Raw genomic sequence first — 72,089 nt, forward strand, 5'->3', positions numbered from 1 at the left:
GACATCTTCAAGGCAGCAGTGGCCACGAGACCAAGGAGCTCAAGGCATGGCCCGACATGGCAGCTTGCTGATGTCCCAAGTTCCCTAAAGAATAACAATGTAAATATATAAATCATTAGGATAGAGGAGCATAAGTCACTTGTTTTATAATAAATGTATTGCACCCTCTTTCACAATATTTGAGCTCTATTTGTGCCCCCTCCATCTACAACAATTTTCCATATAAACATCAAATTGACCTTAGTTGTGGCAAGGATATTCTAAAGTAAATGAAGATGTCACACTAGAAGTGCACATATATTTCATCTTGACATTTTACTATATGGTCCTAAAGAAACATAATCATGGTAAAAATATAAATCACACCCTCAATGTTTTAAAATAAATAAAAAGTCAAACTTGCCATCCCTCTTCCCATTACCTTGGTGGAGAAGAATATAAAATATATGTAGTCCTCATCCGAAGCAATGATCCCAATTACATTTGCCAGAAGTCCCATGGATTTAAATATACTTTTATTTTGAAACTCATAATGAATACCAAAATTTGGACGATCCAAAGGTGCACCACATTCCACCATATCTCAATTGTGTGCCTGCGCAAAAATTACCCAAATATATATCAAAATCCTACCGCAACTATCAAAAGGATAATGTAGATGTAAATGAGTATATGGAATTCTAAGTCCAAGTAGTGGACATGAGTTTCATTTATAGTTTTACAAAATGGTCCTAAACATACATAAATCGCCATAAAACATGAAACAGTAAAAAAATAACAAAACATAATCCCTTTGTATGTATTGTCACTCCTAGAGGATAAGGTTGTAAATATGTAAATCACTATCCTAGAGGAGCAAAAGAAGCATGCTTCCTAATAATTATTTAAAAAATGGGTCATCCTATATCTCAATTTTGTAACCCTCATGTAACAATAAAGATATTTTTTGTAACTATGAAAAAAATATTCTAAAAGTAAATGAACATTACCACTACAAGTCCAAATAGTTCACATATATACCATCATGATATTTTTTACTAAATGGTCCTTAATTCATAACTAATTCTCCAAATGATTAGAAGCATATACCTAATCACACTAAAAATTATTCACATCCTCGCAAAAAATTGATATCATTAGAAGAACAATCCTCCTATGTCTCATGTCCCTCCTGAAATGGGAAGAGTGTAAATATATAATCATTGGCATAGAACAACAAAAGTTGCATCTTTCATATTATTACATGCACATCCTCTTTCAAAATATCTAAATTGTGCACCCCATATGACAAAAATTGGCCATATAGAGATAATATTTACCTTGATTGTGGCAAGGATATTTTAAAAGCAAATGGACATGGAACGTTAGAAGTCCAAAACAATGCACATATATTTCATCATGAATTTTTTACTAAATGATCCTATATAAATAACTTGGTGTGTGTGTGAGTTGCCAACCCTTTGCTTGGAGCCCAAGACCCTAGTTGACCCCTAGTGGACCCCATAAGGGTGTGTACATGCTTGGTGACACATGTATACACACATAGAAGTCCAAGGTATAGCATAGAATGGGAAATAGAAATAGAAAAGGAATTAGAATTAAAGAAGAATTAGAAAAGGCCAAAGCAGCCGCTACCGGCCCAGCTAACGTGGCCCAACTCAGCCTCGCGCCCGCCTCACTGAGACTGGCCTAACTCCCTCCCACGCATGGCTGAGCTGGCCCAACTAGTGGCCCATGCCACACTCGTGTCGTGACGAGCCGCTGTCGTCGCCTCATGCTGTCTCTAACGGGCAGGTCCGCTTTGTCATCCCCTTCCTTGTGGCCCTCTGCTTTTGTGCCGGAACAGAGCAAAGGCGCTAAGGAAGAATCTTCCCTGTCGGCCACCCATAGCAAGGCCATTGGCCATGGACACATGGATGGGCACCACATCTGTGATCCATGGCTTTTGAGCCCACCCCCCAGTCCATGCCGCACCGTGCTGATGCACCCACCATGGCCCCAACCGGTGATGCCACCCCATCCTTCCCTTGACAGCCGACGTGTTCGAATTAGGAGCGCCAGCGGGCGTGCAACCACCTCACACCCCAAAAACCTTAGTCAGGTGCCTTGATCGTCCTCCACGTACCCCTTCGCCTCCATTTACCGTCTATCGCTTGCCATGGCCATGACCTCCCTATAAGAGGGCACCCCCAGTGCCCTAGCGCCTCACCCTTGCCCTGCCGCCACCTAGTGGCAACCCACAACCATCACAATGCCCTAGAGGGGGAGAAGGAGGAAGGGAAGGAGCCAAGCCCATTGGAGTTGTTTGAGCTCATCGAAGAATAAGATGGCGCCCAGATCGTCTTCCTCATTGTAGCAGTTTGACACTACACTGCTACCTCTCACCATGGCCTTGACTCGCCACCGCACCACCATCCTACCTACCCCCGCCACCATGGTGAGCCCCTGATGCTGCTTTCTCATGCTCACCGCCATGGACCAGCCCTAGCCATGCTGCCGTGTTCTCCCCCTTCAGAGCACCAAAGGCTGGCCTTTTACCATCGAGATGCACCGCACACGTGCACACATGCACATGAACTAAGGGCTGGCCCTACAGAGCCACTGGTTCTTAGGAACACTAGCGCCTACATGTCACACCCACCACGGTCACCATGGCCAGCGTTGAAAGGTTGAGATGGCGGACTAGAGGGGGTGAATAGTCCTTTTCTAAATTTAATCGCGCCGACTAACCGAAACAAATGCAGAATTAAAACAATCGGTCTAGCCAAGACTACACCCCTCTATCAAAGTTCACAAGCACCTTATAAAGATCCTAATTAGGCAACAAAGGTGCTGGGCTAGCTAGAGCTCACCTATCCAATTCTAGGAGCAAGGTCACACAAACCTATGCCACTAGTATTTTGCACACCATGGAGCTCCTACACAATTCTAGTAAGCAAAAGCACAAAGCTCCTAAGCTCATTAGCAATGCTCAATAACAAGGCAACCAATGCTAAATTAGAGAGAACAAATACTTAGCTACACAAACTAAGCAATGTGACTAACAAGGTTACACAAACCAAATTAGCCACGCAAGGGAGCTACTTCTATGCTACACAAGCAAGAAGGTAACTAGTGAGCTACACAAGCTAACTAATTATAAGAGCAACTACATAAGCACAATGTATATGAAAGTAATTACAAGCTTATGTAAGGGGATTGCAAACCAACGGGAAGAACAATGTTGATACATTGATTTTTCTCCCGAGGTTCACATGCTTGCCAACACGCTACATCCCCATTGAGACAAGCTCCAAGGTTGTCGCCGGTCCTCTTGCTAGTGGTGACCCATAAGTCACACTCTCCCACATGGAGTGCTTACCACAAGCTCTAGCACTTGACCTGGCCGGACCACTTATCGCCCTTCGCATCTCTCTCTACTAGAGTTGCTCTTCGTGGCTCCCATAGGGCAAGCACAATGCCCCTCACAAAGCTCTTCTCTAGAGCACCGTACAAGCTTCTTACAGGCTTCGATGGAGACCACCACCAAGCCATCTAGGAGGTGGCAACCTCCAAGAGTAACAAGCACCACCGACTTGCAAGATGACCACCTAGTGCCACTTGATGCAACCTCACGATGCAATCACACTAGAATCGCTCACTCACTCGATCGGATGAACACTATCAAGCTCAAGTGAGTTACAAGGCTCCCAAGCACTCTCAAGCATGGACACAAAGTCCCTCAAGGTGCTACTTCATAGCCATGGCTGAGACACCCTTCTATTTATAACCCCATGGGCTAAAATAGTCGTTACCCCTTCACTAGGCTTTCTGCACATTGACTGGACATGCTAGTCCACTTGACCGGACGCGCTAATTCCTACGTTTGGTTGCTGACGTGCTTCCACGTGTCACTAGTTGTTTTAAACTAACCATTGCCACCAACAGCTATCTAGCGTGTGTGCCTTCATCCACAGATCAGATGTGCTGCTTAGCTTGACTGGACTCACCACACCTCAGCGTCTGGTCAACAACAGAGAGCTCCTAGAGCCTTCAAAACATGACCAGACGTGTCCATTCACATATGACCGAATGAGCCACCGCTTGAGTTTGGTCATTTCTAGAGAGCTCCTCGAGCCTCTATTTTACAACTGGACGCGTCAGGTTAGTCATGATTGGACACAACACCTAAGTCCGATCCTTCATGGCCTGTCACGCGTCACTGCTGCTCCTAATGCCACCACATCAGCGTACATCAGCGCTGACCGGACATGGACACTATGTATTAGGTCACCTCTTCGCCCAGCATCTGGTCACTCGACCGAGACTACGTGCTCTCTACTATCACTAGACCGGACGCGCTGGTCCTCCCGAGGCCAGTGTCCGGTCACTCACAGTGACCTGTTTTGCCTCTATTTCTTTGTCGAGTTGATCCATTTCAACTACAACTTCTTTCTACTTTGCAAATGTGCCAACACCACCAAGTGTACACCAACATGTGTATGTGTGTTAGCTTTTCACAAACATTTTAAGGTGTTAGCCACTCAACTTGCCACGCCACTCGATCCTAGCAACGATATAAAGTTAGATCATTCGAGTGGCACTAGATGACTAATATACAAACAAGCTTGCTCCTCTTGATAGTATGACCATCTATCCTAAACCCAGTCATCAATTCCTCTACACTCCTATGACTAGTGAAATGAAATGCCCTAGGTTATACCTTTGCCTTGCGCATTCCATTCCATCTCCTCCAATGTTGATGCAACACATGCACCAATACGATCAACAATGATATGATCCACTTCATATCATTGCATGATCATATTGGTTCATCGATCTTGACTTCACTTGCTTTTCATCATTGCCTCGGTCCATCGGTGCCAAGTCATCACTCAACTTGCCCTTCGCACTTGTAATCGGTCCATCGAGCCAAGTCATGTCTTGATCTTCTCCACCTTGATCACATAACTCAATGTCATGTCTCATGTGCAATGAGCTCCTTCATTGTCACATGTGTGAGCTTTGCAACATCTCTAAGCCATTTTCACCCCCATGGCATATATTGCTCATACACATGTACCTATGGACTAATCACCTATGTATCTCACATAAACACAATTAGTCCACCTAGGGTTGTCACTCAATTACCAAAACCAAACAAGGACCTTATAGGCGTTCGCCATGTCGCCACCCTATTATGGCCACCTCTAGCCGGTAGAGATAAAATGACCACCCAGCGAGATTCGCCTCACCGAGGGACACGATGTGCGCTAGGTAGAAGGGGAAAGAGACCCCCGAGAGCTACTGGCCATGTTCCACCTCACTGGAACCACACACCTCCCATGCCACCACCATGTTCTCACCGATCCTAGTCGCCTCGTGATACAAGGAGGGGCCGATGATGTCCGCCGTCACTTTGTGAACATAGCCATGTAGGTGGATTAGCCTAGGGCCTACCCTACCCCTAGATTCCTTAGAGCTGAGAGCTTGCTAGAGCTACGCTGTGTCCGCCACCTCGCTGTAGACTCCATTGTGGACTCTGGTCGCTGGTGCCGCCTCCTACAGCACCTCGGTGACCCCAATTAGGTAAAAGGTTGCCCCTTTTTAACCCCCATTGGCCAATTTGGCCAGGCCTCACGTGTTGCCCCCACCACCATCGTGACCGATGTCGAGGAGACCGTAGCCATCGTTTGAGTCTTTGTTGACCCCATTGGAGATCCCATGGGGCCCACGGAAACCCCAACGGCTACATCGAGCATGTCTCACTTGCTCGTCATGGCGTTACCACACCACCAAGCCCGTGCCGCCACCATGCACCGCTACCAAACCTCATCGGTGGCTAAGGTGCCGCCTTTATTGCCCTACTGTGCCTGCACTAGCCCATAGAGGCCCTAGGAGGCTATAGTGACCCCATCGAGTCACCATCGAGCCTCGCTGGGCGACTTCGTCATTGGCAAGCATGAGCGGGAAGACGCCCCTTCCTGGTGACCTTCCCTGCACTCGATGCACTATGAACCGCAGAGAGGAGAGGGAGGCATGGACAAGGTCCACCATGGACCCTCTTTGTGGTCCATAGACCCATGCCGCTTGGACCACCATGATCCGCACATGTAGACCAAGCCCAATAGGAGCCTAGTTGCGCCACATGGCCGCCTACCTAGGTGACACATGTCCAGGCCTGGCCTGGCCTAGACCGGCCCAACTCGGCACATTATTTGGCCCACCAGGCCTAGCCCGATCCTGGTCAACCATTGACCGTTGACCTGGTCCCACGTGTCAGTGACCGTGTTTCTCGCACACAATCTCGTGCTGCCACATGTCAAGCCTTGGATTTTCCTATTCTTTTTCTTTTTTAGAAAATGATTTAAACATAGAAAATTCATACAACCTTAGAAAAATATGAAACCAGTGCCCAATTTTTTTGTAAAAATGAACTCTATGTCATAGGCTTGTGTTTGAGTGCATTTGGATCTTTTGAATTTCTGTTGCTTCTTTGATATCATCTATAGGAGTTGCTTATCATAGCTATATGTCTCATTTGACAGACCTAGAGGAGCCACAGACTGAGTATGACTCTGACTACATTGAGGAGCTTAGAGACAGCCTGCCAGGTGCCATGTCCCACCTAACCTTGTAGAATCCTATTAGACATGCTACAATATAGATGCTAGTGCTTTATTTTTATGCAAACGATTTGTGATAGGTTGTAGGGTAGAATTACTTGTGAGCCATTACCTTGTCGCAACCTATACCCCTACACACCCACTGTTAGGTTAGATGCTCACTTACTTGCTATTGCTTCTACTACACATTATATCTGTGATGTGATGCTTGGTGGAGGATTGTATGTGAGTGGTTAAGGCATTGGGTGCCGGTAATGTGGTAACAACTGGGGATATCTTGGTGTGTGTTTTGGATGTGTGGTGAGGGTTGAGTCGATCAGGTAGGATCTTATGACAAGTCATTGGACGAGTCTTGCCAGGGGGTGTGACCTAGGCATCCCCTATGAGTGGTACCTATGGCGAGTGCATGTGAGATGAGGAGATCCCATGGTGGAGTGTCTTTGTGGGATGAAGCCCCAGGATAGAGGTGTCATCGAGGTATAGGGTGTTGGTTATCCCCTATTGAGAAGATATCCTATCTGGTCCCCCTAAGGACTCATATGTCGAGAGAACCAGATCATAGGACCCTATGTACACACCACTCACCCCTGAATGGGTGGGGGATGGTTACCCAACCAACTAGGGTGGTGCCACTACTGTTAGGTTGAAAGTGGATAGTATAGGGAGGTACGGGCATATGACCCAACCCTCCTAAGATAGTGTAGTGGCCTTTGGGGGTCTGGTACTATGTCTCACAGTCTTAGCATGCCGGTGGACTCTGGGGTGGCCTAGGGCTGAGTGGTAGGGTGGCACCATACTAGTTGGGAGGTAGTCGGTATTAGCCTAGGCGGGGCACTGCCAATGATGGTGATCTTGTGGTTCTAGGTGTACACGCTCTGTAGAGTTGATCGATCTATACGTATAGCCGTGTCCTTGGATATGGACATTCCTATGACCCACGCTTCCCTTGATTAGTGAGTGGAGTCCTTTCTTCTCTCCCCCTAGGTTCTTGTGTTAGTTTCCGACTTTAGCCGATGAGGCAAGGTACAAGCAAGAGTCATCCTTGTTGCCTAGAGAGTGTAAGAGTGGTAAGATGTATGTGATGGGATGGAAGAACGTGTGGATGAGATGGATTAAAACTTGATGAATTATTATTAAAACTTGACATACTTGTATAGGAAAACTACAACCACAAATAGGTCTTTTGCTCTACCCTTGCATTCCAATACCACAAAGCAAACACAAAGCATAGGGTAGGAGCTAGTGTCCAGTACAAATCATACTGATAATTGTTTAACAGGTTCTAAGCCCGAGTACGACTACTAGAGAGACGGTTGGGAGGATTAGAGGTCTTGTTCCTACACTCAAGTTTGGTTGAGAAGATGGAGTCAACGTCCGCTGCCTTCCTACTTGATGTTGTTCTAGATGCTGTATTCTCTGAGTGATTCCACCAAGTCATGATGTAATAATGAGTAAATCTTGTTATTTGTACTCTCTTTAAGATAGGTATTCGATGTATGACTGTGGTATCGACTATTATTTGATAATGTGATGGGATGATCATATGGGACTATCACGTTATACATCGAATCTGTGTATTTTCCTTTGAGGAAATTGGGATCATTTCAATAACTCCAGTAGATTTAACTATATTTTCATCCTCTAGTTCATGGTGAGTATCAAACTCCAAAGGATCTAATGGTGCCCATATTACTATATATCAATTATGTGTTCCTCATGTAGCAAAAAAACTATCGAAATAGATATCAGAATAGCCTCAACTATCAAAAGGATATTGTGGAAGTGAAAATGATGTATTCTAAGTCCAAGTAGTGAATATGAATTATATTTCTAGTGTTACAAAATGGTCATGAACAAAAATAAGATCAAAATAAATTATAGGTTCACATGAAAAAAATCAAAATAGTGAAATAATAATCCCTTTGTATCTACAATCTCTCCCCAAGGGAGAAAATTGTAATGTGTAAACCATTGGCTTGGAGGAGCAAAAGTAACATGTGCTCATAGTAATTGTTTCAAAAATTGGGCATCCACTTTCATCGTATGTCATCTCTGCACTCCATGTAATAAGAGTTGTCCATATAAAGATCTACTTTTTTACTAAATGATCCTAAACAGACACATTCATCGCCAAAATTTTAAAATGGTCCTAAACTTATACATAATCATAATAAAAACATATTTTCATGCTCAAAAAAATTGAAAACCAATAGAAAAGCAGCCCTCTTGTATCTCATGTCCCTTCCTAAAGGAGAAGATTGTAAATATACAAATCTTTGACATAGAAGACCAAAATTCATGTGTTTCATAATTATATAAAAACATTGTTCATGCTCTCTCACAATCCCTAAGTTGTGCACCACCATATGAAAACAAATATCCTTACAAAGATTGAATTTTCATTAACTCTAGCAAGGATATTTTAAAAGCAAATTAACTTGGCACATTAGAAGTTTGAAACAATGCACATATATTTCATTGGGACATTTTAACTAATTGGTCCTATACAAACACAAAAGCATGATAAAAAATGTAATCACATCCTCATGTTTTTTTAAATCAATAAAAATAATCTTGTCATCTCTCCTTTGCGGTCCTCATTCTGAGCAATGATTTCGAATAAAAAGAATCCTTTGCAATAACTCCCATTGATTTAGATATGTTTCTATTTTTCCTATTCATCACGAGTAGCAAAAGTCAAGAGGATCAGATTGTGTACTATTTCACCATATCTTAATTGTCTACCCCCCTTTTGGCAAAAGAGATATATAAATAAATAACAAAATTGCGACAACCATCTAAAGGATATTGTAGATATAAATGAATATGTCGCATTCTAAGTATGAGAAGTGGAAATTGATTTCATTTCTAGCTTTACAAAATGGTCCTAATAATATATACAATCACAATAAAAAATATTCACATCATAAGCAATATCAAAACTAACAATAAAACAATCCCCTTGTATCTATCATCACTTCCCTAAAGGAGAAGATTGCAAATAGGTAAATCACTAGCCTAAAGAGCAAAAGTTGCCTGTTAAGTGCCATAGGTATACAAAAATGTACACCCTCTATTTTTATCATCCTTATCAACTTATATAACTGATTACGCTAAACAAGGAATGCATATATCAAAATATCATAGCATCTTTTAGTTGATTTACACACGAATAAATTTATTCTCCAAATGAATGGCGTAAATAATGTAACGGCTTATCCTCGTTGTGGTCATCATATAGCGCTAATTTATTTTGATGATTCAGCGTGGTTTGTAGTTTAGTATGTTATTATAACTTGCCTCACTAAAACACCAACTCTTTCATAGTCCTCGTCTTAATACAAGAATATATTAAAATGACTTATTTAAATATATTATTATTATGTATAATCTACAAAATTAAAATAAAATACATTATTCAAAATGCCTAAAAAATAGACCACTTAAAAACACGAAGCTCTAACTTTTCCCTCTAACATCAAAATAAAGGTTTCTAGGGAAAAAACACATAAAATAAATAGGAAAAAATCCAAATACCAAATACATATTACAAAGGGGGCCTAAAAGAAAAATCCATCCTCTCTTAACTAATCATGGTAAAAAATATAAATCACATCCTCAATGTTTTAAAATAAATAAAAAGTCAATCTTGCCATCTCTCCTCCCATTACCTTGGTGGAGAAGAATATAAAATATACGCAATCCTCGTCTGGAGCAATGATCCCAATTACAAGAATCATTTGCCAAAATTCCCATACATTTAAATGTATATTCATTTTAAAACTCACAATGAATACCAAAATTTGGAGGATCCAAAGGTGCACCACATTCCACCATATATCTCAATTGTGTGCCCCCGCAAACATTACCCGAGCAAATAGATATCAAAATCGTAGCAACTATCAAAAGAATATTGTAGAAGTAAATGAGTATATGGAATTCTATGTCCAAGTAGTGAACACGAGTTTCATTTATAGTTTTACAAAATGGTCCTAAACATACATCGATTGCCATAAAAATAATTCACTTGATCAAAAAGTAAAAAACAATAATCTAATCCCTTTGTATGTATTGTCACTCCTAGAGGACAAGGTTGTAAATATGTAAATCATTGTCCTAGAGGAGCAAAAGTAGCATGTTTCTTAATAATTATTTTAAAAAATGGTTCAACCTCTATATCAATTTTCCAACCCTCATGTAATAATAAAGATAATTTTTTTGCAACTATGGTAAAGTTATTCTAAAAGTAAATAATGAACACAACCCACTACAAGTCCAAATAGTTCACATATATACCATTGTGATATTTTTACTAAATGGTCCTAAACAAATGCATTCATAGCCAAATTTTCCAAATGATCATAAGCATATACCTAATCATAAAAAAAATTATTCACATCCTCACAAAAAATGATATCAATAGTAAAACAATCCTTCTATGTCTCCTATGTCTCATGTCCCTCCTGAAGAGGAAGAGTGTAAATATATAATCATTGGCATAGAACAACAATAGTTGCATGTTTCATAATACATGCACATCCTATTTCACAATATCTAAATTTTGCACCCCATATGACAAAAATTGACCATATAGAGATCAAATTTACCTTGATTGTGGCAAGGATATTTTAAAAGCAAATGAACTTGGCATGTCAAAAGTCCAAAACAATGCACATATATTTCATCGTGACACCTTTGCTAAATGATCCTATACAAGCACACAATCATGATAAAAAAATATAATCACATCCTCTTATTCTTTTAAAATAAATAACAAACCAATATTATCATGTCTCATACTCTTACCTTGTTGAAGAATATAAAATATATGAGTTCCTCATCCGGTGTAATGAATTAAAAAACAAAGAATCCATTGTAATAACTCCTATAGATTTAACTATATTTTAATTAATTCTCTAGTTCTTGGTGAGTATCAAACTACAAAGGATCTAATGGTGCCCATATTACCATATATCAATTATGTGTTCCTCATTTAGCAAAAAACTATCCAAATAGATATCAAAATCGCCCAACTATCAAAAGGATATTGTGGAAGTGGAAATGATGTATTCTAAGTCCAAGTACTCTCTCCGTCCTGTAATACAATGCGTTCTAGAATTCAAAATTTATTCTCAAATACAATGCATTCTAGAGGACAAAAACTAATTTTACATTAAATACTTTTCATTCATCAACCAATTATTATTAATCACATTCATAATAGCGTCTGATTAAGAAATAAAATGAGGGTGCATGCGTCTTTTATGTTCTCTCTTAATTTGTCTTAGAATTTCTAGAATGCACTATATTACGAGACAGAGGGAGTAGTGGATATGAATTACATTTCTAGTGTTACAAAATGGTCATGAACAAACATAAGATCAAAAGAAATTATAGGTTCACATGGTAAAAATATCAAAAAATTAAAATAATAATCCCTTTGTATCCACAATCTCTCCCGAAGGGAGAAAATTGTAATGTGTAAACCATTAGCTTGGAGGAGCAAAAGTAGCATGTTTCATAATAATTGTTTCAAAAATTAGGCACCCACTTTCACCGTGTCTCAGCTCTACACTCCATGTAATAAGAGTTGTCTATATAAAGATCAATTCTTTTACTAAATTGTCCAAAATAGACACATTCATTGCCAAATTTTCAAAATGGTCCTAAACTTATACATAATCACAATAAAAATCATATTCATGGTCACAAAAATTGAAAACCAAGCAGCCCTCTTGTATCCCATGTTCCTCCCCAAAGGAGAAGATTGTAATAAATATATAAATCATTGACATAGAAAAGAAAAAATCACATGTTTCATAAACGTATAAAAATTGTGCATGCTCTATCACAATATCTAAGTTGCGCACCACCATATGGAAACAATTGTCAATATAAAGACTGATTTTTTTCTTGATTGTGGCAAGGATATTTTAAAGGCAAATGAACTTAGCACGTTAGAAGTCCAAAACAATGCACATATATTTCATTGGGACATTTTTACTAAGTGGTCCTATACAAACACAAAATCATGGTAAAAATGTAATCACATCCCCATATTTTTTAAAACAATAAAAACAATCTTGTCATCTTTCCTTTGCTTACCTTGGTGAAGAATATAAAATATATGCAATCCTCATCCTGAGCAATGAATTCGAATATAAAGAATCCTTTGCAATAATCCCATCAATTTAAATATATTTATATTTTTCCTATTCACCATGAGTACCAAAAGTCAAGAGGATCTGATTGTGTACTATTTCACCATATCTCAATTACCCCCTTTTGGCAAAAGAGATATATAAATAAATATCAAAATCGCCACATCCATCGAAAGGATATTACAGAAATAAATGAACATGTCGCATTCTAAGATCGAGAAGTGGACAAGGATTTCATTTCTAGCTTTACAAAATGGTCCTAATAATAAATACAATCACAATAAAAAATATATTCACATGATAAAAAATATCAAAACTAATAAAAAAATAATCTCCTTGTATTTATCATCACTTCATTGAAGGAGAAGATTGCAAATAGGTAAATCTTATCCTAAAGAGCAAAAGTTGCCTGTTTAGCGTCAAAGGTATACAAAAATGTGCACCCTCTATTTTTGTCGTCCTTATCAACTTATATAGCTGTTTACCCTAAACATGGAATGCATATATCAAAATATCATAGCATCTTTTAGTTAATTTACATACGAATAGATTTAGTCTCTAATGAATGGCGTAAATAATGTAGTGGCTTATCCTCGATGTGGTCATCATATAGCACTAATTTATTATGATTATTCAGCATGGTTTGTAGTTTAGTACGTTCTTATAACTTGCCACAGTAAAACACATACTCTTTCATAGTCCTCGTCTTAATACAAGAATATATTAAAATGATGTTTAAATATAATCTCATTTTATGTATAATCTACAACATAAAAATTGAATACATTATTCAAAATGCCTCAAAAAATAGATCACTGAAAAATACAAAGCCCTAACTTCTCACCCAGAATCAAAATAAAGGCTCCTAAAAATGCAGGGGTTTTGTAGGAATCGTAGCGGAAATTTGTACAAATCAGTTATTTTCAGAAAAAAAAACACATAAAATAAATAGAAAAAAATTCAAATAGCAAATACATATTACGAAGAAGGGCCTAAAAGAAAAATCCGTCCTCTCTTACCTAAGCCTCCCTCTAAATAGCAACACCCACCCCTCCCTCTCCTTCTCATTATTCCCGGGCTTCCTCCTGTGTACACCGCTCCCGCCCCGCCTACCATTTAATCCCCGCCTCCCCTGGCCCCTGCCGCCCCGCCGCACAGAATCGCTTGGTGCACCCGGCGAGGGTGGGCCTCCTTGAAACCCTAGCTTACCCAGCCCCGCCGGACCATGGGCAAGTACATGCGCAAGGTCAAGGTTTCCGGCGAGGTAGCCATCATGGATGTGTCCTCCGCTCCGCTCGGAGTCCGCACCCGCGCGCGCGCCCTCGCGCTGCAGCGCCTGCAGAAGCAGCAGGCGCAGGGGGAGGAGGGAGCCGGCGGCCAGTACCTGGAGCTAAGGAGCCGGAGGCTCGAGAAGCTGCCGCCGCCGGCGGCGCCCATGAGGAGGAAGACGGCGGCCGCTGCTAAGGAGGAGGTGGAGGCGCCGTACGGGGAGAACATGCTCGAGTTGGAGCCCATGGAGAGGTGAGTTTTTTTCCCAATTTTCTGCCGCGTTCTTGGGTTGCTTGCTCGGGTTTTGGGGGGATTAGCGGATTGCTGCCAAGATATTTTTTTTTTGTGTGTAAGAAAGTTAAAAGTTAGCGCTATGCGTTTCTATTTGAATTTTTCGATGTTTTCCCCTTTTTCGCGCGGTGCGTTCGGCTTCAAATTGGGAGTCATGCAAATTTCCCCGACACGCTTGTAAAGCTCATATGCTTCCTTGCCAATTTTTGCTGCTCTAGGAACCCCTATATTCTTGCCGTGGTCTCCTTCCGCTTAAATTTTCGGCGGTGCCTCTTGCGTTGTCTTCTGAAAACAAAAGGTATCCCCAAATTCCTGCAATAATCGCTTGCCGCCGTCCAATTTCACTCCATAAAAGGCCCAAATTTTTTTCGTTCCTCGCGCTTGATTTGAATCTCTGAAGCACCAAGTTAGTTGTGCTCAATCTTGTACCAGAGCTGAATTAATCCACTAGCTTAGTGGTGTTTCTTGCAGTGGCCAGCCTTGGCGTCCTCCTTTTCCATAGTGGAAGGGAAAAGTGGCCTCCTTTCCCCTTGTTCTTTCCCCTTCCCCATGGACTCACACCACACGCCCTTGTTTCTTTTGCTTTGGGGAGACGAGTAGTCGGGGACCCCTCAAATCTTTTACCAATCAAAAGCCCTCGACACTTTTCGCAAGAAATTTCTCTGTTCCGCCCCCCGGAAAAGCGCCCTCTGCTCTCAGGCTCAGACTGTCTCTGCCAAAAAAAAAAAAAAAAAAAAAACATTCTATGTTTGGGTAATGATACGTGTAAATGGTTTAATATTTTTTTTTTGTCTTCTTCTATAATAAGACCTCGATAATAAGATGCAGAAGAGAAACTTTTTTTTAATAGGTTTTTAGAAGATAAAATACTTAAATTTAGATTATACCTATCCTAACGTTCAAAATGAGTCATCATGAAGCTCTGTTGGAGGCTATATTGGAGGCTATAGAACACTTAAAATAGGTTTTTTATATAGATATTCTGTTAGAGGTTATAGGTATTATGTTTTAAGGTTTAGATTTCACAATAAATCTAAAATGGTTTTCAATACAATATTTATAGCCTTATGTACCGAAAGATCTATTTTAGGTGTTAGACTATCTCCAACAACAATACTCAAAATACAAGACCTATTTAAAGTTTAGTTAGCGCTACATGTAAAGAGTTTAATACACATTCAACATCCTCTCCGGTAATAGGACCTTAAAGAAAGTTTAGTTAGCGCTACATGTAAAGGGTTTAATACACATTCGACATCTTCTTCGGCAATAGGACCTTAAAGAGAATTTTTTTGTAAATGAGTTTCTATGAGAAATGATACTCATATTTAGGTTGTGTCTGTCAAGCAAACTAAAATGGATAGAGACTAATTTTGGGTCTTCTGTTATTTATTTTGGGTTTGAATACCCATTTGGTTACCTATTGAAGACAGTGTTAAGAGAGACAACCCAAGTCTGAGCTCGTGGAGACCTATCTATAGAAAAGTACGTATAGAAAAGTACGTATAGAAAGGGTTGTCTTTAAGGGGGTGTTTGGTTTCCTGGACTAAATTTTAGTCTATGTCATATCGGATGTTTGGATGCTATTTAGGAGAACTAAATATAAGTTAATTATAAAACTAATTACACAGATGGAGACTAATTTACGAGACGAATTTATTAAGCCTAATTAATCCGCTATTAGCACATATTTACTGTAGCACAACATTGTCAAATCATGGGCTAATTAGGCTTAAAAAATTCGTCTCGCAAATTAGCCACAATCTATGCAATTAGTTATTTTTTTCGTCTATATTTAATACTTCATGCATGTGTCCAAACATCTGATAGGATAGGGACTAAAATTTTCCTGTAGGAACCAAACACCCCCTAAGTCTTTCTGTCGAAGAAGACAAAAAAAAAAAAAAAAAAAAGTATTGAAGCTGGGCTTGTAGCACTAATGGGACGACTGAATCTTGTATTTTAGGTCGGGTCGTTGAGGCTGGCTGGGTCTCTCTCACCACTGGCCTGTCACCTCTCTGGGTTCTGGAAGGTGAGGAAATGGCATGTCCTTGCAAGGTCTCTTCCTGGGCCATGGCCCCAAATTGGCACCGCCATTAAATGTTTGAGGTGATAGGGGGTGGGACTCCTCCCCTTCTAGTACTAGAGTTTTTTTTTATCCTTGCTGAAGCTAGGGGATGGAAGAACATTTCGAGATAAGGAAAGCTCGTTCGGCTGGTAGGTTCAACAGTAAATTTTGGATTATTTTGGATGATTCAATAGTATTATTTTGTGAGAGAGAATAAGCTGAAACAAGCGGGAAGTAGTACAGCCGAACGCCATGTGCGGGGGTGTTTGGTTCTTTAGTCGCTCCTAAAATTCATGTTACATCGAATGTTTAGATACTAAAAAGAAGTATTAAATATAGATTAATTATAAAACCAATTACATAGATGAAGGCTAATTTGTGAGATGATTTTTTAAGCCTAATTAATCTGTTATTAATACATGTTTATTGTAGCACTACTTTGTCAGATTATAGACTAATTAGGCTTAAAAGATTCGTCTCGCAAATTAGTCGTAAGTTGTGCAATTAGTTTCGTAATTAGTCTATATTTAATTCACTATACATGTGTCAAACATTCGATGTGACAGGAATTTTAGGAGGGACTGCAGGAACCAAACAGGGCCTACGTCATAGCTTTGCTCAGCTCTTGATATAAATGTTTGACAGTATCACGAGCTTGTTTGCAAATGTTTTTGGCCCTACTATTATCTTGCACAAGTGGTCCTCTTCCCTGCCTAAACAGGTCAGAATCCATGTTTAGCCCTGCTACGATTAGCCCCATCTATAGTTTGTAGACTGAACGCTGGCTACATGCACTGCACTATGAGCAGCCAAGTACCACCCCCATTGTGGGCGCACTTGCTCGCATGAGAGAGATGAACGGAAGCAGCTTATGCTGTGCCTTTTCTTTTGTCGTTCTTGGTTCACCATCCCGGGGCACTTGAGGTCTCGGTGTCATGGTGTGGGGGTTGCATGCTAGTACTATCCAAGAGCGTATCTATTGGCCAACTCGTGCCGTTTACAGCTCTAGCCATGGCCTGACGGTTACACCGCCTAAAGGAGGGACCATAGTACGGAATAGTAGTGAAGCTGAGCCTCTAATCCCTTTGGGCTCTCCATGTATGGCAGCCGAAACAGTAATTGGAGGGTGGAGATGTGCACTACTATGATCTGAACAGTGCGTGTGTTTGTGTAAATCATGCTGCATCAGTGGCCACCTCCAAGCATAGCCAGGTGCATGTTGCTGGGCCACTGTTTGGTGCTCGGCCTACCTCATGCAGTTTCGGTTCTGGGGTTCGCCTGCCTTCGGTGTCGTCTCGGACGAGAGTGAGCCTTACCTACACATGGGGCTGCGAGTTGGGGCTCTCTAGTCCTAACCATTTTGTTGTTTCCTCTGGCAGGATGCTTGGTTGTCGGCTAGCCTTTTTATGGTACCTGAGCTAGAAATCGAGAGGAATGGTAGATTTGCAGGACCACAAATGATGATGATGTGCATACTTACTAATGGTTTTGTATTACGTTTTTAGACATTTTTTTTTGTTTGCTTGTTTAGAATTTGTCCGGTAACATTGGAATTAGAGAATTGACCTCGCTTTGTATGGAATTGGCTCCAGATTTTTCATGTATGTATACTAACCTTGTTGCTTGCAGGAATACCAGGGAGATGACGCCCTGCAGCTTGATTAACTCTGAGATGATGGGCACTCCCATGACTCCCGGATCCACAACAAGATCCAGTCACTCTTCCCACCGCAGGGTGAAAGCTCCTCCAGTGCAGGCCGTCCCAAGTTCAAGGGAGATGAATGAGTACTTCGCTGCTGAACAGCGACGCCAACAACAGGCTTTCATTGACAAGTACGGGCCTCTTATGTATTCAGTTAACGAGTTGCATAATCTGTTTTGTCGATTCTTGATTCATTAGAAATTATTCTGATGATGCATTCTGCTTTTCTTGATGATGCCTTGCACTAACCACAAACATGTATGATGTATGGCTTAATCTTCAGGTACAACTTTGATCCTGTAAATGACTGCCCTCTCCCAGGCAGGTTCGAATGGGTGAAGCTAGACTGATTGATTCGGAGGACAAGAGAGCAGCAGCATGGAACTCACCTCCGCTCCCTCCACCACCGCAGTGTCGTGGCAGAGGCGCATACCGTTGTGTTAGCTTTGTTTCTTTTGTAAAAACTTAGTGTTAGCCTGTAGCCTTAATTGTCGTGTGTTACAGTACAGAACTGATGCTGAGTTACAACACTATGATCTGATCTGATCTGATCCCTCAACTCCAATGTAACCCTTAATAGCTCATTCTGTAAGGAACCTATCACCCTGAATTAATGGAGTAGAGCTAGATAATGATGTTTTATCATAGTTATTAATAACTTATCCTCTGTGATGTTGCACCTGAAGTTGATGTAATTTTTGTGTATGATCCTGCCCTTGGTATCTGAAAAGCTGGCTGCCATGGTTGAACTTTGGGGCCTTGTGCTGTGCCCTTCAATGATTGGCAGTGGCATCTTCTCTCTCAGGCCTCAGGATGCTGCTGCTTGTGTCATTATTGCTGGCCATGCTTTGCATTTGCTATGCTCAATTGCTCCTGCATTCTCTCGTTTGCTTGGGGCTTGTTTAGATGCCAAAATTTTTGGCAAAATGGCACTGTAGCAGTTTTCGTTGTTATTTGATAATTAGTGTCCAATCATAGTCTAATTAGGTTTAAAAGATTCGTCTCGTGGATTTCGTCTAAACTGTGTAATTAGTTTTATTTTTTATTTATATTTAATGCTTCATGTATGTGTCCAAAGATTCGATGTGACAGGAAATCTTGAAAAATTTTGTAAAATTTTTTGCAACTAAACTGGACCTTGGAATCCTCCATCTGGGTTGTGTTTGGTTGCACAGATATCCATGGATAGCACCTCGATGAGTGTTGTTTGGATGGATGGATACGATGGCCATAGATATCCACTTTAGGGAATATTCCCTCGAGATGCTGGATACAGCTGGCCCTAAAAATCTGGCGGATAAGCTTGTCCACGGCTGGTCACGGGCGCGCGGGAAGAGAGGTGGGAGCGCGCACGGAGAATGTCCTCACCTCCCGGTCGTCACCGCTCTTCTTCATGATGGCTCCAATCTCTCCCTACTCGTTTCAAGCCACGGCGGCGCCGCTCGCCTTGCCCTGCTGCTGCCGGTCATCTCTTCCCCGCTGGTGCCCGCGCGGCAGAGCACGTAGGTGAGGGGCGCGAGCAGGAGCTGCGTGAGAGAGAGAGAGAGAGAGAGAGGAAGCAGGGGCTGTATTTGTGATGTTGATTTACATGAAGATTTACCCTGGTGATCGGTGAATGCATGCCTGAGTGGTGCATGCTGTGCATTGTGGGCTGATCTCCACTTGTGCTTAGTGGGTGATCCTTTTCACTGCGTGTGCAAGCTGACAGTGCCTTTGGCTGCTGTGTATTCGGGCATGTTGCGCTGCCTGGCACAGCCTCTCTTGGCCCCTTGTGTTCTTACCACAGTGCTGAACTGCTGGTGACTGGTCGTGGTAACTGGTAAAAAGAGCGCCCTTTTCCACAGTATATCCTTTCTGGTGGTGCCTACCCACTGGTCCAGGGGGGCTTTCCTCTTTTTTTTTCACTTGCCTTTCACCGTGTCGTCGTAAATAATCATGGATTATTTATTGTTAGCTGGTTTGACTGATTTAGTGTGAGAAAAAAATACTATTTCAGTTTATAATCTACAATCGTATAAACCCAGCCGAACAGGCTGCTGACCTTTCCTTTTGAGTTGCAAATGGCAAGATCCTTTTTTTCTGAGTTGCAAATGACAAATCTTTTGATTTACTATTAGATCAACTCCTTTTGTACGAGTGGTGGGTGCTTGCTTCTTTGAACTCTTTTACTTCGACTACTTTCGTCAGCATAGGTAGTTTTTTTTTTTGGCTCCATGTCTTGTATATATTGGGTCATGGTCAGTATAGACGCCAAAATAAGCTGCCCCTTGTATTTACTTCTGAAATCTCAAGCTAATGAACAACTAGCAGTGTACTGGTTTTACTTTCAGGACATTGTCTAACCATGTTACGCACAAATCTGATTCCTTTATTCTTGACAAGACCATGCCGATGCATTTCATAGTATTAAACTAGTGAGCACATCCGACAAAAGTACAAATTCTGATGAGTACAATCCATGTCATGTCATTATCTTATCTGAAACAGTTTCTTTTTTGAAATACTGTAGTAGTGCCGAGGCCTTCTTTAGATTCAGCGTGTAAAGATTTGGGATATCACATTGGATGTTATACGAGGGTGTCGCATAGGGTGTTTAGATACTAATAAAAAAATAAATTATAGAATCTGTCAGTAAAACCGCGAGATGAATTTATTAAACCTAATTAATCCATCATTAGCGTTACTGTAGCACTTTATTGTCAAATTATGGACTAATTAGACTTAAAAGATTCATCTCGTAAATTAGTCGCAAACTGTACAATTAATTATTTTTTAGTCTATATTTAATACTCCATGTATATGTCTAAACATTCAATGTGACAGGATGTAAAGTTTTGAGGCCAGAACTAAACAAGGGCCAAGTAGTACCAAATTCCTTAGAATCTTACTGCAGGTTTTATTACAACAACAACAACAACAAAGCCTTTAAGTCTCAAAATAAGTTAGGGTAGGCTAGAGTTGAAACCCATCAGAAACAATCAAGGTTCAGGCACGTGAATAGCTGTCTTCTAGGCACTCCTATCTAAGGCCAAGTCTTTGGGTATATTCCATCATTTCAAGTCTCCTTTTATTGCCTCTACCCAAGTCAACTTCGGTCTTCCTCTGCCTCTCTTCACGTTACTATCCTGGCTTAGGATTCCACTACGCACTGGTGCCTCTGGAGATCTCCGTTGCACATGTCCAAACCATCTCAATCGATGTTGGATAAGCTTTTCTTCAATTGACGCTACCCCTAATCTATCACGTATATCATCGTTCCGAACTCGATCCCTTCTTGTATGACCGCAAATCCAACGCAACATACGCATTTCCGCGACACTTAGCTATTGAACATGTCGTCTTTTCGTAGGTCAACATTCTGCACCATACAACATAGCAGGTCTAATCGTCGTCCTATAAAACTTGCCTTTTAGCTTCTGTGGTGATGAGACGACTCAGCCTATGATGTTGTTCACCGGCAAATTTGGTTGAATTAACTGAAAAACATCGCTGAATTGTTACGAGAGAAAATCACTGTTTTGGCTTACAAAATAAACTAAATAGTACATATTATAAGATAAACCGAACTGGACCAAAATTATATGCCGCTTCTGCGAAGATAATAACTATTACGAAGGACACTGATTCCTCCATAGTGATCAGGTGAAATTAGTGCTCGGTCCAGGAATGTCAAATTTTGTGTTGACGTGGCCAGGCACAGCTTTCGTCATTCAATCAATGCTATACAGTAGGAAAAACATAAAAAACTATGAACATTGTGAAACCTTTTTATCACTTTACGTTGATAGACATACAACTCTTTCTACAGGAGTTTGCAGTGTTACGAGATGAAATTCGTCCTTTTTATACAGGAGCACTAGGGGAGAGTTCTTGCCTTGTTTAGATTACGTCAAAGTTCAAGTTTTTTCACTTTTTTCCATCACATCAATTTTTGGACGTATGTATGGAGTATTAAATGTAGGTAAAAAAAATAACTAATTGCATAGTTTGGTTGTAAATCACGAGACGAATCTTTTGAGCTTAGTTAGTCCATGATCAGACAAAACTTGTCAAATACAAACGAAACGTGCTACAGTGTCCAGATTGCAAAAATTTGCAATCTAAACAAGGCGCTGAAAAATTTTCAACGACATTCCAGGTTGCGTTGCAGCATCATTGCTGATGCAGCTCTTCCAATGTTGATGAGTATCCAAACTATACTCGAACACATTGGTCACTGGGACCCAGTAGCAGCACTTGGTGGATCTTGCTGACAGGCAAATTTGGAGGCATCATTTGAGTGCAGCAAGAATCAAGAGCTGCAAAAGACAAGGGTGACTGAAAGTGAAGGCAAGAGTTGGAACTTGGCTATGATGTGTACATCTTAAAAGCTTCAATGTGTACTTCCTTCTTGCAATGTCCAGTTGGTCATATGATTGCCCTACCTACACCTCAAAACTTTCTATTTTCTAGCACCACAAAAGATTGATTCCCAAGCATTTCTTGCTGCAAGATGTGCAAGGATCATTCCAGCACTTTGTCACATATGTATAGAAGCAGCCAAGTTCTCTAGATTCTAGTAGCCCAAAACAGACCTTTCCGACATGTGTGCTCTTATCCTAAAACAGTTACAGAATTAACAGGGTGTTTATTTTGAGAAATCAACCATTTTAGATGATGATGTGCATCATGAGTCCATTCTTTAAACTTGGTAAAATTATTTTATTTTTCGTACTAGTACTAAACTACTCCTTTCATTCAAAATTATAATTATAATTTGGAACGGAGAAAGTCACCCCGTTCGCTTGTTGGTTTCAGCCAGCCCAAACCAGCCAGCCAACAATGTTTCTCTCACAATAAACCAGCACCAGCTAGCCCAGAAACCAACCAGCGAACACGCCAGTATTAATTATTTGCTAGTGATGAATGAGGAGATAATGGATCAACCTATTTTATTCTACAAACCAAACAATATAAAGAGTGAGAAGATGATAACTAACTCGTTCCTCCGACCAAACATCCTATAACTGTGTCTTTGATTTCTGTACAGACTGAGACCCTAATTACGTGTTGGTACTTGCTGGTCATCGGAGGTTTGGAAGGCCATGTTACGGGGGCGAACTCAACGTTAGCCTGGGCCATCTTCAGAAGGAGCAGCAGCAGAGCAGACTGTGCGAAGCATTTAGAACAAGCATTTATAGAGGTCCCCGCTGCTGCTTTTTCGCTTGATTAGAGGATGATTTCGTCTGAACATTTGGTCAGTCAGGTGCTGAATTGTTTAATTTATTATTATACAGTAATTATTGTGAGGTTTGGGTGAACCCAGGATCTAGTTGATGCCGTGCACTTTGTACACTGTGCATTGCAGTTTAAACTTGTCTCCGTGAAAGACTCAGAGTGAAGCGTGAGGCTTCGAAACTATTCTTTTCCTTTTCCATTTGTCTTGACCCTGTTAATGGGAAGAAAGTAAGGAGTGCTGGACCAGTTGCCATACTAATTTGTTATCTTAAGCTGTATTTCAACAATATAGAGAAATTGGTGGACTTCAAAGCGCCGCATCACCAAAATAAAGGTACTGGTATTTGTAAGGATTTTTTGGGTTTTTCTTTCTAAAAGATACTTACAAATACTAGTTACAACAGTACTATCTGCATCCAAAAAATGCAATTCGAGAAATAGTGTTCACTCGAGCATATGGTGGTGGTGCCTACTCAATCTGAGTTTAAATCTTTGATTTGGCATAAGTGTTTGTTTTTTTTTCTAGATTTACTGTACGATTTGACAGTGTCATTGTTCTGGTGGTAGGCAACGTGGCCGTCAACAAGACACCTATAATAATTTTCTCAACTTCGAGATCGGTTTAGTCTTTTGAATGTACTCATCAAATACGATTTGCTTGTGCGCCTTTGTAGAGTGGTGAGTGTACATGTGTGTATGTGGATGCCAAAAGATTTGTTTAAAAAACCTACATAACATATACTAATACTCCCTCCGTCATTGGATGCAATTCTAGAACAGTATCATGTTTTAATATATCACCTTTGATCAATTATAGTTAAAAAAAATATTTATAATATAAAATAAATATCATTAGATACATTATGAAATGTATTTTCATAATAAATTAATTTAAAGTCATAAATATGAATATTATTTATTTGAAACTTCGTCAAACATAAAGCACTCAAAGTGACACGCAAACTATAGTTGCATTCTTTAAGGGATAGAGGTAGTATTTAACAACATATGTATCATTGGATATATTCAGAATATGTTTTTATAATATATATTTAAATTAACTTCATAATTGCTGATATTATTTTTCTACAAATTTAATCAAAGTCTAGATAGTTTGACTTGGACTATCTATAATTGCATTTTTTTAACGAGAGGAGTACATGTGAATGCTTGCTTAGACTAGTCTTAACCGAAGTTTTATGAGAGTTTAACGAGCATAAAATAAGCTGATGTTTTTTAGAAAAGGGAATATATTAATATCCCAACTTCTGCATCAACTAATGCATATAATTGTTCCTTATTACAAAGAAAGAATTATGTATTTGGCACTAAAACAAATTGGTCTTTCATATTTGGCACTAGAAATTTTGAACTTCCTTATCTAGCATTGAGTTGAAATTTTCTTTCGTAAATGGCACTGCCGTCCATTTAGATCATTAACGATGTCAAGTGGCTAGCAAAATGACATAAATGCCCTTGATTGTAGCAAAAATCCATGGTGCTAAATAGAGAAAAAATAAATAGACATGTTGTCAAATAAGAAAATCATAAATATACTTTGAACTAAAATGTGAATTTTTTATAATTGAATACTGCAAATAAATAAATAATAAATTTTAAATTGGTAATAGCAGGTACAGATTATGCCCCTCGCTCTTCCTTTCATCTCGGCCACAGATCAAGGATGCATGGCTCAGGATGGCTACTGGTTGAAATACGTAACTTATATTTTCAAGGTATTTATCTTTTAGTTTTCTAAAAGAAAAGGAGAGTATATGCCATCGTCATAATATCATGGCTCAAGAGCAGAGCACACCGTGCATGGCTCGGCCGGTGTTTGACGTCGAGCGCACGTGGCCAGGACAACGCGCGGAGCACGTAGCCGGGGAGCTCGTCGCCTGGGCGCGCGGTGGCTGACCATGCCCGTGCGGGCGGGCATAAACAAATGCGGGTCCAAGGCTCGTCAATTCATTCATGTACGCAGTTAGGCACAGAACCATTGCCATTTGCCACCCCGGGAGGGTGTGAATGAAACTGATTACCATGGCACCCGAGTAGCTAGCACGGATTGCAGGAGCAACATTGCCCGTGTTGCGGTGGGGCAAATGAAGAAGCACGGAGAACACTAGGCGTCTCATCGCGATCCCCCGTGCGTTTGGCATATTTAACCCGCGGCCGCACGCGAATGCTCCCACCCTCGCTCTCACGCCCACCCACGGCGCGCGGCTGATCCCCGCTCAGCGCTGACCCCTCGCCTCGCCTCCGCCAGTCCGGAGCACGGAGCAAGCGAGCACCTGCTCCCGCATCAAGACAAGCTTCAACTCACGCATTTGTTTATGCCCGCACGCACGGGCACGGCCAGCCTTGGCGGTGCGCAGAGCACGCGGTGCGCACGGGCATGGCCAGCCACGGGCGCGCGGTGCGTCGGGGAGCTCGCGGCCTGGGCGTGCTGCTGCTGCACATAGGAGAGGCCGCGTTTTGCGTAGGAGACGAGCCGCCGCTGCTGCTGTGAGCTGGGGCCAGAGGCCGCCGCGCCTCCGCGAGCTCCTGTGCAGGAGACGGGCCGCCGGCCGTGAGCGAGTATAGAGGGGTATTTTGGTAATTTCGAAAGAAACATGACAGGGTCAACGTAGTCAACTGATGGATTAATGCACTAAATGGACGGTAGTGCCATTTACAGAAGAAAATTTTAACTCGATGTCAAATAAGAAAGTTCAAAAATTTTAGTGTTAAATAAAGAAGACTGATTTGTTCCGGTGTCAAATACATAATTGCCCCTATTACAAACACAGTCACAAAAGGTCTACGCAATCTCAAAACAAAGTTTTGAGCCGAAGAGGAAAAAGGTAAAGTTTCCAAAAGCAACATCTAAAACGTAATTCTATTATTGAATCTCCAATCATGTCTTGCAAACACCTTCATCGCGGTTGTCTTAATATTTTTGCAACCCATTTTTATCATTCGTCGATCCTCCTCGAACCAAAACCTGATCTAGTAAGGGGGTGTTTGGTTCCATGGACTAAATTTTAGTCCATGTCACATCGGACGTTCGGATGCTATTTAGGAGAACTAAATATGAGTTAATTATAAAACTAATTACATAGATGGAGACTAATTTACGAGACGAATTTATTAAGCCTAATTAATCCATCATTAGCACATATTTACTGTAGCACCACATTGTCAAATCATGGACTAATTAGGCTTAAAAAATTCGTCTCGCAAATTAGCCACAATCTGTGTAATTAGTTATTTTTTTCGTCTATATTTAATACTTCATGCATGTGTCCAAACATCTGATGGGACAAGGACTAAAATTTTTCTGTAGGAACCAAATACCCCCTAAGTCTCTGAAATGTGGCAGTATAAATGAAGAGGAGATGAAAAAGTTTCACGAGATGAAACGTGTTTTAGCCAGACGAAACTTGTTTACGTGAGAGTCTAAAAAACAGGATATAAAACTCTCGTTGGGACTGACCAGACTGACCTAGTCTTGGTCATCGTGACATGCATACGAATTGCAGGATCACCTAGCATCTCCTTGATCCAAGAGCCAAGAAACGGTGCAGCCGTACAAGCTTAGCAGCGAAGATGTACACTGCTCCAAGAAACAGTGTACCCTTACTCACTTTGGTTAATAATCATGACTAAAGATGAGCAACGGGCCAGCACGGCCCGGCACGGCCCGAACCCGAGCCCGACACGGCCCGATGGGGCTCGGGCCCTTTTGGCCCGCCGGGCCACCGGGCCATGCCTGAACAGTCCATCGTGCCTGGTGGACGGCCCAGGCACAGTCCGTGGGCCAAATATCGGGCCGTGCCATCCCATTGAGCCCGCGGCCCACTGGTCCATCGGGCCAGCCCATAGCCCGTTACACAGTAAACACTATATTTCAAACAGCACAATCACAGGTTCAAACTTCAAACAATCACAGGTTCATATATTCATATTCAACAATCACAGAAACACCAGATGACAAAAGATTTGAGCTGTTTGTGCAATGCCACCTCATTAAAAATCTTTCTAGGTAAAACTCACACCTCGTGAGATAAAATCCTAGAAAGGAAAAGAGTACGGCCAGCTCAATAAATTAAAATATTCAAATTGTTCAAAGTTATTACAAATCAGCTAACTCAAATGTCTCAACTCTCACAACTAAAGTCACACTCACAGCCTCTCATGCTCTCAACTCTCAGTAGTCAACCATCATCAGCAGTAGATGATCCACCAACTTCATCATCAAGGTACTGCTCTTTGAAGTACTCTTTGTAACATCCCGGTGTTATGCCAGCATTTAGGCACTGCAAATCATGCATATCATGCATCATCAAGCATCCTAATCATACATGCCTAATCATATAAATAATAACTGAAACACTGCTTCGAAACATACGAAACATGCTCATGAAACATGAATGTTGCATACACTTGTTTAGAGTTGTTTTTGCCCTAATTATGCTTGCTAGGTTAGTAAAACATGTTTGGCTATCTTTATAGATCATCTAGAATCATTTAGCATAATTTTTGGAGCAAAGTTTGTATTCAAATTATAGCCAAATTTTACTTTAAAAATAATTCTCCAAAATTAGGGTTTTGAGTTAAAATTTACTTTAATTTTTTTTTCAAAATCTATCAAGAATTGGACTTTGGTCATAAAAGTAAAGTTGTAGAGAATTTAATTCTAAGCAACTTTCATTTTTGGGACATTTTCAAAAGATGTCATTTTCTTGCTCAAAATGATATTTAAAAACTGGTATTTGAAAATCTCTTGAAAACATAATTTGAAAAAGGCTTTTCTCTTTTCACGAGCCGACGCCTCGTTTCTCGGCCCATGGCCGAAACCGGCCCGCCTGCAGCAGCGCCCCCGCCCGTCCCGCAGCGTCGCGTGCTTCGCCTCGGCCCAGCCCAGCCCCGCGCGCGTCTGGCCTGCCTCCGCGCCGCGCCGCGCACGTTCTCGCTCGCCGTTCCGACCACGACAGAGCACGCCCGCCGCGCGTCGTAGCCGGCCTGCGTCCGCTCCCACGCGCCTGCCTTCATCTGCCGAAGTCGCTGCGCTCCTCTCCACTCACTCTCGCCCGCTCTCTAACTCTCCCGTGCTCGCCCCTCCTCTCGTCGCGGCAGAGCACAGCGCCACCGCAGCCCCGCCGGCTGAATTCGCCGACGGTGCTCCACCACGACCAGCAATCAAGCGCCAGCAGCTCCGCCTCGCTCTCCGGCACCTAGTGCTCGCGATTGTGACGTCTTTTGAGCCAAGGTAGCGCATTTTCCAAGCTTCGCCGCTGTCAGCCATGGCGCCGCCGTGCTCGGCCACCGTGGAACTCACCCTTCTTCCCCTCCTCCACCCTTCCTAGCTGCCTGCTCACATTCGTCAACTCTTTGCGAACCCCATGCGCTTGCCCGCTTGCCCTGACTCGGCCGGCAATGGCCGCTGGCCCGCTGGCCGAGCCGCGCCGCCGCGACGTCTCGACGCCGGCGTGAACCCCCTTCGCCTCGGCCGAGCTGGGCCAAGTGGCCATGGGCCAAAGCCTCTACTAGGCCGCCGCACTCCCCTTCGCTCGGTCTAAGCAGGCCAAGTGTGGCCGTGGGCCGGCTGGTTCCCACGGGCCGACCCAGTAGCAATAGGAGGTTTTCGTTTTTAGTTTTCTTTATTATTTGAAAAGAGAAAGGATTTAGAAAATGTTTGGATACTCAAATTTGCTCCAAACTGTTGAAATAAATTTTGCTAGGTTCCTTATCACCAGATCTACTTGGGAAAATTATTGCATGTCATTTTTGAGATACTTTTCTGTAGAACTTTATTTAATCATGGATATTGCTGATAACTTGAAAAATGTGTAGAAAAACGTATAAGCTTCAGAAAAATATGATTTCTAAGTTTGTTAATCTTCTTATGTAATGTACTTCCTAGGAAAAATATGTGTCATGCATGTGTTGTAGAAAAATTTTGAGGTGTAGTTCAAGTACCTTTAATGGCTGATTTTTGTTATTTTTGCTAGAGAGCAAAATTTGTATAAAACACGCATGTGATAATTTTTGTACAGTGATTAATTGCTGTGTAGAACATAGGAAAAATACTAACTCTATTGTTTGACACTTTTCACAGTACAAAGTATTTTTATGTTCATAATCATGCCATAGCTTGTTATTTTTGTGTAGGCTAATCCACTCATTCAAATACCATGAAAATCTGATGTTAGATTACTTAGGGTAGTACTGTGCTATGGTAATTTTCTAAGATTTTTCTAAGCAATAAAAATAGATGTTACTATTCAAACCTATTATTAATTAGGGTTTAATCAAGTGTTACTTTATGTGTGATTAAGGAATTAGTAAAGCTTAGTTGTATCTTTGAAGCATTTAATAAGATGTGTTGACTTAGCATATTAGTAGTAGAAGAGAATACAGTAGATGACATGTGCTTGTAATATATGTTCTTAGATGATGTTAACTACCTTGCATTCAAGCATATCCATTGTATTCATCTCATCCGATGCACTGATTGCATAAGCACTTACGCATATTGCATCATACAGGATCGCAAACCAAGAACCCAGTCGTCATACCCAAGGAGCCCGAGGAGCAGCTCGAGGTGCAGCCGCAGGAAGTGCCCGAAGCCGACGAGGAGGACGTTGAGGAACTTCCGGAGTGCCCCGATCACTGCCCGAGCTCCTTTGAAAGAGGCAAGCCCCGGAGCATTTTCTCCCAGTTTGCAATTATTAATTAAATGATTTACTTTAATTGATGCATTACGTTCAGGAGTTGTTTGCAACCGTTGTTGCATTATACCTTGTCTACCTTTGTTATACTATATCCTTGTTACCCTGGTATCCGCAGTCAAGTCAATGCTTAGCTGGCTTAGACCGGTAGAAGTCGGGTGATTTCCTGTCACCTGCGAGCTATAGGTGGTTACCTAGATCTGCTTGGATGACTATGAAGTCATGGTATAACTAAGTGTTAAATGAAGTTGAGATCGGACGGAGACTTACAGAGTTTTGGACTGTAGTGCTTTCCGTCTGTGTCGATTAAGGATTGATCATTGTTGGGCCTCGAGTCATGTTGAGCGCATGCCTTACATTTAGCTGGCCAGATAAAGTACCTTTCGACCACAAAGCTGGGAGATTATTCGGGCCGAGTAGATTGCCTGCAACGCACTGTGCCAGAGCAGGTGTGGTAGGACACGGGGGCGAGACGATAAGACCAAAGTGCAGTCGGTTGGCCCCTGGGTACATGTGGTTCCTGGCAAACTCGAGATTCCTGGATAGTTGACTCGGTGATCAATATCTCACTTTAGCGGGTGAGTAAGGTTTATATAAGGAATAAATCACCAGCTGGTTAGGAATCGATTCGAATCGCCATCGCTCCTAGATAGTGAGCACTTGACTTGAGTGACTTCATCGTAGTAATGTTGATGGAACACTTGTACAATTATAATGAATATGACATTATGGAAGTTGATTAATGATCATTGGTTATCATTATCTGCTTAATCACATGTTTGCTCTAGTATAGGTGCAAATCTAGTTGACAGGTTAATAACAATTAACTTGACAATAATGCTTTTGAAAAGGGTCTTGAAATGCTAAAAATGCTTCTTTTTGCAAATGAGTCAGCTACCCTACTATAAAGCCCTTCATAATCCTTGGTGTCACTTATTTTTGGATATGTCGGGTAAGTCTAGCTGAATACCTTTTCGTACTCAGGGTTTTATTCCCACTTGTTGCAGATGGGCAGATGTATTACGGCTATTGTATCAACTGCCTTTATCCTACGATGGGTGATGCTTAGGACCATGGGCATGGTCATTCCTTACGTCTCATTTGATACTTTTGTTGGAGATGATCACTAGCTGGCACTATATTTGAACTCCGTGTGAGTGTGTGTGGTTTGAACAAATGGCTTCTGCTACTTTTATTTGAACTCGTTTTGTAATAACTATGTTTAAACTTTGATGTATCTGAGATGCAAACTTTTATGTATTATGTGATGGTGACCGCTAAACTTATTACGATCTTAGCTAGAATGGAAGTTGGTTTGAAATCCTTTGTGATTTCACGGACTACCGGGTTATACGGGCTTAAGTTTGCTAAATCGTCTGCTCTGGCGGATGATTTTCTTACTTAATTTCGTATAATTGGTTGGTTCTGTTACACTCTTCTAGCTCTTTGTCCTCCACAATGTGTTGTCCACCGAATTCACCTAGCTTCCAGTCTTTGACATAGATTAGCATCTCCACGCTGTTCGCGCCCAATCGCTGTCGCCGCTCCTCAATGATCCTGCCAGTAAGACTAAAGGTAGACTCCGAAGAAGTAGTTGATACAGGAACAGTCATAATATCTTTAGCCAAGGTATAGAGAACTGGATAGGTTAGTTTATGCTTATGCCACCAATTGAGGATATCAATGTCATCATCATATGCCACAACATTGTCACTGTCAAGGTAAACAGTGAGCTTAGAGAGACCAGGAGGCACAATAGATCCTACAGATGCACTTGAAGGACCAGAAGAAACTGATCCTCCAAAAATTTTGCCCCATGCCTACTTTCTCTTACCTGTCAGTCCAGATGGATGGGTGGTTCTAGCTGACCTAGCAGCACCAAATTTAGATTCATACTTGTCATAGAGTTTATGCAACTCAGATTTTACCTCAGCAAAGTAATCAATGTAACTCATATTGTTACTTAGAGCAAGCAAGTCAAGCACATTTCCCAGACCTTTCAACTTAGCTCTTGGGTCCAGAATAAATGCAAAAGAGTATAACAGTGGTATATTCTTCCAATACTTAAGAAATTTATTCTTCATTGGCACAACTACAGCAGCAAGAGTATTATCATGTTCAAATTCATGCAGATGGGATGCAATCTCAAGTATGTGATGCAGTACCAAAGGACTAGTGGGGTAATAAACACCAGAAAGTACAACAGTTGAATCATAGAACAACTCAAGGAACTACAATACCTTGTCAACAATGTACCAATGTTGTTCATTCAATAGAGGATAGCCAGACTGAGAATTGATGAACACAAAAAACACAGATCTATATGGCATGAGATGTTTTAGCATAAGGTAGGTTAAGTTCCATCTAACATCCATATCTAAAGCAAATTTATGAGGCCTCATACCCTTAGCAATGCAGTAGTTTTTGAATTGTGCAATGCGATGATTAGATGAATTCAGAAAGTTAATTGCAGTCCTAAAAACCTCTATGTATAGTTTAAGCCTTTTCAAACCAGATTTAATAATCAAATTAATTATATGGCAAGCACATCTCTGATGCACAACATGATAGATCTTTTTACTAGGATTCAATGGATCAATATCATAACCCAAGTAACCAGCAAGCAGAGGACTCAAAGTAAGCATAGCAGATGTATTAGCAGATGCATTATCAAGGCTAACAGAGAAAACTTTATCAAGTAGGCCCCAATCTCCAAGCACACCAGTAATAATTTCAGCAATATTAATACCACTATGAGTCACTTCAATCAGTTTAAAGCCAATAACAACTTTCTTAAGTTCCCACTCAGAAGTAATGTAGTGAGCAACAACAGTGATATAATCTTCCTTAGCATTGCCAGACCAGATATCAGATGTCAAACAAACATAAGGCACACCAGGCATTACTTCATTTTTTAGGTGATGCAGTTTTTCATTGAAAAGCTTAGAAAGATCTCTAGATGTGGTGAATCTAGACACTCTCTTGTATCTAGGATTGTGAGCACGCTAAATGTAATCATCCCAAGCATCATTGTCAGCAATAGATAAAGGCAGATCTAATCTAGCAATCAAACAGCAAAGCTCAGCTCTAGCAACATCAGGCCTATATTCCTAGTTCCTATAAGACCCATTAGGATTCAAAGCAAGCCTAGTTTGAACCAAATTAGCCTGTTCTATTTTCTTCTTGCATGAGAGCATATGTCTTTTCAAATGACCAGTGCCATTAGCAGATTTACTAGATAAACGAGACTTAACAGAGCTTACAAATAGCAACAACACGTACCTCACCGTCCACTGTCTCTATGATTTCATCAAAGTTAGCCTAGACAGGGGACCGGCGCTTACTAGTGGTGGACGAAGCTAGAGATGCTGCATCGCTGGTGGCCGTAGCACTAGCCGCTGCATCGTCTTGGTTGGTCGGAGCAGCACTCCTACCGAATAAGAGATGAGCAGCATCTCCCATGCCGTCTTCATCATCGGGGATCTACCCTGTGGCCCTAAGCTCGTCGTTGATGGTTGGACCATCGTCACCATCAGCGGACTTAGAGCCGGCCATGGCAGATGGCACCCACCCAACCGGCACTGTCCCTCAACGCCTCCTGCAGCACTAGCTACACACCGGCGACCTGCGAACCAAAAACACCAAGAAATGGATTAGGGTTCGTGTGATTGCCTACTAGATCTAGGGTTAGGGTTAGAGGTACTTACCTGCATGGAGACAGAGCCCGGCGCCGGAGAAATGGAAAAGAAGACGAAGACGAGACGAGACGGAGAAGAGGGGGGAGACAAAAGGAGATCCCAAGATCCGATCAGAGAGAGATAGAGTCAAACTAGTCAGAGAGGTAGGGAGGAAGAAGTGAGACGAGGAGAGGGAGAGATCAGAGAAGAAGAGATCTCAACATCCGGCGTCGGCAGTGGTAGCCTGGGAGGTGGACGACGGCAGCGGTAGCCTAGGAGGTGGTGAAAGCTCTAGTTTGGTTTTGGTGAATTGATGAAACCCTAAGTGCTAACCTAGTTTATCAAGTGATCATAACATAGGTAGCACACTTCAAGTAGAAGAAGCTAATAAAGATCATAGCATGACAATGGTGATGGCATGGCGATGATCAAGGGCTTAAACTTGAAATGAAGAAAGAGAAAAACAAAAAGCTCAAGGCAAAGGTATAAACCATAGGAGCTATTTTGTTTTGGTGATCAAGACACTTAGAGAGTGTGATCACATTTAGGTTTGATAGCCGTACTATTAAGAGGGGTGAAACTCGTATCGGAATGCAGTTATCAAAGTGCCACTAGATGCTCTAACTTATTGCATATGCATTTAGGATCTAGTGGAGTGCTAACACCCTTGATAACATTTGTGAAAATATGCTAACACATGTGCACAAGGTGTTTGCAGGGTTGAGATGGGTTTGGGTCCCTCTCTCCCTCCCGCCGAGCTTGCTCGGCGGGATTCGGCGCTTTTGGAAAAATGAAATGTCTATTTTCTATTGCGCCGGATGCAAAATTCTTGGTGGTTGGCACATTGGAGCAAGGGTGAAGAAGTTAGAGTTGAAATGGAGTTGGTCGAAATGATGCTGGCGTCGGTCTACTGACCGGACGCTGGGTCACTCAGCGACCGGACGCTGAAGGGCTGCGTCCGGTCGAGCTGTTAGACGGCACAGTAGGCTAGGGTTGAGCACCAGACGCTGGCTGCGTCCGGTCAAGGTGGACCGGACGTGTCCGGTCGAAAAAACATGCCTCGGGGAGCTTACTGGAAATGACCGGACGCCGGGGCTTCAGCGTCCGGTCAGTTTTGACCGGAGCGTCCGGTCAGCTTCGTAGCCGTTGGAATCTGACGAACAGCGTTTGAAGCTGATGACGTGTGGCGTCCATCGGGCAACCGGACGCTGAGGGCCAGCGTCCGGTCAGTATGACCGGAGCGTCCGGTCAGAGCGTGTTTTGCCCAGTGAAGGGGTATAATGGCTCTATTTGATTGAGGCTCTATTTATAGCCCTATGGCCGGCTGTGGCTCATATCTTTGGCCATTTTCATTGACATAGCAACCTTGTGAGCCTAGCCAAAGCCCTCCCACTCATCTACATCATTGATTCATCATCATAGTGAGATTGGGAGTGATCCAAGTGCATTGCTTGAGTGATTGCATCTAGAGGCACTTAGTGATCGTGTTTCGCTGCGGATTTCGCTTGTTACTCTTGGTGGTTGCCACCACCTAGACGGCTTGGAGCAGCGAGGATCGTTGAGCGGAGGTGGTGATTGTCTCCGACTCCGATCGTGGTGATTGTGAGGGGTTCTTGACCTTGTCCCCGACGGAGAGCCAAAAGGTACTTTAGTGAATTGCTCGTGGCTTGTGTGATCCTCATCTTGTGTTGGTTGTGCGGCACCCTATCGAGGGTTTGGCATGTGAAGCCAATTAGCGCGTGAACCTCCAAGTGAGTGAATCGCCACAACGAGGAGTAGCTTGTCGGCAAGCAAGTGAACCTCGGTAAAAATCATTGTGTCCGTCCTTTGATTCCGAGGTGATTGGTCTCCATTGTTATTCATCCTTGTGATTGATTGGTTCACTCCTCTACACGGCGGTATAACTATCCTAATCACTCTCTTTACTTTACCGCAAACTAGTTAACAAGCTCTGTAGTGTAGCTAGTTTTGAGAGCTTGCTTGCTTGGTTGGTGTGGCTCTTTAGTTAGTCTTTGAGAGCACACTAACATAGGATAGTATCTTTGCTATTGTGTGAATAGACACTATCTAAACTAGAATTGTGGTAGGAGGCTTGCATTTTGAGTAGGCTAGCGCAATACTTGCTTCGCCTCATAATTGTCTAACCTTTTGTTAAGTGTTGTTGTAGAAATTTTATTAGGCTATTCACCCCCCCCTCTAGCCATTAGGACCTTTCAGGTGGTCGACGGTGGGCGGCGGGCGGCGACCGGCGACCGGCGGCGAGAGGCGAGGCGAGGTGGGGATTAGGGTTAGGGTTTCAGAGCTCAGAGGCGAGGGTGGCGGGCGAATGGCTGTAGGTATGGGCGGAGTGAGGGGGAATGGCCGAAGGTGGGGGTCCACCAGGGCGGGGGGGGGGGCTTATATAGCCCCTCCAACTGTCGGGCCTCCACCGGGCCAGCCGTTGTAAAACGGGCCGGGCCGTGCCGCCCGACGGGCCGAGGCCTCAGCCCAAGCCCGGCCTGCTACGGGCTTTGGGCCGGCACGGGCCCGGTTAGGGTTCGGGCCGTGCCGTGCTCGGGTCGGGCCCAATAACTGTGCTTTGGGCCAGGCCTTTGGCCCATGGGCTGCATGCACATCTTTAATCATGACCCGGACAAGTTTTAAGCGTACTGTATGTTTCATGTCTCGATTTCTAAAATGTGGTAATATTAAAAACTGATAATAAAATAGGCTTTTTCAAAGTTTCATTTCAATGTTGGGTAAATTTGTTGTAGGACACTCCTTCAATGATGATATTTCAATGTTGGGTAAATTTGTTGTAGGACACTCCTTCAATGATGATATTTGCTACTCAGTGTTATTTTTTTTTGGTTAAGAAACACTATTTAATTGTGGTATTTGGTTCGCCCCGTTCGCTTAACTGAATTTGGCTGAAAAACAAGCCAAAATACTATTCTGACTGAATTGTTATGAGAAAAAAACACTGTTTCGGCTGAAAAAAGAAGCCGAACAAGCTGAATTTTAAGACAAGCGAACGGGGCCTTCATGGACACTATAGCTACTAAAATAATATTATTTAGAAGTGAATGGGAGAGAGAAGTTAAAAACGACCAAAATACCCCTAGCTATTATAGGACGACCCTTAATATTTATTTAAAAATTTTATAACTTTTGCATACGAAGTCAGATGAAACAACCTTTATATCAAAACTGTAGGGCTTAATGAGATGACGAGTTTTTTATTTGAAACTATATAAGATGTCAAAACTTTTTTTAAGTTCTCATAATTTGAAATTCAAATTTTAAAATGAGTAAATTTCAATGGCGGCCCCTAAACTTGTCTGGGTTTCTCAAATAGGTCATGGAACTTAGGATTTGCATTTCTGGCACCGTAAACTCGCATTAGAGTTCCAATCAGGTCCAAACCCTGTCTGACGCCGCTGATCTGCTGATGTGGAGGCCAACGTGGACTGGGCGGGGGATTCGGCGCCTTTTTCCTCACGTGCCGCGCCCGTGAGTAGCCCAAGCGGTTGGGATTTATGCCAAGAAGCCCCTGGCTTTTCCCCTCCCTCTCACTGAAACTGCCTCCCAGGCTCCCAGCACTGGGCGGTAGGCGAGGGGCGATTTGGGCGGAAGGAGCGACGGTGACGAGGAAGGCAACGCAGGACGCGATTCCAGCGGCGGTCGGCGGAGAGCATCGCTGGCTGCAGAAGACACGCCGCCGCAAGCTGCTCCACCCGCCTCCCGATGGCTCCTCGTCGGCGCAAGGTCGGCGATCCCCCACCCGAGTATTGTGAGTCCACTTCCTTCCTTCCTTTCTTCTCGTTCAAGGTTTAGGTTTGCATCTGTGAGTAGTCAATTAGGCTTGGAGGATTTCATGGAACGGAGGCATGGAGGTACATTGGTACTTAGTTAGGGTTCAGGGTTTTCTCTGAATTTCTGTGCGAATTTGGGTATTTTGGTTGATTTGATCGTTTCTGCAGGCAACGATGTACGCAATCAGTTCTCAGTAGAAATTCATCATGATGGATTTTTCTGTGGGATTGGATCAAACCGATGCTATGTGGATGGCAAGATAGACTGGTTTGACTATGTTGATGAGCATGTGTGGAGTACTTTCTGGATAGATGATTTCATCATTTAGCTTGGCTATGATTTGTGGCCTCGAAACACTTGACAGTGTACTGGTTGTTGCCTGGATAGGAGATTCATAAAGGACTTAGGGTAATAGAGACAGATGATGATACAATTGTGATGGCATCTGTGGTTGACAAGATGAAGAACATTGTCCTTTACTTTGATCATGACAACCACATTGGGGGGCTGCCTCATGAAGACATAGTGATCAACCCTATAGCTGATTTGCCCAAGGTTTTCAGCCCTACCAAGGTGCAACATATGGAGACAGTGGATGAGGAGTTGCCAGAATTCTACAACAATTTAGAAGAGGCAAGAAGAACCTGTTGACACAGCTGCTGCAAGTGATGAAAGTGAGGAAGATTCAGATTAAGATTTCGTTGATAGTGACAGTGAGGTAGATGATGGAGATGATGATCTGTTTGTGGACAATGTCGATGAGGAAGTATTAGAGGAGGACAACAGGAGGAACAAGAAGGCAGCAGGTAGCAGGCTTAGGAAAGCAGCAGCAGTAGCTTGGCACTCTGCTACAGCTGATGATGACAGTGAAAGTGAAGACCTAGAACTTCCTGAAGCTTCTGATGGAGAACAAAGTGGTGTTAGATTGAAGTTCAAGTCTTTTACCCCTGATGACCTGAATAATCCAACATTCAAGATTGGCATGAGCTTCCCTTCTATTGAGATGGTGAGGAAAGCAGTCACTGAATACAGCTTGAGACATAGGGTGGATGTGAAGATGCCTAGGAATGACAAGACTAGGATAAGTGCCCATTGGGCATAGGGCTATCCATGGCAGTTGTATGCTTCAAAAGATGCCAGAGCAAAGACCATTCTTGTCAAGAGGTATGTTGGGTAGCACAATTGTAGGAGGGAGTGGGTGCTGAGGAGATGCACTGCAAAATGGCTGGCTAACAAGTACATTGACACCTTCAAGACTAATTCAAAGATGACATTGGCAAACTTTGGCAGACTTGTGCAGAAAGATTGGAACGTCACACCATCAAGGAGTAAGCTATGCAGAGCTAGAAGCATGGCGGTACAACAGATCTATGGTGATGAAGTTGAGAAATACAACCAGCTATGGGACTTTGGCCAAGAGATTAGAAGGTCTAACCCAAGAAGCACCTTCTACCGTAACATAGCTGATGGACACTTCAGCCACCTATACTTTGCTTTAGATACTTGCAAGAGAGGATTTCTTAGTGGCTGCAGGCTAGTCATCTGCCTGGATGGCTGCCATATCAAGACCAAATTTGGAGGCCAGCTGCTGACTGCTGTAGGAGTTGACCCTAATGACTGCATATTTCCAATAGCCATGGCAGTTGTGGAAGTTGAGTCCAAGAGCACCTGGAAGATGTTTCTGCAAACACTGAAACAAGAAATGAACACTGACAACACATATCCATGGACCATCATCACTGACAAACAAAAGGTACATCTTCTAGTAGTTACTTTTAGTTCATTATATTGTGCTTTGTGCAGCCAGCTTTGTAATGATGCTTTGTAATATCCTTTTAGGGTCTCATACCAGCTGTTAAGGATGTATTTCCTGAGGCAGAGCATAGGTTTTGTGTTAGACACCTGTACCAGAATTTTCAAGGCAGTTTCAAAGGAGAAAACTTGAAGAACCAGCTCTAAAAATGTGCTAGGTCTAGTTCTGTTAGGGAGTTCAGCAGGAACATGGAAGATATGAAGAAATTAGATCCTGCTACACATGCTTGGTTGGAACAGATGGCACCAAATACCTGGGTGAAAGCTTATTTCAGTACCTTCCCCAAGTGTGACTTGTTACTGAACAATACATGTGAAGTTTTCAACAAGTACATTTTGGAAGCCAGGGAACTTCCTATTCTGAGTATGATTCAGAGAATTATGGGACAGCTGATGACCAGATTCTATAACAAGCAAAAGGAGCTTAGTGAGAAGTGGCCAGGACCAGTGTGCCCCAAGATCAGAAAGAAATTGTTGAAGAACTCAGAGTTTGCTAACATGTGCTTTGTGCAGCCAGCTGGTGTATGTATTTTCCAAGTGCAATCAAGGGGATTTGACTATATTGTTGACATTGGCAACAAGACTTGTGACTGTAGAAGATGGGACTTAACTGGCATCCCATGCAATCATGCCATAGCTTGTCTTAGACATGAGAGAATTCCAGCTGAAGATATGCTTCCTTCTTGTTACTCTACAGAAACCTATAGCAATGTTTATGCCTTCAACATAATGCCCTGTAGAGATAAAACTATGTGGGAGAAGATGAATGGACCTCCAGTGCAGCCACCTGTATATGAAAAGAAGGTTGGAAGGCCAGCAAAATCCAGGAGGAAGCAACCTACTGAAGTGCAAGGAAGGGCTAGGCCAAAGCTGTCAAAGCATGGGGTAATTATTACTTGTAGTTGGTGCAAAGGTGAGAACCACAAGTGCTGGTTGTGCCCTTAAGAAGTTAGGGATTAGGCCATTTGTCCACAGGAACACAGCACCAACACACAATGAAGAGACTCCTATCCAATCTAATGAAGAGGCAACTATCTCCCAGGTAATGAAACACATGTTGCCACCAAAAACAATTATTGTTGTTGTGACACTATAATTACATTCACATGGCAATAGGAATTTGGACAACCACATACAATGGAAGATTTAAACACTGAGAACCTGATGTTGTCACAGATGCTATCACAGGTAACATTTATCCTTGGCTGAAGCATTACAAGTACCTGTTTTGACAGGCATCAAGCACTGATATTCTAATGTTTCTACAGGCATCAAGCACTGTGGATGCAGGAAGGCATCATGGACCACTGCCAGACAGTGCATTCATTGAAGATAAGCAACCTTTGCCAGGCTAGTGCCACTTACTATAGCAACAAAGCAGGGCAAGGCAGCAGGAAAGAGCAAGGCAACAGCAACAAAGAAGTTAGCGGGCAAGAGGAAGGCAACCTGAAGTGATGAAGTAGTGCTTCTCTTTTGTGAATGAATCTGTTGACCCCCTTTTGTGAAGTATAGGCCTAACATCTTTTGTGAATGAAAGATAAGGTTCTTTTGTCATGTAATTTGCATCAAAATATTGTGGATGCATTATAGTTAGGCAATGGTGGTCCAAGCTCTATAATTTGCATCAAAACTACTAGTGGATGCATTTAAGCAGTGCTGTGCTAGCACCCAGAACCTTGTGTGGATGCTTCCTGTGTAATATAGTCACCTGAATGTGGTGCTTGCCTGCAACTAAATCTTCACATGTTATCACATTGCAACACATTGCTTGCTTGGTTTCACTAACACTAACAATTGACTAAAACATGACATGGCAAGACATGGCACTAAAGTTCATTCCAGATTCTCATTCTAGACATTGCACAAGTTGTATCATTCATGTTCACTTCATGATTACAACAACCAGCATACAAATCATGACAACAAGACCAACAACACCCACTGCTACCAATGCTTTAAGTAAAATACAAATCTCTATAATTGCTATAAGAGGCGTGATAGCATTTTGCCGTCCTCCGGCCCCCGCGTCGCTCCGCCTGAGCGACACGGGCGGCGCTGCCGCCTCCACCAACCCCTCCTCCCTCCCTCCCTCCCCGTGACTCCTTGCCGCCGCCGGAGCGTGCTGCTAGAGATCGCGCAGCCGCGATGATGGTGGCAGCGGGGCCTTCCTCCATCCTCCAACCTTTCTCTCCTTCTCTCCTCCCGGTGCCCGGTGAAGGTGGTGGCTGCTCCGGCGGCGGCGGTGGCTGCTCCAGCGGTCGGCTCACGGATCCGCGGCCCCGGTGGCCGGATCCGGCTGAGGGTAGATCGACCTCAGCGCCTGACTGCTGTGCGTGCAGCCGTGCGGCGGCGCAGAACCGGCGCCCCACGCCATGAATCTACGGCCGGCGCCGCGGTGGCATTGGTGCTCACCGGCGTTGCGGGCTCCAGCACGGCGTGGAGTGGGCGGGGCGCGGTGGCGACGCGGCAGAGACACGATGTTGGGGCCCGCGGCCAGATCCGGCGAAGGTGGGGAGCGTCGGGGCTCCTGCCCGAGCCTTGGGGCGACGGCCAGCCGGGCCGGCTCGTGCACGTCTGCTGGGATCAGGCGGCGGCCGGCCAGGGGCCCATGCCCGCGCTGCTGTGCATCTGCGCGGTGTTGGCTCTCGGCGAGCTCGGCGATGGCGGCGGCAGCGACCGTGGTTGGAAGGATGGGCGGGTGATGCGACGGCGAGCTCGACGCGGCCGGATCTGGAGCTTCGGTACCTGGACCCGGCACTCTCTTGAAGGGCTGGCGAGGGCGGTGGCTGGCCAAGGCGGAGGCGGCAGCGACAGCAAAGGGTGTCGACACCGGTGCTCTACTGCCGGTTCTGACGCCGCTGGGCAGGGGGCGGCGTCCACGGGGGTGGGGCGCGTCTGGTGGTGGCTGACGTCGGTTCGCAGCGGCGGCGGCACATGCCAAGAGCCTGAGGCGTTGGTCGTGCGGCGGTGTTTTCGCGAGCAGCAGAGTCAGGTCCGGCTCCGCGTTGCTCGGCCGGAGGGGGTGACGGCCGACGCATCGAGGCCCCTCTGAAGGGGTTACTGTGGAGCGACAGGACAACGGTGAAGGCAGTGACGAATGGCAAGGGGCCTTGCTTCTTGGCCCGACGTTCGTGCTTGAGGACTCCTTGGGCGAAAGCCTAGCGACGGTGACACCTGTGGGTGCCGCTTTCCCTGTTGGGGGCGTCGTGTATCCCCTCTAGCACTATCATCCAAGGGTGAAAGCTCGGTCTACTTTGGACGTGCGACGGTGGCGCCATCGGCGTCGCTACCTTCCTGAAGGCGTCGTGTTTGGATTTCGTCGTGGCCTTGATGTCTCCTCGGTGATTGTTCTTCGCTTCTTGGCGCCTCGATGACGCGTGGAGGTGGGTTTTGCTGCGAGAAGTCGAAGCTGCTGCGTCAGGGACGTGGCTTGGCAACGATGACACGCGGCGAGCACCTTCCTTCATCGTTGGCTGGGGTCTGCTAGGGGTCGACAAGCGCTGGAGGCGAGGTGGGTGGCCGTGATTGGAAGTCGGAGCTGCTCTTTGCGGGGTGCTAGAGCTTGGCAACGATGACCGGTTGCGGCCGCTTGCTTCAGGCTCGTTGGTGGGTGGCTTGTGTGTGGACTGCCATGAGAAGTCGGAGCTGCTGGCGTCTTTTGCCATGCTCGACAACGATAACCCATGGTAGTGTGCCGTGTTAGTGCTCAGCTGCGTCGTGTGGGTTGGTTAGCCTTCGGGTGCCCTTTTGACACCCCGTTGGCTAGCTCTCTTGTATATAAATTCTTTCTGTCTTTGTTTAAAAAAAAACAAATCTCTTGATCATATCTCTTGTTCACTGCATTCCCTAGAAGTCCAGTTTCTTCATCTTCAACAACTGTTGTGTGCATGGTCTCCTGCTGCGTTCCACCTCCAATTGGTCCACCAACCACAGTGGCACCTCCTTCTCCAATCTCAGATTTGTAGCCATGATTGTCCTTCAAATACTGCTCGTAGTCGTCCTCCCACAGATAGAACTCACAACCTTTTTTCTTTACCTCTACTTTTCTGAGAAAATGAAAGCGAAAACAATCAAACCATAGACCGAATTGAACTGCAAATTATCAAATCGAAACCCTAACCTGTTGATTCGGGCAAGTGAAGAACACCTTGTCAGGGTTTGTGCTTGTATGAGACGTCAGCTCCATCACCTTCCTCCATCCGCAGTCCGGGCAAAAGATCAGTGGCAGCTCCGGCCGCTTGCGCTGGCGCCCTGATGAACTCGCCATGCTTGAAGCCATGGTCGCCGTTGCAGTCCACCTTGTGCGAGAGAGATGAGAGACACGATAGAGAAAGGGGAATGGGATGCGGCTAAATTGAGGCAAGGAGAAAAAGGCAGGGGGTTCTTGGCATAAATACCAACCACCTCTGTTCCTCCCGCGCGCGTCAACAGAGGAAAATGGCACCAAAACTCCCGCCCAGTCCACGTTGGCCTCCACATCAGCAAATCAGTAGCATCAGACAGGGTTTGGACCTGATTGGAACTCTAATGCAAGTTTACGGTGCCATAAATGCAAATCCTAAGTTCCAGGACCCATTTGAGAACCACAGACAAGTTTAGGGACCACCACTAAAATTTACTCTTTTAAAATTATCGAATGACTTCGGGTGTTGATATAGAATACACAAAAGTTGCGGTTATCAATAAGATCTAACTTTGTAGTTAATAAAATTTTAATCTAAGATCATTTAGAGTCATAAATATCTTTTTTATTTTCTTATATTTAGAAATTTCAAATGGCTTCGAACGTTGACACGATCTATATACCACAAACATTAGAAAATTTTAAAATTACAATATAAATAATACAATAAATATTTAGGATTCTAAATGACTTTAGATATTCTAAAATTTCAATTTCAAGATTTGAGAATTTAAAAATAATTTTCATATCATAAATAATTTTCAATCAAAAAGTTGTCACCTACAAACTGTATATCTTACTGAACACTATAATTTTGATATAAAATTTGTCTTTATCCGACTTCATTTGCAAAAGTTATGAAATTTTTAGATAACTATAAAAGACAGTATTGTAATAGTCAGGGACATTTTTTTTGTCACTTTTAACTTATCTCTAGCTCCCATCCACTTCTAAATAATATAATTAAAATAGTTATAGTGTATAAGAGCTAATTACTGTAATTGAAGAGTGTCTTCTAACAAATACAACATTGAGTAGTGTCCATCACCAAATGTCATCATTGAAGAGTGTCCTACAACAAATTTACCCTTCAACGGCCCCGTTCGCTTCGCTGAAAAAACAAGCAAAAACACTGTTCCGGTGGATTTATTGTGAAAGAAAAACATTGTTCCGAGTGAAAACAAGTCGAAAAAGATGGATTATAAGAGAAGCGAACAAGTCTAATATTTCGTGAGCTGCAACATTTATTTTTTATGTTATGTTGTGATCAAACATATCATGTGCGATCAAACATGTCAGGTAAACTTTGTAGCAATCTAATATTGTGATCAAACTTAGGTGAATCTTATATTTTATTTAGTGGTTCAAAAGCACTAATTGTAATTGTTGATCGGAGGGTGTCTGGATCACACACCAGCATGGCTAGCATGCCCAAGAGGTTGTACACGACCTATAACGTAACAAGAACGCATCATGATCGACTAAACCGATCTAGAGACTGGTTATGCTGACGTTAAGCCCGTTCTTCGCTTGGATAGACTCCCGAACTTCTCTTGGGAAGACCCATCGGGGAGGAGCACATGAAGGTTGTCCTTAGCAAGGCCGCCTAGGACATCGTCGGATCTCGCCGGGAGACGTGACGAACAACAAGAGGGGTTGGAAAAGGGGCAAAAGGATGTTTGTAGATTGATTTTGATAATTTGATAGTTGGGAACTTAATCAACCATGATCCTTATATATATATATATATATTGTTTTGCTATAATACACCTGGGTGCATCCTGTATATAGAATGCACCCAGGCCGACGAGGGAGCAACCAGCGCGCCCAAGCGAATACATACATGCATGGAATTTTTTGTTGGTTCGAATCTTTGAAACAAATTTTCTCCTAAATCGTAACCCCAAGTGACAAACCGTTTGTTGCATCCGACTCAAAAAAATATTCTGAACAAAACTAGATTCAATATGGATATATTTGTTATCCTTCAAACGAGTTGTATGTCAATATACTACTGATTGCAACTCTGTCTACCACCTAGTTGCAACTACTAGATTATAATTAGTTGCAACCAGTGCTAAATACGCTACAGCCAAGTAGCAATTGTGTTGTAGAAGTGCTTGTAACTTATAGTACAACATATTGCAATTACGTATGTGAAAAAAAAGTTCATCAAATACAACCTTCATTGCAACCAGTGCTAAATACGCTACAGCCAAGTTGCAACTGTGTTGTAGAAGTGCTTGCAACTCATAGTACAACGTATTGCAATTACGTATTTGAAAAAAAAACTTCATCAAATACAGCCTTCATTGCAACCAGGCTAAATACGCTACAGCCAAGTTGCAACTGTGTTGTAGAAGTGCTTGCAACTCATAGTACAACATATTACAATTACGTATTTGAAAAAAAAACTTCATCAAATACAGCCTTCATTACAACCAGTGCTAAATACGCTACAACCAAATTGTAATTGTGTTGTACAAGTGCTTACAACTCATAGTACAACATATTGCAATTATGTATTTGAAAAAAAACTTCATCAAATATAGCCTTCATTACAAGCAGTGCTAAATACGCTACAGCCAAGTTACAATTGTGCTGTAGAAGTGCTTGCAACTCATAGTACAACATATTGCAATTACGTATTTGAAAAAAAAACTTCATCAAATGCAGCCTTCATTGTAACCAGTGCTAAATACGCTACAGCCAAGTTGCAACTGTGTTGTAGAAGTGCTTGCAACTCATAGTACAACATATTACAATTACGTATTTGAAAAAAAAAACTTTATCAAATACAACCTTCATTGCAACTAGTGCTAAATACGCTACAGCCAAGTTGCAATTGTGTTGTAGAAGTGCTTGCAACTCATAGTACAACATATTGCAATTATATATTTGAAAAAAAACTTCATCAAATACAACCTTCATTGCAACCAGTGCTAAATACGCTACAACCAAGTTGCAGTTGTGTTGTAGAAGTGCTTGCAACTCATAGTACAACATATTGCAATTACGTATTTGAAAAAAAAACTTCATCAAATACAGCCTTCATGAATCTCGTTTTATTAAGCATATTTTTCAACAACCTACTTCAAACAGAACTAAAATCGAATATATGGTTTAGAAGATATCGCATTTTTTTATTTGGAATCAACAAAAGATTCCCTACATGCAGGAGCGTGTTAGGTGGCATCACGTAAGAACGGTTGGCTGGTTGTTTGCATGCAGGAACGTGGACTCACCTCGTGCTCGCGTGTCGGGTGCACTCGCTTCACAGAATGTACATAGGTGCATTTTAGCCTCGTCTTATATATATAGCAGGAGTGGTCTTATCTCAGTAGAAAACAAGTTCAAAACACGTTCTCCAAGTTTCTCACGTCCAAAACATACCAAAAACCAATTTGTAAACTAATTGGTTCGAAATTGCAGGGGAGCCAGCTAGTCGGCTAAGTCAACTGGGGCATAGGAGTAGGCTAAGCCGGCTGCAGGAGTCGGCTAAGCCGACTAGGTATGGCTCGCCCGGCTCGTCGTCTTCTCTGCGTATCTCTTTCGCTATTTTAATTGCATCATTTGATCTCCAACATGTATATGACGTCTATGACTTGTTGATGATGCCCATAATCCTCCTTAAGACACTTTTAGTCACTCAACCCAGTCTTTTTTTTACTAATTCGAAAGTGAATAGCTTCAACCTTGTAACGATTGATGACGAGATTATAGTTAAAATCAAACACCTATGCATCATGATAAAGTCTTATCGAGGTTTGAAAACTTTGATACTCATTTGTTCTTGGCACGTTTGGACGGAGATGGGAATTGGGATCGGGATAGAAAGCCATCTGTTTTTCTCAGCTCACTTAATCCTAACCATCCATTTATTTTTCTTTTCTTATCTCACCCCTTGTATCCCGATGTCCAAACGGCACCTTAGCGGATGATGAACAACCGCACGCAGCGCGGCAGTGGCGTCGATGGAGTGAGCGACAGCAGCGCAGCGCTAAGGTCAGTGCAACGCTGTACACGTCCATTGATTGCTTCATTTGTTGCACTGCCTGCTTGTCCTCGAAGCTTTACGTAGTAGGAGTACGTAGTACTAGCTGTGTACCCGTGGACCAATTCAAATTCGCACGCACGCATGGCAGTGAGGCCTTGTTTAGTTTAAAAAAAAATTTCTAAAAAGTGCTACGGTAGCCATTACATCGAATCTTACGATATGTGCATGGAGCATTAAATGTAGACGAAAAAAAAACTAATTGCACAGTTTAGTTGGAAATCGCGAGACGAACGTTTTGAGCCTAATTAGTCCATAATTGAATACTAATTGTCAAATAAAAACGAAAGTGTTACGGTAGCTAAATTCTAAAATTTCACTCAACTAAACCCGACCTGAGGCAATCAGCCACTGACTAGGCAAGTGGTCAGTGCTCCTTGCCTCGCACCGGAGGGGGGAGGATGCGATGCGAGAGGTCCTCGTCGGTCTCCGTGTCCCTGGTGGAGGACACAGCACAGCACGGGAGAGGAGGGTCTGAACGCTGGCCAGTACGTATTTTCCGTGCATGAAACATCGGTCTGATCGCCGCATTTGTTACGTGCTGTTCTAATCGGCAGTGACTACTTTTTGTTCTGGTCGCAGTGTGTAGTACTGTACTACTACTACTACTGTACTGTGTTTGGACGCCGCCTGAAGTGTACAATCTTTATTTTAATTGTGTTTATTACTCAAATGATATTAAGTAAGATTATATATACAAGAAAACATATTCTCTCTTATTAAATTTCTTAGGCACATGTTTTCAACCAAACAAACTATCTCTCTACTTGCCTGGCTAGGTAGATTTTATTAAAATCTCGGGCAACATTTTTTACAGACAAGTTATCCAGACTTCCAGCCAAATAGGCCCTTTGTGTGTGAGGATTTTACGAATTAATTGTAGGGAAGAAAGGATCTTTCATGTTCAACATGAAAACAGGCCCTTGTAATGAGTCAGAGTCTATGCTGAAGATTCTGATTATAATTAAATAAATAGTGGTTTAATCAGTGGCTGAAAATTGGAGGCCAACAACAGGCGACAGGTTGGTAATGGCGCTGACAGGCCAGACTGGGCAAAATCAAGGCAGCCGTGTGCCTGCCGGCTTCGAGGTTCGGGCCGTTCCTCGTTGGGCTCCAGAAAAACCAGTGTCGTCGACACGGCCCAACATCGTCGCTGATAGCCGCAGCCCACAGAGTGAGTCAGCGAGGAAGGCGCTTGCTGCCTGGCACAGGCCCACAGCCTCGCCTGCGCCCGTGTGTCCTTCAACAACGAGCTTAAGTGTGCACTGTGCAGTGCTGGACGACACACGCATACACGTGCACATGCGACAATTTTAAAGCTATTTTCCGTGCCACATCCGTGCTTTGGAAAACAAAGGACCTGTCTAGCGACAGCTCTGGAGGCACCCCTAAAGAAACGAGTATAAGTAAGCGCATCTTCCAGAGTTATCTAAACATTCTTCTAATCTTTATTTTTTTAGAAAGATAAAAAAACACTTCTCCAACAACTCCTAATATTTACTCCTAATTTTTTAGGACTTAAGAAATTCCTCCCCAATCCGCGTAACTTTACGCGCCGTAGACTCGCGCGTATCCTTCGAATCTTCAGCCCCAACAGCTCCTTCCACCGTGCAGGCCCGCGGTGGCCACGGTCGGCGGCGTCCGGCGCCGCGCGCAAGGTTGTCGGTGGCCGCGGCGGCCTCCCGCAGCGGCAGGATGCGGCCCTTGGAGAAGAGCTGGTCCGCGTCCATCATGGGCCGGCTGCCCGCCGGCGAGAACTCGAAGTCCGCGTCCGCGCGGCCCGGCGGCCTCGGCGGCGGCGGCGGCTCCAGCGCGAAGTCACTGGAGAAGGACATCAGCGGCGGCGCTATGAGCTGCTGCTGGGCCTGCGGTGGCGGCGGCTGCTCCCGGTTGTACATGTGAACACGTACGTGCCATCTAAACACTCCTCAACTGTCGATCGAGTGACGACAAATAGACGAAGACACGATGAAAACCTTCTTCCTGCGCCGTACACGACCTGCGGCCTGCGTACGTGTTCTAGTGGCAGCCAGCCAGCAATGCACACTAGTAGAGAACAGACTTTTGATCCAAGGGCCAAACCAGACTCTAGTCCCGAGAAATATTGTGCCCGGGACTAGAGAAACCTTTAGTCCCGGTTGGTGGCTCCAACCGGGACTAAAGGTCCCTACCCAACGGCTCCTACGCTAGGCCATTGTGGCAGGGGACCTTTAGTCCTGGTTGGAGCCACCAATCGGTACTAAAGGTCGACCTTTACTCCTGTTGGTGGCTCCAACCGGGAGTAAAGCTCTTATCCCGGCTAGTGGCGTGGCCCGAGACTGGAAAGTGACCTTTAGTCCTGGTTGGATCCACCAACCGGGACTAAAGGTCCCTCCTATAAATCCTGTTGGCCATCTTCTTCCTCCCCGAGCCCGCTCGAGGGCTTCAGTTCAAATTTAAGCAGTGTTCTTGCTCTTTCTCCATCCATTCTTCGATTCCTTTATCGATTTCTTCGATTCCCCCGTCGATTCTTCGGTTCTAAAGGTTACCAACTTCATACTCTCATGTTTCACCATTGTCTTATCTCATTTTGTTCACTATATATATATGGTTCTTTATTGTGGTTTTTTTTCATTTGTAAGCAATTTGAGCTCAAAATTACTTCAAGCTTGCATATTTACATGAAGGAAGGTTAAAGTAGCTATTAAAAACTAGTATTCACCGTTCATTTGTAGCATGCATAACACACTTCATTGTTTAGAGATATAGAGAATTTAGAGTTTTTTTAATTTTATTTGTTTATAAAATGAGAAATTTATAGTGTATTAAAAAATGAGTATAGAGAGTAGATGGCAACTGCTTCCGGGTCCTCGGCCTCTTATGGGTTTTCAAAGCGACTTAGGCTCGACCTCCCACTCATTGCATGCGGTAAGTGTTATGATGAGACGAAGATTGTGATGAAGTACCGAGTGAAGAAGGAAGGTCCCAACAAGGGTCGCATTTTCTACAAGTGTCCGGATCGCAATGTGAGTTATTTTATCATATTTAATGACTATGGTTAGTTTATACCTATTTTTATGATGGTTGTGATTAAAGTTCTAATTTTCTGTTTTAATTTCAGTGGGATGACACTGGATGTTCAGGCTTCTACTGGGAGGAATAGTATGTTGAACTCGTGCAAAAATATCTTGCACAACAGGCAGATATGGCGGCTAATGAGGCAGTGATCCAACCGAAGAAGCCCAAAGATGTTGAACAAACAGAGGATCTATCTGTTTTAGTTGGGATTGGTCATGAAATCCTTGTGCTGCTGAAGTGCATTTTAGCTTTAGTGTTTTTAGTGGTAGTTGGGATTATCTATATTGTAGCAAGGCTTTCTTAAATTTATAGCTTTTATGGTGGTATGCATGTTGTATAATTAACTAATTATGTTCTAGGTTTTAATATGGTATTTATGTCATGTAATGCAGATGAGTCGGTATTGGATGTACAATGCTGATCATCGCTCCCAAGAGTTCATGGATGGCGTGCATTCTTTGTTATGTGCGGCCGAGGCAAACAAACGTAATGGTTTCATGTGCTGTCCATATGCCATATGTAAGAATACGATGGAATATGCTAACTCAAAGACTCTTCATTCACACTTGTTCAAGTCAGGTTTTATACCAAACTATATTTGTTGGACGAAGCACGGAGAAACCGAAGTTATAATGGAAAAAGGTGAAGAAGAACAATGGGGCGATGATGACATTTTTGCTGAATATGGTGCCTTCAATGATACTGCAATGGGGGAAGCTGAAGAAGAGGTGGGGGCAAAGGAGAAGCCCGCTGAAGAAGAGGTGGGGCAGAGGAGAAGCCCACTGAAGAAAAGGTAGGGGCAGAGGAGGAGCCCGCTGACAATCTTGGCCAGGCCATTCATGACGTACAAAGAGAATGCGAAAGTGAAAAGGAGAAGATCAAGTTTGACCGCATGCTAGAGGATCACAAGAAATTGCTATACCCAACTTGTGATGCAGGGCAGAAAAAGTTAGGTACCACATTGGAATTGCTGCAATAGAAGGCAAAGAATGGTGTATCTAACAAGGGATTCGCGGAGTTACTAAAAATCTAAAAGAAGATGCTTCCGAAGGATAACGAATTGCCCAGCACTATGTACAAAGCAAAACAGGTAGTTTGCCCTTTAGGATTAGAAATCCAGAAGAACATGCATGTCCTAATGATTGCATCCTCTACCGTGGCATGGAGTACGAGAAGTTGGATGCATGCCCTATATGTCATGCGTCGCGGTATAAGATTAGGCAAGATGACCCTGGTGATGTTGAGGGCAAACGTCCTAAGAAGAAAATCCCTGCTAAGGTTATGTGGTATGCTCCTATAATACCACGCTTGAAATGTCTTTTTAGAAACAGAGACCATGCAAAGTTATTGCGATGGCACAAAGAAGACCGTAAGGTAGACAATATGTTGAGACACCCTGCTGATGGGTCCTAGTGGAGAGCAATCGATAGAGAATTCCCTGAGTTTGCAAGTGACACAAGAAACTTAAGATTTGCTTTAAGTATAGATGGTATGAATCCTTTTAGGGAGCAGAGCACTAGTCACATCACTTGGCCTGTTACTCTATGTATCTACAACCTTCCTCCCTAGTTATGCATGAAGCATAAGTTTATTATGATGCCAGTGCTCATCCAAGGCCCAAAGCAACCTAGCAACGACATCGATGTGTATCTGAGGCCACTAGTTGAAGAACTTCTACTTTTGTGGAACAAGCCAGGTGTACGCATGTGGGATGAGCACAAGCAGGAGCACTTTGACCTACGAGCATTGTTGTTCATAATAATCAATGATTGGCCAGCTCTAAGTAATCTTTTAGGACAATCAAACAAGGGATATAATGCATGCACGCACTATTTTGGTGACATGAAAGGTATATTTTTGAAAAAGTGTCGCAAGGTCGTGTACCTTGGGCATCGATGATTTCTTCCTGCAAATCACCCTATAAGAAAGAAAGGCAAGCATTTTAAAGGTAAGGCAGACCACTAGACCAAGCCTCGCAACCGAACTAGTGAGGATATCCTCGATATGATCAATGATGTGAAAGTAATATTTGGAAAGGAACCTGGCAGCCAACCTATTTCGAAGGACGCCAATGGTCATGCACCCATGTGGAAGAAGAAGTCTATATTTTAGGAGCTACCCTATTGGCAAGTCCTAGAGGTCCGCAGCGCGATCGACATGATGCACCTGATGAAGAATCATTGCGTGAACCTGCTAGGCTTCATGGGCGTGTATGAGAAGCCTAAGAACACAATTGAAGCACGACAGGACCTGCGGTGTTTGAAAGAATGAGACAACCTATATCCAGAGAAGACAGATGATGGACACCAGTACTTAAGTCCTACCAGCTACACTCTTAGCAAAGAAGAGAAGGACAACTTGTTTGAATGCCTAGATAGCATTAAGGTACCGTCTGGATTCTCCTCAAATATAAAGGGTATAATAAATGTGCTAGAGAAGAAATTTGGACACTTAAAGTCCCATGACTGCCACGTGCTCATGACTCAATTGCTTCCAGTTACATTAAGAGGAATTCTACCACTAAATATATGTCTAGCCACCATGAAGCTATGTGCATTCCTCAATGTAATTTCTTAGAAGGCAATCGATCCAACGGATCTAGCGAAACTACAGAATGATGTGGTTCAATGTCTTGTTAGCTTTGAGTTGGTGTTCCCTCTTTCCTTCTTTGATATCATGACACACCTCCTAGTTCATCTGGTCAAGGAGATTACTATTCTCGGTTCTGTGTTCCTACACATAATGTTCCCCTTTGAGAGGTTTATGGGAATCCTAAAGAAATATGTTCACAACCATGCTCGGCCAGAAGGAAGCATCGCCAAGGGCTACGGAATAGAGGAGGTCATTGAGTTTTGTGTTGACTTCATTCCCGATATTAACCCGATTGGTGTTCCTGAATCGTGACACGAGGGGAGACTAAGTGGAAAGGGGACACTAGAGAAGAAAACATATATTGGTAAGGGTGATGATTATTTCAATAAAGCACACTATACAGTTCTACAGAACTTCTCCTTGGTAGATCCGTATATCGAGACACACAAGAACCTCCTCCGATCTAAGTTCTTAGGAAAGTCTGAAGCATGGATTACGCGTCAGCACATGGAAACTTTTAGTGACTGATTGTGAAAAGAATGTCAGGGTGATGAGAGTATTGATGAGGAGCTATATTTGTTGGCTAGGCAGCCATCGTGGCATATCCTCACCTACAAAGGGTACGAGATAAATGAGAATACATTTTACACAGTAGCACAAGATAAAAGGAGCACCAACCAGAACAGTGGTGTCCGCATAGATGCCACCGACCCTAGTGGGAACAAGCAAACATACTATGGCTGCATAGAGGAGATATGGGAACTAGACTATGCATCTCATTTTAAGGTACCTTTGTTCAAGTGCCAGTGGGTAAAGACGACTGGAGGCGGCGTAGCAGTCGACAACCAGTATGGAATGATAACAGTGGACCTCAATAATATTGGGTACAAAGGTGAACCATTTGTCCTTGTGAAGGATGTGACTCAGGTGTTCTATGTCAAGGACATGTCTACAAAACCGAAGAGAGGGAAAAACGATAACCACCCAATCAATGATGAGCCAAAGCACCACATAGTTCTTTCAGGAAAAAGAAACATCATCGGAATCGAAGACAAGTCAGACATGTCAGAAGATTATGAAAAGGATGACCGAATTTCACCCTTCACAGTGAACAAAGACCCTAGCATCCAGCTAAACGATGAGGACACTCAATGGTTACGGCGCGATCATAACCAAGGGACATACATCAAGAAGAAGTTCATTATTATGCCCGCTTGATATATATATTGATGTTCAATAGTGTGTATTAGAGATATTATGTAATAATTATGAATTTATGTTTGATGTTGAATTATGTCACGTTGAAATGATGTGAAAACAAATTTATGTTTGATGTTGGGATTATATCACGTTGAAATGACGTGAAAACAAATTTATGTTTGATGGTGGGATTATATCATGTTCAAATGATGTGAAAACAAATTTCCAGTCGAAACACAAGAGTTTTTCTGAATTTAATTAAACACTATATTTTTGCATTATCAAAATAGTAATTTAAACACTATATTGTGTTTTAAAACTTGTTAAAATTAAAACTTTAGGTCACATAATTTTTCTGTGTGCAATAAAGCAAAATAGAATCTATATTTTTTTTAAAATATTTTTATGTCTTTTATTTAATTTTCTGTGCAATTAACTATCCTTTTATCATTTGTGTAAAAAGAAATATATTAAAAATCCTAATGAATTGGTAGGTAGCGAAACTGCAGTTTGGCTGCTCGCCAAAAACCTTTAGTCCCGGGCGCCACCACTAGCCAGGACTAAAGGTGTGACCTTTAGTCCCGGGAGTTAGCAGGGCCCGGGACTAAAGGGCCTTTAGTCCTGGCTAGTGGTGGCGTCCAGGACTAAAGGTCCTCTCCCTTATATAGCCTCTGCGCCCGCCCCGGCCCCTCTTCTTCCTCCTCCCCACTGTCGAGCCAAGCCCCCCGACCACCACCGCCGCTCGTCCGATCCACCACCGACGCCGCACCTCATGAGCGCCCGCATGCACACCAGTGCCCCGCCGCCCTAACGTCGCACACCCCGACTAAGCACGCTCGCCGACGCGCCACCCCCCGACCACCCTGGCCCGACGCCCCGATGCCCCATCGCCTCGACGCTCGGCCCCGGCGACGCCACGCCGCCCCTAACGTCGCCCCTAACGCACGCCACCCCTGACGCCCACCGCCATGCCGCCACTAAGGCCACGTGCATGGCCCTGACGACTCCACCCTGGCCCGGCCGGCCACGATGCTCGCGCCGCCACCGATGCCACCCGGCCCAGCCACCGACACCGCCCTCGTCATCACCGCCTCTGGATGCCCATCACCGCCGACCCCTATGTACGTCGATATGTGTTTGTATGTGATATATGCAGAGGAACGCCTCGTTGTGTTGTATGCAGAGCAACGCCGTCGTTGTGTTGTATGCGGAGCAATGCCGCTTCGTTGTGTTGTATGCGGAGCAACGCCGCCTTGTTGTGTTGTATGCGGAGCAACGCCGCCTCATTGTGTTGTATATGGAGCAACGCCGCCTCGTTGTGTTGTATGCGGAGCAACGTCGCCCCGTTGTTGTATATGCGGAGAAACGCCGCCCCATTGTTGTATATGCGGAGCAACGCCGTCCCGTTGTTGTATACCCTAGCGAGAACGACGATTCGCCCTAGCGAGAACGACGATTCGCCCTAGCGAGAACGACGAATTCGCCCTAGCGAGAACGATGAATTCGCCCTAGCGAGAACGATGATTCGCCCTAGTGAGAACGACGAATTCGCATTGTCGTTCTCGCTAGAGCGAATTATCGTTCTCGCTAGGGCGAATTCGTCGTTCTCGCTAGGGCGAATTCATCGTTTATATGACTTGTTTACATATATGACTTGTTTATATGACTTATTTACATATATGACTTGTTTACATATATGACTTGTTGACATATATGATTGTTTACATATATGAATTGTTTATATATATATGACTTGTTTATATGACTTGTTTATATATGTGACTTAGATTTATTTTGTATATGACTTATTGTACATATATGACTTGTTTACATATATGAATTGTTTATATATATGACTTGTTTATATATGTGACTTAGATTTATTTTGTTTATGACTTATTGTACATATATGACTTGTTTACATATATGACTTGTTTATATATATGTGACTTAGATAAATTTGTATATGACTTATTGTATATATATGACTTGTTTATATATGTGACTTAAATTTTGTTAAATTTGTTAGATATGGCTGCCCCAGGAGACAACATGGAGGAAGAAATGATGAATATTATTGCCAATGCTGGTGAGCAGGATGTTGATGACGGAAATCAATACCTAGCTCTTGAAAATGAGCAAGAAAATGTTTTGCAAGAAAATACAGGCGAGGTATATATACTAAATATATATTATATGTGAATATTGTATATATTTCTATGTACAAAAGATATTTATTTATTATTTTTTTATGTAGCCCTCTGGATCGGCGACCACAACGGCGAAGAGCAAAAATGTTCGAGGACCAAAGAAACCACTGGAGGGTCGGTACATAATATCGGAATTCAACATCGAGACAGGCGAACCACTTGGTCCACATAAAAGGAAATTCATGGAACACTGTGGGTACCTTGTAAGGGACAGAATTCTAATCAGTATCCGTGAATGGAAGAAAAAGATCAATGAGCCTGATGTTAGTTTTGTCTCTGATGTTGATAAGAATTTGCTCTGGAATGATATCCTTGCCCATTTCACGTTGCAAGCGGATGATTATGATGATATCAATGATGATGAATTGAAGGAGCTAGTTCGATCATGGGCTATGAAGAAGATGGCCACATAATTTCAGACTTGGAAGAAACACCTATACAACACATACATCAAGAAGAACGAAACGCCGAATTTCAATGAGAAAATTCCTTATTTGACACTGAAAAAACTTGTTGTTCCCAATTTAACACCCAAAGTTGAAATGTTCCTTATCCGACCTCGGCTGAAATTTATGTTCCCAGAATGGCACTACTGTCAGAATGGCCATGTAACGGTGTTAACTAAGACGCAAAAAGATGATTTTGCCCCTCCTTCAGCTTTTTAGTCTGGACACCTTCTCTCTTGTACATGAATTATTGTTGGCCGACACGGAGGTGTTTTAATGCCATCTCTTTTTTTTAAATTTAACATGGTTGCTGCTCCTGGAGTACAAAAATGATTTGGTGTTTTTTTTGACAATTTTTGTAGCATTTTTAGGCCATTTGTGCACCTTTTTTTGGACAATTTCTGCACCAATTATTTGGACAAAGTGCATAGATAAATTTTTGCAGCAATTATTTGCACCATGATAATAAGGCAAACAAAGTTGAAAGAACATCCACAATAACATGAGATCAACAACATCTAGCTAGCATATACACTAACATTCAGATTCACAAACCATCCGGGTTCACATCCAAACAACATAAATATGAGGTTCATATGCATGGTTCTCTTCACATAAATATTAAGACATACAGGTTCACATCCAAACCAAAAGACATGGCATTTCAGCTTCTCAGATTCACAAACTCAGTCTTCTTTTAATCCTTATGCTCATTGCAGGACTTGCAGGCTGAACCATTTGCTCCTTGTGCCCATTGCAGGGCTATCAAGTACCAACTTCTTTTTTGGAGTCTTTTTAGAAATTACCTTCTTCCTTTTGCCCTTCCCCTTCTTAACACCTTCAGGTTCACCAATTGAAAGTCTCTCGGGCTGATTTGAGCCACTTCGTGACCTATACATGTTCATGTATATCAACAATTATTTAAAGAACATATGTAAAAGTGCTATGCAAAAGAAGTCCAGATTTATTACATCTACCTTTTGGAGCCTGCAGAGTTCGAGTTACCAAGTTTTCCCTTTTTGTTACTTGAAATTTTCATGCTTTGGCTACTAAAAATTAGAATTAGTATATTATACTTAGAGTTCAACATGAGCTTTCAGATTTAGAAGTACCTTTTTGAAGCTTCAGAACACAAGTCAGCATGTTTTCTCTTTTTAGTAGTTGTAGCCTCCAAATTTTGACTACAGAAGTGTGAAGGACTATAATGAGTCACCATGCGATGCAATATAAATTCAGAACAATGAGAGATGAGGAAACCTTGGTGGAAAGGACATAGAAGCTGCTAGAGCTTCATCTTCCAATGCCATAATGGAACTTTGATCAGATACAATTGCATTTTTTCTCTTTTTTGGTGGTCCTCTACATAAGAAATTACAAATTAAACATTTATTGATTGTACAAACTATGCATGAATGGAACCTGAAACATTGGCACATACCTCACAGCTTTCATTGCTTCTATGTCTTCTTTGCTTCCCTTTTTGCAGTTGTGCCAATGGTGGCCATAGTCTTTATATATAGGGCATTGGTGCTGCCCTTTCTTCCTTTTATTGTCACTACAGTCTTCGTGCCTCTCAGTTTTAGGCCTACCAGCAACAGCTTTTAGCAGTGGTGGATGCATGAAAAATTCATGCTCAGATTTAGGCCATTGAGACTTGTCAGGCAAAGCAGGGATTAGTGCACTATAAGCTGCTCTGAACTTCTCAATGGAGTAGTACAAATCAACATGTTTCTCAATAGGTTCATTAGTAAGTGAGGTAATAAATGCTAGTGCATATTTGCAAGGAATGCCAGATACATCCCATTGTCTACAAGAACATGTCCTATCAACCAAATTCACCACAAACTGAAAGCCACTACCACCAAATGCTGTCACTTCAGCCATATCTTCTGAGCACTCTGATACTTCCAAGGTCAATTCTCTGCTTTTCTCATTCAACATCTTAATTATGTGAGGCAAAATCAAGCCATCTAATTTCTTCCCAATTTTCCTTCTTTGGTTCCACTTCACCATAAGTAATTGTCTAAGCTTGTCCATGAAATCATCGAGATTCATAGCCTTAAGGTCCTTAATCCAATTGTTGAAGGACTCAGCCAAGTTGTTGGTCACATAGTCAACTTTACAAATGGTTCTGAATTGACTTCTTGTCCACAACTTCTTGTGACACTTTCTTAGATAATTTGTTGCAGCAGGCTTTGCTTTCTCCATTTCAGTCCAATGTTTCTCAAACAAGTATGTGTTCCATGAGTAAGCTGCTGCCCAAAGGTGGTCATCAAAAACCTTCCCATGATACTTCTTCTTGAAATTGCTAACCAAGTGGAACATGCACTCCCTATGCTCTGCTTGAGGGAACACTTCAACAACCCCTGCCATCACTGCCTGCCCTGCATCTGTGCTTATTGCTAATCCCCTTGGTGACCCAATAGCCTCCCTGAGCTTACTCATGAACCAGATCCAATTTTCATTAGTTTTTGAATCAAAAACACCAACACAAACTGGATACAACCAATTGTGGCCATCAACTGCATTAGCACTTGCTAATTGCCCCTTGAACCTGCCTGTCAAGAACATACTTTCCACTGCCAAGTAAGGTCTACAACCATTAAGAAAGCCATCTATGCAAGGTTTCAATGCAAAGAAGAATCTCCTAAATCTGATTTTCTCATTTATTGTGTAGTGATCAATGATTACTAAGCCGCCAGGGCAAGAGTTCTCCACTTGTGCCTTGAACCTAAACAAATTGTTGAAGCTGCTGTCCCAATCACCATATAATTGTTGCAATGCTAACTTCTGGCCATAATATACTCTCTTGTACCGAATATGCACTTTGTGATGTTCCTTAATCTTCTTTTGCAGTTCTCTTGCTCCTAAAGTAGCATCTTATATTAGAAAGTCCTTCACCTTCTTGCATACCCAATGTTTAGTTCCATTCTTCACCTTCTTTTTCCTTCTAGTGCTAGAGCAATCATGCTTAAAGTTGTTCTTCTTGACCTACAAAATAGCAGCATACATTATTAGTTAGACACACATAGCAAGTATATAATGGACAAAATGAAGAATAATGAGAATAACATAATGAGATCTCCAATACTTACCACTATAGTCACTTTGTCTACTATTGTAGAAGCATGTATTTTCCATGGACAGTTATCCAAGACCTTCCTTGAACAGTAACCCCTAAACCTCTGCTTTGAACTCTTCTCTGTGGCGAATTCAAATTCATGTTTGATTGTATGCTGATAAAGAGCCAACTTGAACTCAGCCATATTAGGATAAGTAGAGCCTAGTTCCATAGGAGGATCTTCTTCATCATAATCAACAATTGGGTGATGATTTACTTCTTCATATCCCTGCTCAGGCTCTACTTCATCCTCTAAGTCATCCTCCAAATCAATGTCACACTGTAAGTCAGATTCCAAGTCATCCTCGAAATCATCTTCATCCTTAGCCACAACCTTTTCCTTCCCTCTATCAGAACACCCAACCACACTTAGAGCATTGACAGGTTCATTTTGCATGTAAATTGTCTCCTCATCAACACCGACATGTTCATTCATTAGATTTGGATTTCTTAGATAATCATCATCAGCTTGGACCCTGTTGCTGTTAGGTTGCTCTTCCCCATCAAAATCCCATTCAGTGATAGGCTCAAATGTTTTAGAGGGATCACAATAAATAATAAACATGTCTACAACCTTCTCCTTATTGTGCATATCAAACATGTACATCAAATCTTGGTCTGAATTTACTTTCGAAAAAGTTTTCAGAACATGATCATAGTATTGAATATGAGCAACTTCCAAATAACCTGGTGGATACTTGTCTACAATTGACTCAACAAAATCCATATAATTTGACAAGTTCGAATCGACAACCATATCAAAACTAAAACATTTGACATCCTTTCTAGCCTTTTTACGATTGCCAAGCAATTTGATTTTCAGCAAATAACTGGTATTTGTATCTAGCCTGATATTTCACAACAATAGCAGCATACATCAGATTTCAACTATCTATGTACAGGCGGTCTGTGTACTCCTAAACTGCTAATTGGATGGAACTCATGCAAGGACAAGGGACCTACTAATACATGGGCAACATTCCGTGTCTTTTTTTAGAAATATCAGCATATGTGCACAATATTTCCTTATAAATCAATCTCTCTTAAACCAGCTAAATAATTTTTCATATGAAAATTACTTCACTTATAGTCAGACTGTGCAAGCAAATCTTAGCAATTGAATGGTGAAATACATGCAAGGCTATGAGTTGTACTTCTATACACAACCGCTAATATTTTCAGATAGCCTTTTTCTTTGTCTTCTCAACGTATTTGTCCCCTAGGCTTCAAAACTACAGGTGTTTACATAGAACTAAAAAAAATAAAATCTTGCAGTCAGGAGTAAACATTATGCAAGGCAAAACAAAGTTCTAGAAAATCCAAATATTTCATCAATCTTGGAAATTGGCAGAGCGCGAGAAGATTCAGATATGAGAGGCATACTGTAATAAAATTTAGCATTGACACGACATTTGATCGAGCACCTTGTATGCATAACAGATACTACTATAGGAGAAGGAAGCTAAGCTGCATCCGCTGACATGCTCAACATCTTTGGCAAGCAGTGAACAAGAAGATGGAAGGCAACGAACTCACCCTGTATAGCCGGCCGCAGTGTAGGCCACCCCACCCGTGGTCGTGCTGGCATCGCGCAGGGAGCCTGCCCCGGCCCTGCTAACGGTGGCGCCTGCCCTGGCCGTGCTGGACTCACGTAGGGAGTCCACCCTAGCCTCGCATGCGGCTCCAGCCCTGCCCGTGTTGGCCTCTGATGCTCCGCCGCCGCCGTCATCCATCCAATGCGGACGAAGCCAAACCCGATGAGATTTGAAGCCCTATCCCCTTCTCTTCTCTCTTTCTGTGTGAGCCAGGGGCATATTAGTCTTTTAACAGGTGGCCCTACACGTCAATTAACCATACAGTAGGTCCAAAGTGACGGTAGTGTCATTTTGGGAACATAAATTTCAACCGAGGTCGGATAAGGAACATTTCAACTTTGGGTGTTAAATTAGGAACAAGTTTTTTAGTGTCAAATAAGGAATTTTCTCAATTTCAATACTGCTACGGGCCCGATCTCGAAACAGAGGCCCTATTGAAATGATTTCGTAGAGTATAAGACATCAGTAGAGGGTGAGGCACGGATGAGAAGGAACCGAGAGAATGCCTGAAAAAAGGTATACCACCATGATATGGGATCAGGTGGCTATGATACTGCCATTCCGAAGTGGCAAAAAATGGAAGCGGACATTATTGCCAAGGAGATCGAACCAGAATTAGCCAAGTGGCCCCCACGCTCGAAGAATTAGTTTTTTGATCATGGGGGAAGACTCAACCCACAGACCAGTCTAGCAGTGTATGGGCAAAAACTCGAAACAGCAGCACACTGATTGGCTTTTTCTATAGAAGCTAAAGAGATTGGTGTGTTCAAGCCCAATAGAGAGAAGGATGAGCTGATGTATGCCATCGGGACTGTTGAACACACTGGCCGAACCAGAGGCTTAGGATGCAACACTCCATGGGTTCATGGTTTCCCTAATGACAGGGAAACCTACCGAAGCTGCCAGAGAAGCAAGGAGGAGCAAGCAGCGCGGGTGACAATGTTGGAGGAAATGGTGCTTGAAGCAAAGGAGCGAGAAAAAGCAATGGAAGCAAGAATGCAGAAAGAAATCAGAAAGCAAGTGCAGATAGCAATGAGTGCCTAGAGGCAGGCATCAGAGCCAGGAATGAATATTAATATTAGCCCCCCTGGTTAGTTGAAAAGTAGCTGCGCTTCCACTAAGCTGCCAAAGCAAGATGACGCAGCACTGCGCTTCCCCATGGATGATGTCACTACTCCAATGACATCAAATGAGCTACATGTTCCAAGGAGGAATGACACAATCAAGGTCGATGTCAGTGTTTTTACTCCTCCAGACCCTACCAAGAATTCATAGGGTACCAATACAATCTGGATATGCTAGGGTCGCAGTGGATAAAGTGAGCAAAGGTTATAAGGATCTAGCTCTTGGCATTCCTGGAGGTGATGGAGAGAAGACTCTAGGAGAAACAGAGAAGGCATATATACTATGGCGCAAGCGCTACATCATTATCCCTAGGGCGTCTGCTCCACCGCCAATAGACATTAGGTGCGGACAAAAGCTAACAAAATAATTTTTTGATAATTTTCTATGGGCATGACTAATAATAAGCATTTACTTATATCTCATTATTTTTTGTACTCACAAAGCAGGGCCTCTGCCAACTAAAGTCCAGTTGTTGCTTCTCCTAACCATCATAGTGCTCAGGGCAATGATGATGCCTTCGAAGGCACTACTGCATCCCACCATCTCCAACTCCTCCGCCGCCTCCAAGGAAGTCCACAACTCCTCTACCAAGGTCTCTAACGCCACCGCAGCCTCCAAAGTCTGCACTGCCTCCAAGGAAGCCAGCCCCTAAGAGGTCCGCCCCACAAACGAAGCTGTTGCCCTGCCCGCCGGCAAAGAAGCAGAAAGCTGAAAGGACCTAGGATGCCACCTAGAGGGGGGTGAATAGGCGTTTCTAAAAATTAACACCTTTAAATGCGAAAACAATTAGAAAGGAGAGTTTCCAAAATGGAAACTCCAAATCAAGAGTACTACCACCCCTCACAAGTTAGCCACAAAGTAAATAAGGTATAAAGAATATATCTAGAAGCTACAACCCTGCAACACCAAGTTAGAACAGAGAATAAATATTTTCAGTGCAGGCAGGAAATACCGGACGTGTCCGATATACACGATTTCTGCAGATCAGCCCCAAACTTGCTCCTTTCGATTTCTATCTTCAAACCAAACTGCAGGCACCTAATGGAGATGACAATATACATAGAGAACCTGCAGCACAGCTAGAGCAACACAAATATCAAATGAAATGCGAATTAAGACACGATATTTGTTTTACCGAAGTTCGGACTCGTTCGAGTCCTACTCTCTGTTGAGGGGGCTGCGGGCGACCCAGCAAAGGTCAGCCCTAGAGGGTACCACGAAGGTCACTCTAGCCGGAGTCTTTTCCAACTCCTTTTCCTCCTTCCACTAATTTGATTCCGAGGCGGCGGAATCGACCGTTACAAACTTTCCGAAGCAACCACAATCTCTCGGTTGCTCTCCGGCGACGCCTAGCTGTCTAGGACCGAAGAGTCAAGAGTAACAAATGCGAATCACGTGATTGACAATATGCACAAGTGCTCAAGTGGTGGCTTGCTCTCCTTTTCAAATTCTTTCTCAACCCACAAATTGATCTTGCAATTTGGATCACACACTCACTAAGAGAGGGTTTAGGAGAGTTGGCAAGGCTCAAAAACATGTGTCTATCTCAGCAGAATCAGCAGCCTCCAAAGGTGGAGGCTTGGGGGTATTTATAGCCCCCTTGAAAAACTAGCCGTTTTATAGTTGTTGCAATACTGGACATGTCCGGTATGCATACCGGACACGTCCGGTATGACTCATACTGCGCCAACGGTAACATAAGTTACAGTGAAGTTGTGAGGTGTCGGAACTCTCGATGAATGCCGGGACTCCCGATCCTCAGCATATTTGAAAAACATGTAACTAAGTTAAGGTTAGTGAGATGTCGGAACTCCCGACGCATGTCGGAACTCCTGACCCTCACGACTTTTGAAAACTAGCCGTTGGCCTCTGGTCATCCATACCGGACACGTCCGGTATGAATACCGGACACGTCCGGTATGACCAGGACAGTGAACCCTCCAAGTCAGTTGAAGTGCGAGACGTCGGAACTCCCTACACATGTCGGGACTCCCGACCATCGGAACTCCCGACCTACGTCGGAACTCCCGACTAACCAACCCGAGAACAACAATTTTACAGCTGCTGGACAAATACCGGACACGTCCGGTATTGGCAGACAACAAATCAGTTAGCTCTTTTATCGCTCAAATTCTCAGAACTCACATGGGTTGGCTTGAGCACTTATGAAACATTATCTATCAACATGATGCATCCCTCTTAATAGTACGGCATACCTATTAAACTCAAGATAAACGGAAATATGAATTTGTACCACTTGAGTTGTTCTTTTGAATTGATGCCGTCCCTTCCAATCTTAATCAAGTAAGGGTGCTAACATGTTGATGTTGATCTTTTCACTTGAGCATAGCCATCTTAAGCATGTGACTTGATTCCATTCATCAAGTTTGAATAATCCCAAATGTATCAAGTCACTTCTATCAAATACTTCATTATAGATTTGATCCTTCACATCAATATGACCATCTTAACTTGATTAGTACCTCAACTAAATGCAAGTACTTTCTTCTTCACCCTAGCTAGGTTCTTCGGCCGCCAAGCCGTCGCTTGCCCTTCACCCTTGCTTAGTACCTCGAAGCCTTTCCTTACTATCTTCACCATCTCAAGCCATCAAGTCACATCTTGTATTGAATCATCCATTCATGTATTGTTATCATTTTCATTTCAATCTAGCAAGCTTCAAATATGAGACCAATCCATATGCAATCTCTCATGTCTCATTAACTAATAATCACGAGCTTGCTTTCACATAGTACATGGAAATCCCACAATAATTAAGCCTTAGCATGAATTCCATTTGCATTGTTGTCTTATGCTTGAACTAGATTGTTTATACAACAACACATCATTTTAGCTTTCATTAAGTACCTGTGAGATAACCTATTACCTGTTCACACTTAGCAAACGGGTTAGTCCTTTAATCATGTTGTCATTCAATCATCCAAAACCCACTAAAGGGCTAGATGCACTTTCAATCTCCCCCTTTTTGGTGATTGATGACAACTTGATTAAAGCTTACAAAATGATATAAACATTTAAACTTTTGGGTTCAATGATTTATGAGAGGCTCCCCCTTAATATGTGCTTATGATTAGAATCCACAAAATGACCTCAAATGTCAATTGCACATACTAAAACAAATAGGAGACTCCCCCTAAATCATTGCATCCGTGGGGTGCATGTGTGTGTGACAAAGAGAAACTGTGATGCATATGACAAGATATATCATACAAGAATAAATATAAAGGCATCACATCAAATATTTTTATTCTAGTATGCATAGTCCTTATGAAAATAAATATGACACATGTAATTCACACATAGCATACATAGCACTCATTCTAGCATGCATAGTCCTTATGAAAATAAATATGACACATGTAATTCACACATAACACTTATTATAAATTTTCTCAAGTCCAGAAACCACTGATATATATAGATTAAGATCATGTCTCAAGAGATACATAGATAAAGCATAAGTAAGTCTCATCTCTCACATGATACAATCTATCTCAAATCCAAGATACATCAATGAAGCTCAAAAACAAACTACAGCCTGCAGTACATATCTTCAGGTACAAAGATAAGCAAATGAAACTATCCTGAAGCTTTAATCAGTCTCTCTCCCCCTTTGTCATCTATCACCACCAAGGTCCAATAATAACATACTAAGGACAAAGGGGCTACAAGCTGTCACGGAAAGCTGAGATCACTCATCATCATCATCATCTCGACCAGCATCCTCATCATCTGAGCGTGCAACACCGGCTGGACGAGAACCGCCCGCACCAGACGCGTCATAGCCACCAGACCCGTAGAAGCCACCACCACCTGTTAGGTCACTCCACCAATCTGTAGCATAGTCGTCTGCAGTGCTAGGACGTGGCTGAGAGTGAGTAGGCACACGAGCCTGAAGTGGTAGAGTGTTAGGGTGTTCAGGTGCCTGCTGCTGCTGCTGTCGCTGTATGAACTCAACATACTCTCTATCATATCTAGCCTGCTGCTGCTCCTTAGTCTCAGGCTCACTAGCTGCCTCATCTGATAGAGGAGACCTAGGAGGATCAAGCTCAAGATTAGAAGCAATTTGCTTCAAAGTTCGGGTGTCCTTCCTCCTAGTCTCCCTCTCCTTCTACTGCCTAGTCTGGATGTCACGGCACATTCCAAATATAGAGCTGAAAAGCCTGCGGATAGGCGAAGGAGGACTGCCACGGCGTGAAGTAGAACGTGAAGGAGCACGTGGTGAAGGTGAAGCTCCTGCTGGTGCACCACTCCTAGGTGCATCTGCCTCTGATGCTGCTGCTGCTGCTCCTCCTGGTCCTGCTGGAGGTAACCCTGTCTCAGGCAAATCTGCAATAATCTTCAGGGCCTTGTGAATCTTATCATACTCAAATGTGTGCCCTGTCACCTGCTCAATCATATGCATGATATAAGGAGCAAAACCACAGCCCTTGAGGGGCCTCTCTCCAACACTCCTGATCTCGGATCAAATAAAGTCAAATACGCTGAAGGGCCGAGCATCAGGTGCCATCCTGTGGAGTAGGTTTCTGGAGTAATCAGTAATGGTGCCCTTGTCTCCACCCTTGTAGTCAATAGTCTTCCTGAACATCCTGTCCAGGTACCTGTAGGTAGGGTGAAGACCTAGAATCTTCTCCACAGCTCCTCTCTCACCACCAGAAGGATACATATATGCGAGCTGCTTAGGGGGTAACACCTGCTCGGTGTGGATCCTGTCCCTCTGGAGATCGTCCTCAGAGAAGCCAAGATGGACGACAAAAACATCATAGTCAACACTGTACCACTGGCCCTCAAACATCCAGTGCATTCACCTCTCATCCTCCTCAACGAACAGAGTAACATAGAACTGAGTTACTACCTCTGTGTTCCAGTCATGCTGAAACTCCATGATCTCATAAATTCCTGTGCTCCCTCCAGCTCACCCTTCCAGGAACACTCCCCTCCCGATCCTAGCGCCGTAGGAGCGTCGGTATCCCCGTGTCTCCGGCAGTCTTCTCGAACCCCGGCTGGTCCCAGTTCGTGAGAAACCCGCGCATCGAATTGCCTGCCGGGCGCGGGATGCATGATTCGATTCTTGGCGGCTGCTTGTGCTTGAGCGCTTGACAGAGCTTGGCGAGCTAGGCTTTCTCTAGGTGGAAAGGTGAGCTATTTGACGAGTTCTTTAACCGATTTTGCGCTTTATTATTGTTTTAGCCTTTCTTAGCTGGTTCTTTTGCTCCTTTTCTGCCTTTCGCTTTATTCTTCGCAATATTTGATTCACTCTTTTGATTTCCTTTCTCCTCTCTCTCTCGGGTTTTAAAGACGCGGAGGGGTTGTAAAGTCTAAATCTTGCATTCACTTGGGGAATTGGATAGGTAGGGAGTGGATAAGCTTTGTCGGTAGGTCTTTTTTCCGGGGAGAATCCGCCTGAGTTCCTTGGAATAAAAGAGGATTTGCGATCCTTAGGCCTCGCGTTTCTTGATCTGCTGGTGTGGAAGTTGATCTTGATCCTGTTCCCGTTCGTCGTCTTCATGGGTAAGCTCAAAGGTTCCTTCTCTGTTTTGTTGTGTTCAGCTTGGTGGCTACTGATGCGAATTTTGAGTTTGGTAAAGGTTTCATGGTTCTTTTTTAACCACCGGGGCCATGTCGCAATTGGTGTATCATCACGGTGGTGTGTATTGTGTTGAATTGGGTGCGGGTTTGCTATCTAATGTTTGCGCATGGTTTTGTTGTTGCATGAAAAGACTGGTCTTTGATGTGATTGTTGTGGTTAGCCATCAGAATCAGAAAATGGATAGTAATATTCTGTTATGTTTATGATTGTTAGATAATTTGGGTTGGAGATGGGGCCGGAAATGATAGAGCAGGATGGAGGGTAGGAAAAGGAAGGGAAAATTCAGGAATTCTCTCAGGCGGATGGCTATGGAGTGCCTGTGCTCTGGTGAGCAGCTGAAGGGGGCAGATGAAACCGTCCGGTCATCTGATTCTACAATCACAAAAGATTTCTCGACCAGCGGGTTCTCTTCTCGTAATGGAGAGATTGAGCAGTACCTTGATAATGGCAACATAGAGGAAGCCGAGTTGTCGCTCCGGGAGGGCATTTGCCTAAATTATGAGGTAAGGTGTTTTCTTTTGTGAAACAAATTTTGTTATGGCACCAAGGACAGCTGAAATACATGCTGAATGTGACTAGGAAATACCACAATTTTACCTCCTTGGGCATCTATCTTGTGCTTTAATGTAAAGAATTTTTTTGCAACAGCTAGTATGATTCCTAGTTAGGTCGATCTTGGGTTTCTTTTGTCAATTTTCCTTCCTTGTGAAGATTTTTGTACGTAACTAAATCAACCTGCGTTTCTGCAGCTAATTGCCTAATTGAATAAATGTATGCTTATCTTTTTCTTCCACCAAAATTAGTTCACTACCTCCTACCTAGCAGTTTATCCGAGCTATCCTTTTCTATGCCAAAGTATTTAAAGGGTAAATTCTTTCTAATTTCAAGAAAAGATTTACCATTTTTGTTACTGCCATTCTCTTTCTTTGATTTCTTCAGATGCTAGTATGTCATCTGTCGCAGTTCTATATTTCAGCATTACATTTGGACCTAGCTGTTTCTAGCTTGACTAATAATAGCACCTGCTAAACAGGAAGCAAGGGCATTGCTAGGAAGGCTAGAATATCAACGGGGTCATGTAGAAGCAGCACTCCGTGTCTTTGATGGGATAGACATGTCTGCATTAGTCCCTAAGATGAAAATCTCAATTGCTAGAAAAGCAGATCGTTGGAAGACTCGTTCACAGTGGGATTCTCCACCAATGCCCTTGCATGCTGTCAGCCTTCTCATGGAGGCCATATATCTTAAAGCAAGAGCACTTCATGATCTTGGGAAAGATAAAGGTGAGCTGCACCTTGCTATCACTGTTGCACACATGAACAGACTTGCAAATCATGCGCAGGTGTGATTGCTTTGCATTGTGGTATATCATGTTAGAAAAGGACTGTGTTTCTTCTCTATCCCTCTCTTTTCCCTTTTGGCCCTTCAACTGTAACAATTTTATGCATGTGGCTAGTGTAACTTCAATTCAATATTTTTATTTTGCAGAAGCTGCACAAGAATGTAAAATGATATTGGATATTGTGGAGGCAGCCGTACCTGAGGGCTTGCCAGCAGGCTTTGGAAAAGGCTGTAAATTGAACGATATAATATGCAAGTCTGTAGAGTTGCTCCCTGAGCTGTGGAAATCAGGGGGGTTTTCACTTGAAACCATTTCTTCATATAGGAGGTCACTTCTCAATAATTGGAATCTTGATGGAGAGACCATAGCAAGGATACAAAAGAAATTTGCTGTTTTTCTCCTATATAGTGGCTGTGAAGCACGCCCTCCAAATCTTCATTCTCAGTTGGACGGTTCATTTGTACCTCGCAACAATATGGAAGAGGCTATTCTTCTTTTGATGATTCTTTTGAGGAAGTTCAATCTCAAGAGGATTGAGCAAGATCCCTCTGTGATGCATCACCTTACTTTTGCACTGTCCATGTCAGGACAGCTAATTCCACTGGCTGGACAGTTCGAAGAATTGTTACCTGGTGTGTTAGACAAAAAAGAATGGTTGTACAGCGTTGCATTGTGTTATTTAGCAGAAGAGGATGATCTGAGTGCCCTGAATCTACTCAAAAGAATACTAAAGTCTGGAGAGGATTCTGATCATCTCAAAGAACTACTTCTAGCTTCAAAGGCTTGCATTGAGATGAGTGCTCATACTGAAGGTGCTTCTTATGCAAGGAGAGCCATTGCTAGTATGCAGGATGGATGCAAACCAATGGCAGGACTTGCAGACCTATTGCTTGGTGTTGCGCTTTCTAATCAGGCTAGAAGTGCAATATCTGATACAGATAGAGCTTCGTGGCAGTGTGAAGCGCTGGAAGCCCTTGGGAATGCTGAAAAAAAGATGCATGGGAAAGATTCTAGGGCATTGTACAGTCTCAGCCTTGAAAATGCTGTGCAGAGGAAATTAGAATTTGCTGCCTTTTATGCAAAGAGGCTGGTGAAACTTGAGGCTGGATCAGAGTTGAGGAGTTGGCTCCTTTTAGCTCGAATACTTAGTGCTCAAAAGCTGTTTGCCGATGCTGAAACAGTTGTTGATGCTGCTCTAGATCAGACTGGGAAATGGTATCAAGGAGATTTATTGCGAACCAAAGCCAGAATTCAGGCTGCACACGGGCAATTCAGAGATGCAGTTGAAACATACACCCAACTTCTTGCTATCATTCAACTTAGAACGAAAAGTTTAACTGCTGGATTTTACTTGCCTAAGGTACTATACTACGAAACTTTTGTTATGAAACATGGTAGCCATAATTACACATTCTTGCTAGTATGCCATATACACTTGGATTATAGCAAAAGGTGCAATTTCCTTGTTGCTATTTGATTGTTTGGTAGCATATTCTTCTGGTTAAAGCAGTATACATTATATAGTGATCTGAAGGCATGCAGATTTGATAGTTCAATACTTGTTTCAGTTCTGATATTCATGAACAGAACATGGTTCTTTCTTTGTTCAGAACAAAGCATAGTTCTGTATTTTTTTTTAATTATTGTGAGCTTACTCTGATATCCTTTTTTTCTGCCAACAAAAGGATAAGTTCTGGTCACAATGGATTTGCATAGCAGACAATAAACATAGGGTTATACATCCTCGATCTTTTTGGTTATAAGTTTTATCTATACCATGTATTTAATTTCATTTAGGGCGTGCTTGGTTCCTAGAAGTTCCCTCACCTTGCCTTGCTTAACAAGGACTGCCCTTTGGCTCAAGTGCTTGGAATCTTGCTTCGCTGACAACTTTGCTTGCCGCATGGATTTCCTTGTCTGTGCAAGCGAGCCAAATCGGCTCGCCCACTCAAGCAAGGTCGCTGGCTGCTCTTGTCTTCCTGTGCTGCTGCTCAATGACCTAACTGCTTCTCAGTGGCCCAACGAGAAGGCCACTGGCTGCTGTACCACTGTGGCGAGGGCAATGACCCAGCGAGCTGGTTGCAGCACCGTGCTGCCCCAGATCCAGCTGCCAGCCCTCAAATTAAATCTCCTCCCCACAGAGATAGAGATCCATGGTGCCCAATCAGGTTCTTTGATGCCTCAAACTAACTAGTCTTTTTTTTCCGCGACCGTGATGATGTTCTTGCCCTAAATCAAAC

At 42.9% G+C, this 72,089-nt stretch overlaps 3 protein-coding genes across 12 annotated transcripts in view; all 3 read left to right on the plus strand.

Annotated features, from left to right (window-relative positions):
* The first annotated feature begins 13,830 nt into the window (after window positions 1-13,830).
* On the plus strand, window positions 13,831-18,776 carry LOC136538968 (cyclin-dependent kinase inhibitor 4-like). The gene is made up of 3 exons (XM_066530891.1): window positions 13,831-14,287; window positions 18,024-18,227; window positions 18,380-18,776. Exons 1-3 carry the CDS (start codon window positions 13,992-13,994, stop codon window positions 18,444-18,446), a joined length of 567 nt encoding a protein of 188 aa, XP_066386988.1. The 5' UTR covers window positions 13,831-13,991; the 3' UTR covers window positions 18,447-18,776.
* Window positions 18,777-37,280: 18,504 nt separating this feature from the next.
* Window positions 37,281-41,048, plus strand: LOC136538970 (uncharacterized). Its single transcript, XM_066530892.1, has 5 exons — window positions 37,281-37,478; window positions 37,669-39,254; window positions 39,341-40,355; window positions 40,430-40,501; window positions 40,582-41,048. Exon 3 carries the CDS (start codon window positions 39,503-39,505, stop codon window positions 40,256-40,258), a length of 756 nt encoding a protein of 251 aa, XP_066386989.1. The 5' UTR covers window positions 37,281-37,478; window positions 37,669-39,254; window positions 39,341-39,502; the 3' UTR covers window positions 40,259-40,355; window positions 40,430-40,501; window positions 40,582-41,048.
* Window positions 41,049-67,611: 26,563 nt separating this feature from the next.
* LOC136525335 (protein NPGR2-like) overlaps window positions 67,612-72,089 on the plus strand; it is a 7,754-nt gene continuing 3,276 nt past the window's right edge. For 6 of the 10 annotated variants that reach the window (XR_010776502.1, XR_010776505.1, XR_010776503.1 and 3 more), the window contains exons 1-4: window positions 67,613-68,054; window positions 68,721-69,010; window positions 69,541-69,790; window positions 69,996-71,209. Coding sequence is in view for 7 of the 10 variants with exons in the window: in XM_066518365.1 (XP_066374462.1) it covers window positions 68,762-69,010; window positions 69,541-69,790; window positions 69,996-71,209 (1,713 nt within the window). In the remaining 3 variants the exon portion in view is untranslated. Of the gene's footprint in view, window positions 68,055-68,242; window positions 68,429-68,720; window positions 69,011-69,540; window positions 69,791-69,995; window positions 71,210-72,089 lie in introns of those variants that run through there. The other 4 variants (XM_066518343.1, XM_066518386.1, XM_066518339.1 and 1 more) reach the window with 4 other exon arrangements.

The sequence above is a fragment of the Miscanthus floridulus genome, chromosome 2, assembly GCF_019320115.1.
Source record: "Miscanthus floridulus cultivar M001 chromosome 2, ASM1932011v1, whole genome shotgun sequence".
Taxonomy (NCBI): domain Eukaryota; kingdom Viridiplantae; phylum Streptophyta; class Magnoliopsida; order Poales; family Poaceae; genus Miscanthus; species Miscanthus floridulus.

Coding starts and splice junctions, on each gene's coding strand:
- LOC136538968 (XM_066530891.1), top strand. CDS start 13,992: ATGGGCAAGTACATGCGCAAGGTCAAGGTTTCCGGCGAGGTAGCCATC. Junction 14,288..18,023: donor GAGTTGGAGCCCATGGAGAG/GTGAGTTTTTTT, acceptor TGTTGCTTGCAG/GAATACCAGGGAGATGACGC. Junction 18,228..18,379: donor CAACAGGCTTTCATTGACAA/GTACGGGCCTCT, acceptor CTTAATCTTCAG/GTACAACTTTGATCCTGTAA.
- LOC136538970 (XM_066530892.1), top strand. CDS start 39,503: ATGGAAGATATGAAGAAATTAGATCCTGCTACACATGCTTGGTTGGAA.